The sequence below is a fragment of the Theropithecus gelada genome, chromosome 19 (assembly GCF_003255815.1).
Source record: "Theropithecus gelada isolate Dixy chromosome 19, Tgel_1.0, whole genome shotgun sequence".
NCBI lineage: Eukaryota > Metazoa > Chordata > Mammalia > Primates > Cercopithecidae > Theropithecus > Theropithecus gelada.
This window is the reverse complement of record NC_037687.1, coordinates 33,682,350-33,738,829: the sequence shown is the minus strand read 5'-3', so window position 1 is coordinate 33,738,829 and position 56,480 is coordinate 33,682,350. Positions and strand designations below refer to the sequence as shown.

General features: G+C 47.8%; 2 protein-coding genes across 3 annotated transcripts; one reads left to right on the top strand and one right to left on the bottom strand.

The window, feature by feature from the left end:
• Window positions 1-2,009: 2,009 nt before the first annotated feature.
• On the top strand, window positions 2,010-11,514 carry ZNF835 (zinc finger protein 835). 2 transcript variants are annotated; one of them, XM_025368682.1, is made up of 2 exons: window positions 2,010-2,192; window positions 9,902-11,514. In XM_025368682.1, exon 2 carries the CDS (start codon window positions 9,949-9,951, stop codon window positions 11,512-11,514), a length of 1,566 nt encoding a protein of 521 aa, XP_025224467.1. In that variant the 5' UTR covers window positions 2,010-2,192; window positions 9,902-9,948. The 2 variants fall into 2 exon arrangements, with proteins under 2 accessions (XP_025224467.1, XP_025224466.1); XM_025368681.1 differs by having other exon boundaries at window positions 2,029-2,217.
• A 7,800-nt stretch (window positions 11,515-19,314) lies between these two features.
• Window positions 19,315-39,832, bottom strand: SMIM17 (small integral membrane protein 17). Its single transcript, XM_025368784.1, has 4 exons — window positions 39,787-39,832; window positions 30,753-31,021; window positions 28,976-29,052; window positions 19,315-21,448 (listed from the first exon to the last, which is right to left on the bottom strand). The coding sequence occupies exons 2-4, from the start codon at window positions 30,919-30,921 to the stop codon at window positions 21,338-21,340; spliced, it is 357 nt and encodes a 118-aa protein (XP_025224569.1). The 5' UTR covers window positions 30,922-31,021; window positions 39,787-39,832; the 3' UTR covers window positions 19,315-21,337.
• Window positions 39,833-56,480: the final 16,648 nt, after the last annotated feature.

Genomic DNA, 56,480 nt, shown 5'->3' with positions numbered 1-56,480 from the left:
GGCTCAACCCTGTAATCCCAGCACTTTGGGAGGCCGAGGCGGGTGGATCACGAGGTCAGGAGATCAAGACCATCCTGGCTAACATGGTGAAACCCCGTCTCTACTAAAAATACAAAAAACTAGCCGGGCGTGGTGGCGGGTGCCTGTAGTCCCAGCTACTTGGAGGCTGAGGCAGGAGAATGGCGTAAACCCAGGAGGCGGAGCTTGCAGTGAGCCGAGATCGCGCCACTGCACTCCAGCCTGGGCGACAGAGCGAGACTCCGTCTCAAAAAAAAAAAAAAAAAGAAGAACTTGCTCCAGGCCTCTCTCCTTGGCTTGCAGAGGGCGGCCTTCTCCCTGTGCCTCTTCACATCACGTTCTCTCTATGCGTGTCGCTGCATGCAAATTCACCCTTCTTATAAGGACAGCTGCCATGTTGGGTTACGGCCCACCCTACTTCTCATTTTAACTTTATTACCCTGTAAAGAACTATTCTCCAAATAAAGTCACATTCTGAGGAATCGGGAGTTAGGATTCCAACATATATTTGGGAGGGGCGGAGCATAAATCGACCCCCAACAGGTAAATGTGGCTTTCTAAAGAAAATTGTCTTAAAAACCATATTTAAAGGAAATGAATATTTGAGTTGTTTCTGTTGTCCATCCTTTGAGGAAAATGTCCCTTCTCATGAAGCTTCCAGAAGGAAGAGGGAAGCACACAATGCCTCTTGAGGTCTACAAATAAATAAAATATGAGCTGTAAAGACAGCATGTGTCATGGTTTACGGGCAGCTTTGGGGCTATATAAAGTAATGTGGTATCTCACAATCAACGGCATGTTGGTTTGGCGAAATGCATTTTTTTTTTCCTATTCTCTCTTCACAGATTTCTCTGCTTTTCCAATTGTCTAAAAATGATCTCATGCCTATTTTTTTAATGGCCAAGGGAATAATTTAGGAAGGCTAACAGAATTCCTTCAGGGAAGTCACCTTAAAATAATGCTGGCCAATAGTAAATGCCATGTGCACGTCAACTATTCATATTAAAATTATCAAAGGCCGAGGTGGAAGGATTGGAGTTCGAGACTAGCCTGGGCAACATAGCGACGCCTCATCTCTGCAAAAAATAAAAGTTAAAACAATTAGCCAGTGTGGTGGCACACGCCTAAGATCTCAGCTACAGCTACTCGGGAGGCTGAGATGGGAGGATCAGTAGAACTGGGGAGGTCGAGGTTGCAGTGAGCTGTGATTGTACCACTGCACTCCAGCCTGTGCAACAAAGCAAAACTGTTTCTGAAAAATAAAACTAAAATGTAAAATGAAATTATTTATCTATGTCAATGGATTTGCCACCTTCTTTGCCATAGATTGGAATGACATCAGCTACCTCAGACCAAAACAAAAGTGTGGGTTGCAAACTTTTTAGATTGTGCAGCCTGCAGTAGGGACTTAGCCTGTCTGAATCTCAGCTTCTTACTTTCTTCTTTTTTTTTTTTTGAGACGAAGTCTCGCTCTGTCACCCAGGCTGGAGCGCAGTGGTGCGATCTCAGGTCACTGCAACCCCCGCCTCCCGGGTTCAAGCGATTCTCCTGCCTCAGCCTTCCCAGTAGCTGGGACTACAGGGGCGTGCCACCATGCCCGGCTAAGTTTTGTATTTTTAGTAGAGACGGGGGTTTCGCCATGTTGGCCAGGCTGGTCTCGAACTCCTGACCTCAGGTGATCCACCCGCCTCGGCTTCCCAAAGTGCTGGGATGACAGGCGCCGGGACTCAGGTGCCTTCTTTCTAAGCCTGTGGGCTCGGCCTCATCACCTGAGTAAGAAAAAAGTCCCACCCCTGAGTCAGTGCTGGGCGGGGCTCGGGGCAGCCGCCGGGCCCTCCTCGGGACCCCAGGGGCCCGTGCCGGCGCGTGCCGACGCTTAGCCTTCTGGGAGTTGTAGTTTCGATGACCGAGGCTCTGCAAGCCTTAGTCGCGGTACCGGCGAATGCGCAGTGCCTCCTGGGAGTTGTAGTTCCTAAGAGCCGGGCAGGCCTGATGCGCAGGCGCAGTCCACCGGGGCCTGGAGCGCTGGCCACTCCGCAGCGGCAGAAGTCTTGACCTTCGCTCCTCTCAGGAAGGAGGCCCCAGGGTCTGTGTTGGCCCAAGAGGACCCGAGACTGAGTAGAAGCGGAGCCGACTCCACCAGGCTGGGAGGGGGCCGGCCAGCGCGTTCGGAGGCGATCCCGGGAGGCGAAAGTAACGGTGTGTAGTGTGCGCGTGCGCGCGTGTTCGTGCAGGTGTGTGACCGCGTGTGAGCCCGTCCCTGTGTGTCATTGTGTCTGCACCTGCTCACTCGGTGCCAGCCCGTCACTGTGTCTGCATAGGCTTACTCGGCAGTGCTAGCCTGTGCAGGTGTGTGACTACCTGTGAGCCCGTCCCTGAGTGTCACTGTGTCTGCACCTGCTCACTCGGCGGTGCCAGGCCGTGCAGGTGTGTGACTGCCTGTGAGGACATCCCTGAGTGTCACTGTGTCTGAACCTGGTCACTCAAAGGTGCAAGCCCAGACTGGAGTGTGACCGCGTGTGAGCCCATCCCCGAGTGTCGCTGCGTCTGCACCTGCTCACTCGGCGGTGCCAGGCTGTGCAGGTGTGTGACTGCATGTAAAGGCATGTGACACTTTATCGGTGTGTCATGTGCTCGTTCATGTGAATTGGTGTCTGCGATTCGCAGCATTTCACATACACGTGTGACTGACTTTGGGCAAGTCTGAAAGTTCTCCTGGATGTGAGGTGTGTGACCCCACGTGTGCGTGTTTGGGTGTGCCACTGTGTAGACTGGCTCAGCCTGCCAGCACAACGATGGGTGACCTGGGCGTGCGAGCCTGTAGAGTGCCATGCTGTCTGAAGTGTGTGCATCCACACACACACGATGGAGACGCTGCACACGTGGGCTTTGGCCATGCTGGAGCTCTGTCCAGTGTGACTGCACACGTGTCCAGCCATCCCCTGTGGGTGTGTCCCGGTGATGGCCTGCCTGTGTGGAGCAGGTGGTGTGTGTGACCTTGGCCCTCTCTGTGCACCTCTTCACACAGGGATGCTATGTGTGGGGCTGCGTGTGTGTGTAGCTACGTGTGCCCAGGACCCTGTGTGCATGTGTGAGTGTGGCTGCAGGTGAGGGCTTCCCACCTGCCTCCTTGCATGGGGGTTGGGAGGGCGACTGTGTGTCCCTGGATATGGGTGTGGGTGTCTCTGCATGTCTGTGTGTGTCTGGGCGGGTATGATTGTGTATGACCCTGTGTGTGTCAGAGTGTGACATCATGCATGTGTCTACCTGTGATCTTGTAATATAATAAGAAATATATGTTTACTCTTTATCCCCAGCTCCTGGTGCCAGAGCCCCTAAAACCCTTGGAATTTCCTGAGTGACAGGGGTAAAAGGAGTGTCTTTTGCAGCTCTTAATAAGCCCCTTTCAACCACACCTGTGTTTATGCTAATGGAGGACTCCTGGTAGACCCTTAAGTACATTTATGCTAATGGAGGACTCCTGGTAGGCCCCTAAGTACATTTATGCTAATGGAGGACTCCTGGTAGGCCCCTAGGGTGGACTCGTTGCCAGGGGAGGTAGCCCTGATGAGCATTCCAGCCTTCAGCCAGCCCCTACCTCCTGGGAGGGGAGAGGGCTGGAAGTTGAGTTCATCACCGATGGCCAGTGTCATCACACTTATGTCAGTCACGCCTGTATCATGGAACCCGCATAACTGCCCTAAACTTAGGGTTTGCCGAGCTCTGGGGTTGTCGAGCACCCAGAGAGGGCACAGTGCTCTGAGCTCCTCCCCATACCCTACCCTGTGTGTCTTCCATCTGGCTATTCCTGAGTTGTGTCCTTTATTGGAAACCAGTAAGAGTAAATAAAGCATGTCCCTGAGTTCGATGAGCTGTGCGAGCAAATCACCAAACCCAAGGAGGGGGTGAGGTAGCTTTATGGCTGGTGGCTGCCTGTGCCTCCCAGCCAGAGCAGACTGGGGACTTGCTTGTTGGTGTGGAGAAAGCCCACGTGTCAGAAGTGCTGGGAGTAGGCAGCTTTCTTCTACTGCCCCGGAGCAAGCCTGTGTCTCCCCTTGGGCTCCCGTGTGTGTGTGCACAATGCCCCAGGTTTACCCAACCCCGCTGTGAACCCACTTGTCCTCCCCCCACACACGAGGTGGGTACCCCTGCACACTCTGGGGATGCTGGTGGACGTGGTGCCTGAGCCGACCCAGCCTGGTCCCCACCTGCTGAGTTCTTACCAGCACACGTGACTTCCTGTGTGAGCTGACCCCCACCCCACTCTACCTTGTCTTCCCTGCCTTGCACCTCAGTTGCTGTGTCCAACTCCACACCACCTTTACCTTTCCTCTACCACCCTTGTCACCATCCTGCCCCGGGACCTTTGCACTTGCTGTGTTCTCCACCCTGAACACAGACATCATCACTCCCTGCCTCAGGGCCTCCTCTTGTCCTCTTGCTGAGGCACACGCTGCGGGAAGAACATGTCGGGCAGAAAGAATAGCCCAAGCAAAAGCCCTGTCTTGACCAGATGTGGTTGGTGGTGCCTGCCTGTGATCCAGGCCCTTTGGCAGGCTGAGGTGAGAGGATCACTTGAGCCCAGGATTCCCAGGCTACAGCGAGTTACGATCACAACACCGCACTCCAGCCTGGGCAACACAGCACGAAAGACCCTGTCTCAAAAAAAAAAAAAGAACAAAAGCCCTATTTTGGGGTGTGACAGAATGCCATACTCTGGTGGCTTAGAAACAGCACTTATTGGCCGGGCACAGCAGCACACGCCTGTAATCCCAGCACTATGGGAGGCCAAGGCGGGTGGATCATCTGAGGACAGGAGTTCGAGACCAGCCTGACTCATATGGTGAAACCCCATCTCTACTAAATACAAAAAAACTAGCCGGACATGGTGGCGCACGCCTGTAATCCCAGCTACGCAGGAGGCTGAGGCAGGAGAATCACTTGAACCCGGAAGGCGAAGGTTGCAGTGAGCCAACATCGTGCCATTGCACTCCAGCCTGGGCACCAAGAGCAAAACTCCGTCTCAAAAAAAAAAAGAAGAAAAAGAAAGAAACAGCATTTATTTCTGCACAGTTCTGTGGCTGGAAGTCCAAGGTCAAGGTGCCGGCAGGTTTGGCGTCTGGTGAGGGCTGCTTCCTGGTTCACAGACCGGGCCCTATTGTTGTGTCTTTATTTGGAGGAAGGGGCAAGGGAGCCTTCCAGGTCTTCTTTTGTAAGGGCAGGAATCCAATGCCTGAGGGCTCCAGCCTCAAGTCATCATCACCTCCCAGAGGCCCCACCTGCCAGCACCACCACAAAGGGTTAGGATCTCACACAGGAAGTGGGGAGGACAAGCTTCAAACATAGCCTGCCCAGCAGCAGCAGGAGTGTGCCCAGAGGAGGCCGTGGCTGTGGCTGCAGCAGCATGAGCGCAGTACAGGGAAGGCGTCGCTGAGGATGAGGACAAGGGCTCAGGGAGAAGGCTGGCTTTTGAGGGAGCCATTCGGGGTTTTCAGCAGGAGGACAAATGAGAGGAAGGACGGTGAGGCCAGGCGGCCTGGGTGTGGGCCCTGGGGTGGCCGCGTCTGGAACCTCTCCCTGGGAGAAACTGGTGGTGCTGCAGAGCCCTGCGCCCGCACGCTGGCGGTTACCCCTGCGTCCGTGCCTTGCAGACATTCCCGTGCCGGCCAATCGCCGGGCTCTTGTTCCCAAGCAGATTTGAATCGGGCCGGGGAGGGCCTGAGCTCTGTGTGTGTCACAGGCCCCCAGGCAACGCTGAGGTTTCAGGCCAGGGTGGAGCCGTGCTGAATTCAGAGTGGAAATCGGGGACAAAGTGTCAAGGCTGCAGGACTCGCCCTCTGTGACACTGTGATATAACAAGGAATCTATCTTTGGTCTCCGCCCCAGGTCCCTAGCATAGATCTCCTAAAACTCTTGTAGATTGTGGAGCTAGGAGGAGCTTTCGTTCCAATATTTGGTCTTTGATCCCAGTTTCTGACACAGAGCTTCCAAATCCCTTGGAATATCCTAGGAGGGTCTTTTGACCTTTTTTTTTTTTTTTGAGACGGAGTCTCACTCTGTCGCCCAGGCTGGAGTGCAGTGGCCAGATCTCAGCTCACTGCAAGCTCCGCCTCCCGGGTTCACGCCATTCTCCTGCCTCAGCCTCCCAAGTAGCTGGGACTACAGGCGCCCGCCACCGCGCCCGGCTAGTTTTTTGTACTTTTTAGTAGAGACGGGGTTTCACCGTATTAACCAGGATGGTCTCGATCTCCTGACCTCGTGATCCGCCCGTCTCGGCCTCCCAAAGTGCTGGGATTACAGGCTTGAGCCACCGCGCCCGGCCTGACCTTTTTTTCTAAAGAGGTGACTCTCGGTGGGCTCCTGGACAGCCTCAGGATGGGGGTGGTTGCCAGGGGAACCAACCACTTGATCTGAGGGTTGGGACTTCAGCCCTACCCCAACGCCTACCTCCGTGGAGGGGAGAGGGCCTGAGAGTTGAGCTGATTACCTATGGCCAATGAGTCCATCAATCCTGCCTACATAAGGAAGCTGCCATAAAACCCCAAGAGGACAGGGTTTGGGGAGCTTCCAGACAGCTGAACACGTGGAGGTTCCTGGAGGGGGCCCCCAGGGAGGCCATGGAAGCGCCACGCCCCTTCCCCCATTCCTTGCCCTATGTAGCTCTTCATCTGTATCCTTTAAATGATCCTTTGTAGTAAACCAGTAAATGTAAGTGCTTCTCTGAGTTCCGTGAGTCACCCCAGCCAATTAACTGAGCCCAAGGAAGCAGCCATGGGAACCCTGATTTATAGGTCAGAAGTGCAGGTGACAACCTACTGCTCGTGACGGCCATCTGAGATGGGGCAGGCTTGTGGGACCGAGCCTCAGCTTGTGGGGTCTGCACCAATATTGGGTAGACAGTGTTGGAATGGAGGTTAGTTGTGGGATGTCCAGCTGGCATCTGCTGGAGTGGTTGTTGCTGGAGAGAAATTCCCACACGTGTGGGTGACCAGTGGTGAAGAGTCCTGTCCTGAGTGGTGAGAGAAGGGAAATCACAGGGTATGCCTATACCTCCCACTGCTGCAGGTCATGCACCTGCCCCATGTGCCCATTGAGAGGAGAGGGACGTCACCTTGCCTGGATCCCTCTGAGATTGACAGCCTGGACGTATGACCCACCCTCCATGCACCTTCCCAGGTTTCCTGTCCCTGGTGTGTGTTTCTGTGTTCCACACACACCCTGTCGTCCTGTCTCTGCCGGGATGGGGACGCGAGGAGAGCTCAGAGGCCGTGAATGCAACTTTGGGCACAGCGGGGAGCAGCATGGAGGCGTTGATGGGGGTCTGTAGACAGAGTGATATAATGCAGGGGTTGGGGGGCATTGGACCTTCTGGATCCAAACCAACAGGGTCTTTCTGGTGTTTGCGGGAGTAAATCTTCACCCCTAGGATGAGCCAGAGAGGCCTCCACTCAGCCCCCAATCCCAGAGGGCAGAGCTCAAGGCCCAGCACTGTCTGCTGTATGCACACAACCTACGAGTTAGTTCAGGGAATGCCTGTGTGAGGGGCTGAGCCCACACTTAACATGAGACCAAGCTTCCTGAGAGTCTCGCCATGGCCCTCAGGAGAAGGGGAGGCTGGAGCCCTGTTTAGAGAGAGAAAACCAGGCAGAACCTCAGAGCAGGTGGTCACTTACCTGCAGCCACACAGCCTGGAAATGCCCCCCCCCCCGGCAGCAGTGTGAGCCCCCTCCTCTGGGGCTAGCCCCAGCACAGCGGATCCACAGGCAGCTGCCTCCTTCCCTCTCTCAGTAACAGGAGGTCATTTGTCCGTCTGTCTTCCCATTCTGTTAGAACTAAAGTATCAGAAGTCAGTGGTGAGTTTCTGTCCAGTGTGCAGGTCCAGTGTACACCAGGCAATTGGTATAAATCCTTCAGCATCACAGCCCCACTAGAAGTAATTAAATGTATGGCTTCTGTTATGGCTTTCTAAAAAGCACAGTGATTTCCTGGGCTTATATAAAAACAGATCCCTGTTTTCCTCTGAGAATGTGGAAAGCACAGACAGGGTAACCTACCACAGCTTGAGGTCACCATCTCTAATGAGGACCCTGGGCCCAGTGGCCAGCTTGAACCTCTGAGCCTGGGAGACCCTGGGCAGCTCCTTCACTGCCAGAGCCCTGTAGAAGGGGGGCATAGTGAGTTGAATAGTGTCCCCCATAATGTGAAATCCGGGATTGCTGTTGGCTGATTCTGTGTGGTGAGGGCTCTCTTCCTGGTTTACAGACGGCCGCCTTCTCCCTGTTTCCTCACACGCAGAGAGGGCAGAGAGAGCAGACAGTAAGTGAGCCCCCTGGAGTCTCCTCTTTTAAGGACACTAATCCTATTAAGAAGGGTGCCCTCATGACCTAATCATCCTCCAAAGGCCCCACATCAAACACTGTCACACTGGGAATTAAAGTTTCAACTGATTTTTTCCCCAGAAAACTGTCTTTCCAGGTATCTTAGCTCCAGCTTACAAACAAACACATCACAGATTAGGTGGCTGAAGCAACAAACACTTATTTCTTCACAGTGCTAGAGGATGGGAGTCCAAGATCAGGGTGCCAGCATGGTCGGGCCACGCTGAGGGCTCACTTCCTGGCTTGCAGACGGCTGGCTGCCTTCTTGCCATGTGTTCACCTGACAGCGAGCTCTGGTGTCGCTTCCTCTTCTTAACAAAGCATTAGTCCCTGCCAAGCGCAGTGGCTCACACCTGTAATCCCAGCACTTTGGGAGACCAAGGCAGGTGGAACACGAGGTCAGGAGTTTGAGACCAGCCTGGCGAATATGGTGAAACTCCGTCTCTACTAAAAATTCAAAGATTAGTCAGGCATGGTGGCATGCGCCTGTAGTCTCAGCTACTCCGGAGGCTGAGGCAGAAGAATTGCTTGAACCCCGGAGGCAGAGGTTGCAGTGAGCCAAGACTGTGCCACTGCACTCCAGTCTGGGCAACAGAGCAAGACTCCATGTCAAAAAAAAAAAAAAAAAATTAGTCCCATTGTAGGGGCCCCACCCTCATGACCCCTTCTAAACCTAATCACCTCCCAAAGGCACCATCTCCAAAAAGCATCACCTTGGGAGTTAGGGCTTCCATGTATAAATTTTGAGGGGGTACAATTCAGTATGCAGCACCAGATTACAAGGCCGTATTTTAAGAGCTGACAGATTCATGCTTTTTTTTCTTTTAATTTCAGGGATGTTTTAAATTTGTTTTTAGTTCCATTAAATCAGTGATTCCCAACTGGGGGCAATTTTGTCCCCAGGGGAGGGGACACCTGGCAGTGTCTGGAGACTTTAAAAAAAAATTCAGACAGGGTCTCACACTGTCACCCAGGCTAGAGGGCAGCAGTGTGATCACCACTCACTGCTGCCCCAACCCCCTAAGCTCAGGTGATCCTCTTGCCTCAGCCTCCTGAGTAGCTGGGACCACAGGTGCACAACACCATGCCTGGCTAATTTTTTTTTTTCATTTGTAGAGATGAGATCTTGCTGTGTTGCCCAGGCAGCAGACAGTTTGAGACAGTTTGCTGGTTTCAAACTCCTGGGTTCAAGCAACCACCTGCCTTGGCCTCCCAAAGTGCTGGGATTACAGGCATGAGCCACCACGTCCGTTGTTACAACTCGGGGATTGAGGGGTAGTGTCCCTGGCATCCAGTGTGGAGAGACCAGGGACGCTGCTCAACATCTCACAACCCACAGGATGGGTCCTACCACACCGAATTATTGGACCCAAAATGTCATTGGCACAGAGGTCCAGGGACCCCATGCTAAGTCCTTCCCAGTTCAGCTGTTAGCCATTTTTCCAGCTCAGGACAAGTGACAATGTTTAATTTTTTTTTTTTTTTTTCTATCTTTTGCCTTTCAGACCCAGAGAAGAGATGTGAGATCAAGACAGCAGCCCAGCGATCGAGGATGGAGGGACTCTTGGGCGTCGCCCTCCAGGGCGCAGAATTGGAAGGAAACTGGAAACGCGAGGGCCGGCTTGAGGACCTGCAGGAAAACCGGGAAAGCTGTCCAGAGCCAGAGGCCGTGGCCTGCAAGGGAGACCCTGCCGGGGACGACATCCAGGAACGCGATGAATTCAGCCGAATCCCAAGAACCATATCGAACCCTGCTGCTACCCAAGCCAGTGTCCCCGATGACAGCAGGCCCCAGAGGTGCAGTGCGCCCGGGAAGAGCCCGAAGCAGAGGCATCCTGACAGCCGCCAGCGGGAGAGAGGCGGCGGCCCCAAGAAGCCGTGGAAATGCGGGGACTGCGGGAAGGCCTTCAGCTACTGTTCCGCGTTCATCCTGCACCAGCGAATCCACACCGGGGAGAAGCCGTTCGCGTGCCCCGAGTGCGGCAAGGCCTTCAGCCAGAGCGTGCACCTGACCCTGCACCAGCGCACGCACACGGGCGAGAAGCCCTACGCGTGCCACGAGTGCGGCAAGGCCTTCAGCCAGGGCTCGTACCTGGCGTCCCACTGGCGCACGCACACGGGCGAGAAGCCGCACCGCTGCGCCGACTGCGGCAAGGCCTTCACGCGCGTCACGCACCTGACCCAGCACCGGCGCGTGCACACGGGCGAGCGGCCCTACGCGTGCGCCCAGTGCGCCAAGGCGTTCCGCAACCGTTCCTCCCTGATCGAGCACCAGCGCATCCACACCGGCGAGAAGCCCTACGAGTGCGCCGCGTGCGCCAAGGCCTTCCGCTTCTCCTCGGCGCTCATCCGCCACCAGCGCATCCACACAGAAGAGAAGCCCTACCGCTGCGGCCAGTGCACCAAGGCCTTCACGCAGATCGCGCACCTGACCCAGCACCGGCGCGTGCACACGGGCGAGAAGCCCTACACGTGCCAGGACTGCGGCGCGCTCTTCAGCCAGAGCGCCTCTCTGGCCGAGCACCGGCGCATCCACACGGGCGAGAAGCCCTACGCGTGCGGCCAGTGCGCCAAGGCCTTCACCCAGGTGTCGCACCTGACGCAGCACCAGCGCATGCACACCGGAGAGCGGCCCTACCCCTGCCACGACTGCGGCAAGAGCTTCAGCAACCGCTCCCACCTCCTCCAGCACCGCCTCGTGCACACCGGTGAGCGGCCCTACAGGTGCCTGCAGTGCGGGGCCGCCTTCAGCCACGTGTCCTCGCTCATCGAGCACCAGAAGATCCACACCGGGGAGCGGCCCTACAAGTGCGGCGAGTGCGGCAAGGCCTTCAGCCAGGGCTCCTCGCTCACCCTGCACCAGCGCACGCACACGGGCGAGCGGCCCTACGCCTGCCCCGAGTGCGGCAAGGCCTTCAGCAACCGCTCCTACCTGATCCAGCACCACATCGTGCACACCGGGGAGAAGCCCTACGAGTGCAGCGGCTGCGGGAAGGCCTTCAGCTTCTCCTCCGCTCTCATCCGACACCAGAGGACGCATGCAGACAGTGCGGGACGCCTTTGCCCAGCTCCTACGCCTGACTCAACACCTGGGCTCTCACAGGGAGAAGCCTGTTAACAGGGGTGCCCTAGCAGAAATCCGCGTGGACCAGCAGCGGATTAAGAGCTGAGGTTAACTGCGGCCGTGTACACCAGGCGCTGCACTACTGCATGCCTCCTTTCCTACCTCACAATGCTGTGGGGGAGATACTGTGTTATCCCCAATGCTTCCTGTGAGGAAACCGAGGCTCAGAGAAGCTTGTTCACTTGCCTGAGGGCACACAGTGGGGAAGACACAGGGCTGGGACTGTACCTCAGTCCCAGATACCTCAGTCTGTATCTGCCAGACTCCCCTGGGGTCTCCCTGGTGCAAAATTATAAATGGGGCACAGGCAAGTAGACCTGCAGAAATACCTATGGCTGGCCCTTTCTTTTTCTTTCTTTCCTTCCTTCCTTTCCTCCCTCACTCCCTCCCTTCCTTCCTTCCTTCTTTCTTTTTTTTTTTTTTTTGAGACCGTCTCGCTCTGTCACTCAGGCTAGAGTGCAGTGGTGTGATCTCGGCTCACTGCCACCTCTGCCTCCCGGGTTCAAGCGATTCTCCTGCCTCAGCCTCCCGAGGAGTTGAAATTACAGGCGCCTAGCGAATTTTGTTTGTTTGTTTGTTTTGAGGCGGAGTCTCGCTGTGTCACCCAGGCTGGGGTGCAGTGACGCAATCTCGGCTCACTGCAACCTCCGCCTCCCGGGTTCAAGCGATTCCCCTGCCTCAGCCTCCCAAGTAGCTGGGACTACAGGCAGGCGCCACCACACCCGGACTAATTTTTTTATAATTTAGTAGAGGCGGGGTTTCACCATGTTGGCTAGGATGGTCTCGATCTCCTGACCTCGTTATCCACCCGCCTCGGCCTCCCAAAGTGCTGGGATTACAGGTGTAAGCCAATACACCAGACCTAATTTTTGTATTTTTAGTAGAGGCAGGGTTTCACTGTGTTGGCCAGGCTGGTCTCGAACTCCTAACCTCAGGCGATCCGCCTGCCTTGGCCTCCCAAAGTGCAGGCCTGAGCCACCATGCCTGGCCAGCTGGCCTTTTCATTGTGGATTTTATTATTGAGTAAGCACTTGCTCGGTAAATTTAATTCAGTTAAAGCGAATAAAAGGTTTGGTTCCTTTGGCCAGCTTGTCATATTTACTAAAGGAGCAGAGTCTAAAGAAGAAATCTGGATTCACTAAGATAGAAACAGTGCTTAGAGAAAATGAGCAGGAGAAATCTAGAGCTGGAAGTTATTCTAGAAGAAGGGAGTGCCTCTCCTATACAAAAGATTTTTAGAGTGGGCCTACTCTTTTTTTCAGTATGAGGAAACACCTACCCATCTCCAGCATTTTTCTCCGTACCTCAAAGACCTGACTTTAATGCTTGTATCAGTCAGCTCTTGCTGTGTAACAAATCATCCAGCCCTCATTTCTCCATTGACTATTTCTCATGCATCTACAGGTCAGCTGCTGGTTCTGTTGGTCTGGACCAGGCTTGATCTGGACCTGGACCAGGAGGGCTCAGCTGGGCCAATTTGATCTTCTCCTGACTCACATCTCACCCGGGTGTGTTCTCAGGGAGGTGGCAGGAGTCTGAGAGGGAGTGGACACACAGGCACGCTTTCAAGCCTCTGATATTGTCACATTTACATCTAGTCCCACAGGCCAAAGCAAGTCTCCTAGCCAAGCCTAGAAGCAGCACAGGAAGAGCCTTCCCAAGTGTGTGGTCACAGGGAAGGGTGAAAAGTAGGAGTTAGGAACATAATCCACCTACTACAATGGTGAGATGAAAGTTATAATCTCATAACTTCACATGACTATAATCATTGGAAGATTATTTTATGGGGTAATTCGTGTAGTCCACAATTTATAAAGTTAAAAAAAAATACCGTTCTTATTCTTGTGTCTCCCAGCTACCAAGTCCCCCCTCACTAGAAGCAACCACTTACTATATGTAAGCATATATGTGAATATTTATATGCATAGAATATTCTGGAAAGATATATAGTACACCTTTCTTCACAAATGGTAGCATATGATATGCAGAATTTTCTACCTAGCTCTTTTTAACGATGTTTACCAATATACTTTGCATTAGTAAACAAATGGGTAGATGCTATTCCTTTAACGAAGTTTGGGCATAAGATTTCTTATGAAATAGAATCACTTACGATTGTTTCAGTCTTCCCACTGTGACTTGTTTGGCTCCAGGAAAAAAAAAAAAAAAATCCCTGACAAAAATATTTTTCAGCTATAAGAATGCTTTTTTTACAACAAATCTTCCTGGGTCACAGGACAACATAGGCCCCCCTCTGCATAAAAAAGAACATCCTAAGGTTTCTTATGAGATTTTTCAATTATACAGAAAAGTATAACGTACAAGTAATACCCATACATATATACCCACCCAGATTCAATCCTTAAAAAAAAATTTAATAAAAATACAATACCTAAAACATTTTAATAAAACATTTACCAGATTTTATAGTATATATTTACTTTTAAAATAGGTCATGAAAATATATTTTCCTGGTCTATTTAAAAGTAAATTACAGATGTGATCTCCCTTCATTGCTAAATACTTTAGCTTACATCTCCAAGAAAAAGTATCTTGCTATACAACCACAATACCATTATCACACATAACAAAATTAACAATTTTTGTATCATCCAGTGTCTAATGCACATTCAAATTTCCTTGCCCCCATAAACAAAATTTGAAAAAGTGATGTAATTTATCTGAAAATTATGTTTCAAGCCTTGAAAATAACAAACCCAGATAGTCTTTAATATGTGTAACTTGTTCGGTGGGGGGGGGGGGGCACTAGGGCACTCAGAGACCCTAGTGCAGAGACACACAGGACACACACAGGTATAGACACATCTGGCTCCCTACCTGCCAGCTCCCTTAACTCTCAGCCCCACCAAGGAAGCAGTGAGGGGACCTGGCAGAAGAAAGAAGGGAGTCATTATACCTTTTGACCTGTCCTGGCATTGCCTGCACAGGCCTGGGCACACAGTAGGTCCTCAGGAAATGTCAGGCTGATTGAATAGGTGAAAAAAAAACCTGAATTGGCCCTGTGCTCTTTAGGACCAGGGACCAAGCAGTTGGTTCTTCCCTTGGCTCCTGACTGACCACCCAGGCCTCAGCACACAGTAGGTCCTCAAGAATTGTCACTGACTGTATGAATAGTTATACATCCCCAACACCAGTCCCATAGTCATTCAGGGACACATTTAGTTTTTCCTTATCCCCCAACCCCGCCAACATCCCCCAGCCCAGGCCAAGCACACAGTAGGTCCTCAGGAGAGGCCAAGTAAATGGATGAACACGTGAACATCCTCAGCACCAGCCTTGGAGCCCACAGGTTCAGGGACCATGCATTCTGGTTTCTTCCTGTGACCCAAACTTTGCTCAGCCCCGGTCCCAGCACACAGTTGGTCCTCAAGAAAAGCTGAGCGAGCTAATGAGTAGCTGAACATCCCAGCACCAGCCCTAGAGTCATTCAGAATCAGGGACCACAGAGACCCGAACTTCACCCAGTCCAGGCCTCGACACACAGGTGGTGCTCAGGCAGTACCGGGTGAACGGATGAATGCGTGAAATGCTTACCCTAGTTTACAGACATGTCAGAAAAAGAGCAGAAAGAACCGGGTCAGACCCGCTCTGCCGAGAACTGGCAGGGCTGGGGGCGTGGTCGTGGGCGTGGTCGGCGTCGGTCCTCTGAACCCTTCCGCCAGCTCTTTTCGAGGAGACCCCCTCTTAGTCGGAGTGCGCAGGCGCAGGGGGCTGGCGCCTCTCCAGTGCGCAGGCGTCTGGCGGCTCTCCAGTGCGCAGGCGTCGGGCTCCAGCCGCTAGGGAGAGTTTCCCGCGGAGGTGGGACGCCCGGGACGGCGCCGCTGGAAGGTGTGTTTGGTGTGGGCAGGTTGGTCGGCCATGAGCTCCTGTTCAGTGGCGAAGCAGCAATAGGGAGGGGTGATGAGAATTTGCCATGAACCCCTCCTGCTGTAGAAAGAGGAAAGCTCCCGGGAGGTTAGAGTCGGCTGAGTCCGTGGAGGAGGAATTAGTGAAAGTATTTCTGAGCTTCTGAAATGTAAGGATTGACAGATAAGGTAAGGGGGAACTGGACCTAGGATTCTGTGAACTCTCACAGCACTGGATGCCGAAGCTGCCCTCTGGTGGCAGCGTGCAGCCTTCTCATTAATCCCTCCCAAACCATCTCTCCGGCAATCGGAACTGCCCAGTAGGCAGTTTCACCTTTACAATTACTAACCACAGGCCACATGACTGGCCCAAGGGGTGGGCCACTTAATCTCTGTGGTTTTACTTTATTTTATTTATTTATTTGAGATGGAGTTTCACTCTTTTTGCCCAGGCTGGAGTGCAGTGACACAATCTCAGCTCACTGCAACCCCTGACTCCTGGGTTCAAGTGATTCTCCTGCCTCAGCCTCCCAAGTAGCTAGCATTACAGGCACACGCCACCACGCCCGGCTAATTTTGTATTTTTAGTAGAGACAGGGTTTCCCCATGTTGGCCAGGCTGGTCTCGAACACCTGACCTCAGGCAATCCACCTGCCTCGGCCTCCCAAAGTGCTGAGATTACAGACATGAGCCACTGTGCCTGGCCTAATCCCTGTGATTTTAGATTTGCCGTATTTACCAACTTCTAGTACCTATTTTCCCCTACACAGTGTTCCCTAGATACTATATTCAGATACCACCCTGGTCCAACGTGCCATGTTGAAGGAAGAGACAGAGCGGCCGGGCGCAGTGGCTCACACCTGTAATCCCAGCACTTTGGGAGGCCGAGGAGGGCAGATCACGAGTTCAGGAGATCGAGACCATCCTGGCTAACACGATGAAACCCCGTCTCTACTAAAAAATACAAAAATTAGCCGGGCGTGGTGGCGGGCGCCTGTAGTCCCAGCTACTCGGGAGGCTGAGGCAGGAGAATGGCGTGAACCCGGGAGGCGGAGCTTGCAGTGAGCCGAGATTGAGCCAATGCACTCCAGCCTGGGCGACACAGTGAGACTCCGTCTCACAAAAAAAAAAAGAGAGAGACAGAGCAGCTTCAAGAGCCTGGGGGTGGGGTCGTGCGGAGGTGCCACAAGCTGGTATGGATGTGTGAGGAGTTCCTGGGAGGCACAGCATGAACTCCACAGCCCTCTGCTCCTCCAATTCCATCTTCGCGGACCGCGCTTCCTCCAGGGAGAACCACCCAGGGAGCAGGAATGGCCATTGAGGACGCTAGACTGGAACTGCATTGACCCATTACTTGTCAGGTCATGATACAATCTGTGGAGACAAGTAGAGCGGGACCTGCGGAGAGAGATGCTACTTGATGGTGGTCGGGGAAGGCTTCTCTAATCTAAGGAGGTGACATTTGAGACCTCAAAGAGATGAGGGAGCCATGTGAGCTTCTGGGGGAAGAGCATTCCGGGGAGCGGGAACAGTGCCCAAGTCCTGAAGTAAGCATGACGGGCGAGTTTGAGAAACAGCAAGGAGGCCAGTGTGGCTGCGTGGGGGGGAGCAAGATAAGGAGGATAGAACAGACGCCACCTGGAATAGGGCTGGATGGCATTGTGAAAACTTTGGCTTTACCTGAAATGGGAGGATTATGAATGGTCCTAATGTTATTGTTATTATTATTGTTGTTGTTTTTGTTTTAGAAACAAGGTCTCTCTCTGTTGCATAGACTGGAATGCAGTGACACAGTTGTAGCTCACTGTAACCTCGAACTTCTGGGCCCAAGCGACCCTTTTGCCTCAGCCTCCACAGTAGCTGGGACTACAGGTGCACGCCACCATGCCTGGCTAATTTTTTTATTTTTATTTTTGTAGAAACAGCGTCTCACTATGTTGCCCAATCTGGTTAATTAGGTTTTCATGGGATCTGTCCAGCTGTTGGGTAGAGAATGCAACATCAGTGGCTTGAGTGGATACTTCCGTCATCAATGAAATTAGGTCCCTGGCATACTGTAGAGCCAATTAGCAGACCATTGCTAACATGATTTATATTACTGATAGTATCATGATTCTTCTCTTCTCTTTTCTTTCCTTTCCTTTTTTTTTTTCTTTTTTCTTTTTTTTTGAGACAGAGTTTTGCTCTGTTGCCCAGGCTGGAGTGCAGTGGCATGGCACAATTCTGCTGCTCACTGCAGCCTCCACCTCCTGACCTCCCAGGTTCAAGCGATTCTCCTGCATCAGCCTCCTGAGTAGCTGGCATTACAGGCACCCACCAGGCCTAGCTAATTTCTTTGTATTTTAGTAGAGACAGGGTTTCACTATGTTGGCCAGGCTGGTCTCGCACTCCTGACCTCAAGTGAGCTGCCCACCTTGGCCTCCCAAGGTGTTGGAATTATAGGTGTGAGCCACCGTGCCTGGCCATGATTATTTTCAATATCCCACAAAATCAGTCAAGACCTGTGGCACTGTCTGAGCTAATCAGAGCCCACTCAGCCCCCAAACATCATCCCTACTTTTTGTTTTTTGGGTGTGTGTGTGTGTTTGTTTTTTGATACAGGGTCTCACTCACCCAGGCTGGAGTGCAGTGGCCTAATCATGGCTCTCTGCAGTCTCAGCCTCCTGGGCTTAAGCAGTCCTCTTGCCTCAGCTTGCTGAGTAGCTGGGACTACAGGTGCATGCCACCATGCCTGACAATTTTTTTTATTATTATTATTTGTAGAGACAGGGTCTGACTGTGTTGCCCAGGCTGGTCTCAAACTCCTAACCTCAAGTGATCCTCCTGCCTTGGCCTCCCAAAGTGCTGGGATTATAGGCGTGAACCACCATGCCCAGCCCAGCCCCTGTTGATTGGACACCTAAGACAGTCTCCACACTCATCTCCCTGCTTCTGCTTTGCCCTGCTACAGTCCATTCTCCACCCTTTACTTGGGCAGTTGGTTTATGCCTCAGGGCCTTTGCAGTTGCTGCTCTCTCTCCGCTTATTTCACTCTTGTCCCCAAGGCAGAACAAGGATACGAGTTGTGAGTGTGTGTCATGAGAATCTGCCAGGTCTCCGACCTTGCTGTGTGGAAGAGATGATCACAGGGTCCATGATAGCCATCCCCAGCCACGCAGAAGAAAGAGAGGGAGGTGAGGAGAGGAAAAACCCCAGTGAGATTTTTGGGTCCCCCAGAACCAGCTGTAATTAAAGCCAATTTTATCCCAAACTTTGGTGTAACATGAACCAATAATAATAATAATTATTATCATTATTTTGCTTAAGCTCATTTGAATTGAGCTTCTCTTATTTCCAGTAGAATCTCAAAAAAAAATGTAATAGTTAAGGCCAGTTTTCCTTTCTTTTTTTTTTTTTTTTTGAGACGGAGTCTCGCTCTGTCGCCCAGGCTGGAGTGCAGTGGCCGGATCTCAGCTCACTGCAAGCTCTGCCTCCCGGGTTTACACCATTCTCCTGCCTCAGCCTCCCGAGTAGCTGGGACTACAGGTGCCCGCCACCTCGCCCGGCTAGTTTTTTTTTGTATATTTTTAGTAGAGACGGGGTTTCACCGGGTTAGCCAGGATGGTCTCGATCTCCTGACTTCGTGATCTGCCCGTCTCGGCCTCCCAAAGTGCTGGGATTACAGGCTTGAGCCACCGCGCCCGGCCGGTTTTCCTTTCTTTTAAGGGCTGGTTGCTTGTTGCAGGCAATCAGCCTGAGAGAGGAATGGAGAGATAATCCTGTACTTTTCCCTGTTAATTTCTCTAGAGAACCTCATATACGTAGACAGAAGAATTTTTTTTAAAGTGCAGGATGGTAATATCAACCAGTATTAGACAAGGTAAAATTTAAGGCAAAGGATTAAACTGACTGAAAACAATCATTTTTATATTTAACAAAGGATTCAGAATCAGGTTTTAATTAACATTTATTGAGTGCCTACTATCTGCCAGCCACTGTCATATGGTGTTTTACATATATTATTTAATTGGCAAGGACATAACAATGCTGCACTTATATGCATCGAATTACACAGCTGTTGAGTACATAAAGCAAAGATTATAAAAATTCATTAGCAAAAACAATTGTACTAACAGATTTTCACATAACCTTATTGGTTTTTAATGAATACAGTAGGCCAAAATTAGATAACACATGAATCTGAACAATATAATTGATGATACTGAGTTAATTAACAGGCATGTAAAGTTTTCAATTCTACAGACAGAGAAGCTATCTTCATCTTAAATGTTTGAGAAACAATTACAAAAAAATGGACATGTTCTAGGCCACACTAAAAGCTTTTTAAAAAGTTTTGGAAGCAGATGTGTTGTAGGCCACATTCTGTGTTCACAGTGCAGTAAAACAAGAAAACAAAACTCTTTAAACAAAAAATAAACCAAATCACTGAGTTTCAAAGCACTCTTTAGAAACACTACAATGTAATATTTAGACAACATAAAAATGAATAATCAAATGTTAAGATGTGGCCAAGGCTATATCCAGAAGTACATTTGTATTAATAAGTATACTACTATAGAAAATATAAAGAAAATATAAATCAAGTATTCAATATAAAAACTGAGACAAAGAAGAAAAACAATAAAAAATAAATGCAATACATATCAAAGGAAAACAAATTACAAATAAAAGAAATAACGGATATAAATGAATCCTAATGCTGGTTCTTTGGAAAAACAATAGTAAACTAGATAAACCTTTGACAAATTTAATAATGAGTAAACCACAAACAGCAGTTGACAGGATACAGGGGATAGAACAAAATAAAGGAAAAATTTTAATTATAAAACAGTAGGCATAATTAAGCTAATCATATGAAAAAGCCCTATGGAATGAAGAATTTTCTAGAGGATAAAAGAACTCTGGGCTGGGCGTGGTGGCTCACGCCTGTAATCCCAGCACTTAGGGAGACCAAGGCGGATGGATCACGAGGTCAGGAGATTGAGACCATCCTGGCTAACACGGTGACACCCCGTCTCTACTAAAAAATACAAAAACTTAGCCGGGCATGGTGGCAGGCACCTGTAGTCCCAGCTACTCGGGAGGCTGAGGCAGGAGAATGGTGTGAACCTGGGAGGCAGAGCCTGCAGTGAGCTGATATCACGCCAGTGCACTCCAGACTGGGTGACAGAGTGAGACTCAGTCTCAAAACAAACAAACAAACAAACAAAAAAAAAACCTCTGTAATTCGCCAAAATAAATGCAAGAGGTAAAAAGTATTAATAAACTGATAACATTGTAAAGAACTAAGAAAGCTGCCCAAGAATTAGCTGAAATATTCTCTCCATGACTCTATGACCTGGTTATAACAATGAATTCATTTAAAATTTCAAGGGACTGATAATTCTTAAGCTACAGAAACTGCTTAAAAGCATAGAAAAGGTAAAAGTTACCCAAGTCTTTCTGTTATGCAAGCTTAACCATGATACCAAAACTTCACAAAGATAGCACCAATCTCACATATGAAGATAGAGGCAAGAATCCTACATAAAATATCAATAAATAGAATTTAGTGTATGAAAAGACTGGTGCACCACAACCTTAAGAATGCAAAGTTGGTTTGATGTTAGGAAATCTACCAGATTTCATCGATCCTCAGTTGCACATTTTTTCATCTTCTCAAAGTCAGGAGATATCTTCCAGTTGGTGGCATCTTATGATTAATTAGCATTTTTCTTTCTCCGTAATATACAAAATAATGTTTTACAATCAATGATGTCTTCATTTCATGGAAATAAAGTATGTGAAAACTCACACCAAAAAATTTTTTAAAATCATCTCAAAGGATGTTTGAAAGGCATTTGAAAATATTCAACACCTATTCCTGATTTTTAACTAGCACACTTCCTTAACATAACGCAGGGCATCTATTTCATTAAATTAAACTTTTAAAACAACAGCCACCATTATAGTTAAATGTGAAACATCATAGGCATCCCCGTTAAAACCAGGAACAAAAAAAGCACGCACACTACCAAGACTATGGTTGTTTGTTGTGGAGCTTTTGACCACTCCACAAAGCCCTGAAACAGAAAAAAGGAAAAGGATAAATATTGGAAAGGAAGGGACCACCATTGTTACTTGCAGGAAAATAGACTTATATGATTAGAAATGAAATGTCATATCAAGAGAAAAGCTGTTTGAATTTAAAACAGTACAGCTGAGTTACTAGATATAAGATAAACAAACGAATGTAACATAACTATGCTCTCTCAGAGGAAATGTTTAAATAATGGGATGACAATTTCAAAATCTCATTGGAATATTAAATCTCAGTTTTAACATACCGTCTATGCTTTAATGACCTCACCCCTCAAGAGATATGTGTGTGCATGCATATGTATGTGTGTTTTTTGACCCAACTCTATATCTCACTGGCTATTTGCCATCTCCAGTTGAATATCTGATGGACATCTTAAACTTCACATGTCCCCAAACAAATATTCTAATGTCCCCCGCCACACACAAAAGCTCCTCATGCAGTTTTCCTCCCATTCCTTCAGGCCCCTCCAGACCTCCAACTGTGGTATCCTTGACTCCTCTCTTTCTGTCACCACCCACATTCAGGACATCAGCAAATACTATTGGCTTTATCTTCAAAGCATTCAGAATCCAACCATTTCCCTCCCCTTCACTACCACCACCCTGGTCAAAGCCACTGTCATCTATCTTGTACTCTTGATACAGAATTTCGTTTCTTATCTTGATAATCCCACCCAATTTCTTGTCCATGGGTCAGAGTGCTCCCTCTAAAGTTGACGTCATTCCTTGCCTTTCTCACTCTGTTCCAGCCACAGTCACTTCCAAGCCTTTGTAGTTACGAGCTCTTCTTCCTGGAATGCCCTTCCTCCAGATACCCTTAAAGCTTGCCTGTCAGTCCTTAGAAAACCTTTCCCTCATTACCTATGTAAACCAGGATGCCCTCCACAACCCCTTCCCAACAAAGACCCGCACTGTGCATGCCCCTTGTCTTTTTCTCCATGCTCTTATCACCACCTGACATGCTATGTATGTTTATCGTCTCTTCCTCCAATGACACTGTAAGCACCAAGAGGGCAAACCCTTGCTTTGTTTGCTACTGTAGTCCCAGTGCCTGGAACAGGGTATGAACTCTGTAAATATTTGTTGAATGATTTAATAAATGAAAAAACATACCATAAGAGATGAGAAGACATAATGATGGCAATTTTCCAAATTAATGATGAATTTAGTGCAATTGCTATTAAAATATCAAGGAAGTGAATGGTGAATGCGCAAGATATAATGGATTATCTGGAAAGTTAGACAATGGTGAACACTGAAAAAAATCCTGTGAAAGAAGAAAAATGGAAGGACACATACTATGAATTATTAAAGTATATTATAAATCATTGATGGAATTCACATTTCTAATCTTTGAAAACAAATTCCTCCCTCTAGCCTGCTGATTCCCTCTGGATGATACCTCATTTCAAATCTTCCTTTACAACCAGATACCTAGGGACAATGACCCACTTAAGCAGTTCCCAAACCTGGTAGAGCCCCAAAAGTTGTTGGGAGAGTTTTTCAAATATCTTGCGATCCCCTTTGGATTTTCTGGTTCAGTGTATCTGAGGAGAACCAGAGAATGTGAATTTGTATAAAGTTCCTCATAAACTATGCATAAAATTGGGCCAACTGAACAAATGCTCATTGTAGCATTGCCTTCTGTAACAATCACAACAATGGCAGCCTAACAATTCATCAGCCAAGGAAATGGGTCTGACACAACCGAGCTAGAGAATATTTGGCAGCAGTAAAAAGTAACTTTGAAATACAGTGAAGATAATCAATATGTATTAAATGGAAAACTGTCCAGCATGTATTAAGTGACAATGCCAATTGGAGCAATAACAATTTTGCCATAATTTCCTTTTGTGGAATTAAAAAATATATGTGTAGTTTACTACATGACAGTATTTAGATAAAATTCAACAACAAGCAAAACTAATCCATGTAAGTGGAAATCAAGAACTATAGTTGCCTCCAGGGCTGGGGAGTGAGAGGGACCAGAAGGGAAAATAAGAGAATGTTCTAGAATGATGACAGCACTGACTATCTTGATTGGGGTGTTGGTTACGTGGATGTACGTGTGTAAACACTCTCTGGTTAGTGCATTTTATTGGAAATAATTATACTTCAATTTTGAAAAGCAGAATATAAAGTTAAGAAAATGTAATAAATACAGGTAATCTGAAATCCAATAATTTTACCCACATCACACATAATAGACCCATAGATGCCTCACCTAGTTCCTCTTTATTTCTGTTTTTCAGGCTGATGCAGCTCTCCCCTGGATGCTAGCGGTATTGGCTGCAAGTTGTATGGTTTACAGTTTGTAGTTGCTCCTTCTCTTCTGACAAATGCCCTTTGCTAATGAGATCCTCCTTCCTAGAGGATTACCCAGGAGGTTAACTCGCCCTCCAGGGCAGTCCACAGCCAACAATAACTCATATGGGATACAAAAGGCCACTCCATTGACTCAGAGGAGGACAATTCTCTCTCTCTCTTTTTTTTTTTTTTTGAGAAGGAGAGTCTTGCTGTGTTGCCCAGGCTGGAGTGCAGTGGCAATCTCAGCTAACTGCAATCTCTGCCTCCCAGGTTCAAGCAATTCTCTGCCTCAGCCTCCCGAGTAGCTGGGATTACAGGCGTCCACCACCACACCCAGCTAATTTTCATATTTTTAGTAGAGATGGGGTTTCATCATCTTGGTCAGGCTGGTCTTGAACTCCTGACCTCGTGATCCACCTGCCTCAGCCTCCCAAAGTGCTGGGATTACAGGCTTGAGCCACTGCGCCCGGCCCAGAGGAGGACAACTCTCTAGTCACATTCCAGGGCTCCCCTGAGATAAGACGGAGGCTGGACTTCAGTTCTACCAACATACTTGCCTGGTTCCCTCTCCTCCCCTCCCCAGCTTCCCTCACTTCCTGCTGGGCTTCACCTGAGAGCACAACCCTCAATCAGGCACTGGCATACAAATCTCAATTCAGTCTCAGTATATAGGGAAACACGTTTGGCAGGACATATACAGCAACTTATTTTTCTTTTTCTTTTTTTTTTTTTTTTTTCTTGAGGCAGAGTCTCACTCTGTCACCCAGACTGGAGTGCAGTGGTACAATCTCAGCTCATTGCAACCTCTGCCTCCCAGGTTCAAGCGATTCTCCTGCTGCAGCCTCCTGAGTAGCTGGGATTACAGGCAAGCGTCACCATGCCCAGCTAATTTTTGTATTTTTAGTAGAAATGGGGTTTTGCCATGTTATGCAGGCTGGTCTCGAACTCATAATCTTAAGCGATCCGCCTGCCTCTGCCTCCCAAAGTGCTGCGATTACAGACAGGAGTCACTGTGCCTGGCCAGCTTAAAACATTCTGTTGAAGTGGAATGTAGAAAGAGGAGGTTGCACACATCCTAGGTGTGCAGCCTGAGGCAACTTCAGAAGGTGAACACACCACGTAACTAGCACCCCAAACAGGAAGCAGATCATTATCAACCCCGCAAATCCGGTAACCACTACCCCAACCTCTCACACTATGGATGAATTCGGCCTGTTACAGCAACTTTTACCACGGGTTATTTCTGGGCATTGATCTTTTTAAAATCTCATGCACTTAGATAAGATTTGCAGGTGTTACATATGCTTGCATTTTATGGAATGGGAATGATGGGAGCGTTTTCCCCTGCTTGCTTTCCTCTGGGCCCACAGACTGGGAACTTCTGCCCTCCTGGAAAGTAACTCTTTCTCTTTCTTCTACTTCTTCACTCAATCCTCTCCACAGGAGGTACAGTGACTAGGAAAACAGGGAGAGGCCTTCATCTCTGTCCCCAGCCCTCTCTTGAGGCAGGATCAAGCCCCAAACAGGCAGGACACCTAGTGGTTAAGAGACATGCTGGGTTCAAATCCTAGCTCTGCCATTTACATGTTGCATGACAAGGGAATGTCACAAAACCTCTCTGTGCCTTAGTTTTCCCATCTGTAAAATGGGATAACAGGTCCCACCTCAAGGACTGATAAGAGGACCAAGTAAATTAAGGTAAGTAGAGCACAAAGTCCAGCTCCTGGCCCATGATGAGGCTGTGACTGCCATCAAAGGTCTCTGGTTCCAGACAGCCCGCTCCTCTTTCTTTTTTGGAAGTGCGTAGTTGTCTGCAGGAAGGAGGGTCTGTCCATGCAGAAAACGGACCCAGAGCCTGCCAATGAGAGGCCGTCCCCTATCAGCCCCCTGGTGTGTGCTCCATCAATGCTGGTTCAATGAATTACAACTGGGCAAATGAGTGAGTGAATGAATGATGTCACAGAGGCCTCTCCCAAGCAGCATGTCTAAAATTGACCTTGTCATTTCTTCCAAACTTCTTCCTTGATCCCTATGCTAGAGGCTAGAACCTCTGTCTGCCCTATCCCCACATCAGAATTCAGGTGTTGCCCCTGGGTTTGCCCCTGTTCCTGCAGCTTTTATGTCCTACAGATCTGGAAATGCCATCAGGTCCCCGACTTGACACGTCCTGGGTCCCATTGGCTCCTGTCCTTGCCTCCAAGCCCAAACTCTGTGCTAGCTCTGCGACCCACTCACTGTGGGACCCGAAGCAAGCCATTTGGTTTCTCTCTGCCTCAGTTTCCTCATCTGTAGAGGAGGAAACCATGCTAACGATCTCACAGGGCTCATGAGTTAATCATGGGAGTTAATTAGTGTTCAGTTACTAGATGAGTTATAATAAGATGCCCTTAGAATAGCAGCAAGCTGGCTGGGCGTCGTGGCTCATGCCTGTAATCCCAGCACTTTCAGAGGCCGAGGTGGGTGGATCATGAAGTCAAGAGATCAAGACCTTCTTGGCCAACATGGTAAAACCCAGTTTCTACCAAAAATACAAGAATTAGCTGGGCGTGGTGGTGTGCACCCGTAGTCCCAGCTACTCAGGAGGCTGAGGCAGGAGAATTGCTTGAACAGAGGAGGCGGAGGTTGCAGTGAGCAGTGAGCCAAGATCACGCCACTGCACTCCAGCCTGGCGACAGAGCAAGATTCCGACTCAAAAAAAAAAAAAAAAAAAAAGAATAACAGCAAGCTTGTATCATGCACAAGGAAAGTGGCAACTCGTCTCTGCTTTTTTCCCTAACTACACATTTCTGACTTGCTCCTTTGCCCCCCACACTCTAACCCCAGCCACATCCAACCCACCTTCCTTCTACATGGGCTCCCAGATTCTCTAAGTCCCCAGATCCATTCTATGGCTCCCACTGCCTGCAAAACACATCCAACCTCATCGGTGTGGGACTTGGCAGAGAGAGGAGTCCTCTTAAAGGCCAAATCAGAACATGTCCCTCCTCTGTCTAGAACTCGCCTATGGCTCCCACCCCACTCAGAGTAAAACCCACATTTCACCATGGTCCACGAGACACTACGTCATCCATCCCATCGCCTCCATGACCTCACCTCCTAGTCCTCCCTCCCACCCTCCAGCCACGCTGACCACCACCCCTCTTGGTGTTCCCTAGATGTACCAGGCACATCTGTACCTCAGGGCCTTTGCACTTGCTGTGTCCTCTGCATAGAGCCTGTTCCCCCTAGACATCTGCCAGTCTCACTCCCCACCTCCTTCAGGTCCTCACTCAATAGCTCCCTCTCAGTGGGGACTTTCCTAGACACCCTTCTTAAAATGGCAACCCCCAGCCCCAACTCCTACTCCCAAACCCCCTTCCTGCTTTATTTTTCTCCACAGCAGTTATCACCACTCAGCGCAATTCATATTTTAGCTGCTTATTTCAGTTGTCATCTGTCTACCTCGGTGACCGTGAGCTCCATGAAGGCAGGGACCATTTCTGTCTCACTATGGTACGCTCTGTGCATTGAATGCTGCTTGGCACTGAGTAGGTGCTCAAGAAATAGACGTGCAATGAATGGATGATGTCATCCCAGCCATATTTTCACCCAAATCTCCCACTGCTCTGCCCTTAACTTCAGTGTCCCTGAAACGTACCGTGCTATACCACCTTGCCTGTGCACATGCTCTTCCCTTCCCTGCTATGCCCATGGAATTCTTACTATCCCGAAAACCCCAGGTCTGGTGTGTCCTCCTCTCTAAGATATCCAAGAATAAATCTCCTGGCATGCGGTTAACTTCTTCCTTTGGGCCTCCCCACTGTGCCCAGCACTTATTTCTGCACTATCATGGTTTGTTGGCCAGTTTGTTTCCCTCACCCTCACCTCTGCACTACGAGTCAATAAATCCATTTTCTGGCTTGAGGCAGCCAGAGTTACATTCCTGACATGATTGGGAGATGGATGGGACTCTCATGTGCTCACTGAGAGTGATTATGTGATTTTTCTCATGTATGAGATGAATGTATAAATGAAAGAACCATTGGTTTTCTTATATTGATGTCTTATTCCTCAAAAAAGAAAACATTAGGGTTTTTTTAGTGAAAGAAATGTGTTTGATGATTCTCTTTGGTTTTACTTGTAGTATGTGGATTAAACTCAGTAGATGGGTAGTGGATGGATAAATGGAATAGTGGGTGGATGGGTGAATGGACTGGTAGGTGGCCTTACGACTGGATGTGTGAATAGATACAGATGGATGAATGCATGAATGGGCATATGCGTGGATGCATACTAGCCACATCCTACCACAGCCAACAGGTAGTAGAGGGATGAATAGGTGGGTGGACAGATGAGTGGATATGGGATGGGTATGTAGGTGGGTGGATTGAATAGATGGATTGATGGCATCTGAATAAAAGGGTGAATGAGTATGTGTATGGATAACTGGATATATGGATGGATGAATGGGTGGATGGAAGGATGGATGGAATGGGTATATGGATGCATAAGGGATGAAAGGTTGGGTAAATGAATGAGTAGACAGATGAATGGTTGGTAGATGTTCAATGGGTAGCTGAATGAATGGATGGGTGAATGGAAAGGTGAGAGGGTGGGTGGAAGGGAGGGTTTATGGTTGGATGGATAAGTGGATAGACAGCTGAGGTATAGGGATGGATGGATGGATGGATGGATGGATGGATGGATGGATGGATGGACAGACGGATGGATGGATGGATGGATGGTGGATAAGTGTATAAACAGATGAAGTGTAGGGGTGGGTGGATGGATGGATGGATGGGTGGGTGGAATGGGTATACAAATGACTAGGTGAATAAAAGTTTGGGTGGATGAATGACTGGACAGATGAGTGAATGGCTGATAGATGTTTGAGTGGTGGATGAATGAATGGATGAGTGATTGGAAAGGTAAGAGGGTGGGTGGAAGGGAGAGTTGATGAATAAGTGGATAGAAGAAGAATTACAGAGGTGGATGCATGGGTAGATGGATTTATGAAGGAAGTGTTGGAGGATATGTGTGAACTAACTTACGCACACCACATGGAGACAGTCTGTGTCTGATCACCATAGACATCAGACACAAGAGATCTCTTGAGATTTTTATGGGGCAGGTAAATTCCAAGCTGAGAATGCAAATATGATAAACTGCTGAGATCTACAGAGTGGCACATTTGTGGAAAAAGAACAAACCCCCCAGTGTACCTGGGAGCCCTCTGATTCGTCATCTTCCTCCACCGAACTCCACTCCTGGGAAAGCCCAGTCTCTTGAGAAGACAGGTCTGGGTGAGGGTGGGAGTGGAGGAAAAAGGAGCCATGAGTGAGTGGCTAGACGGCGGGAGTGGGCTCTTCCCACTGGCATCTTGTGCCTTTACTAATAGCTTGTCCCTTTACTAATAGCCTTCTCTCTCTGTCTCACCCTCCCTCTTTCACACACACACACAAACACACAACCCCCCCCCCACACACACACACACACACGCCTATGTGGTTCAGGTGGGGCTGAGAGAATGAGAGGCCTGAATTCTGTTCTATAACTACCTAGAAAACTTCAACTGGGTCACCTGATGTGCCCTGCCACTTGAGTCTTCACTCCCTTACCTGTCCAGTAAGTAAGAGTTCCTTCTCTATAGGCAGAAACTGAGTGAAGGAGCAGAACAAAAAGCCACAGAAGTAAACCAGGATGATGGAGGCTTCCTCAGCTTCCAAAGAACAGACACTAGTGGAGACATGTCCCCACAGTCAGAACCTTAGCGTCCTTCTCATCCCTAAGCTGAATAGACTGGGCAAATCCTGGCATTTTCCACTCTTCCTGCACCTGAGCCCCAGCCAGGAGCTCCAAGCGTCACTAGCAGAGCTGGCCTCTGTTATCCACGCCTTCTGTCCCAGGCCTGCTTATCCCCCTGAGGAAAAAGACAGTGCCTCGCAGGCGATATAAGGCTCAGCCCCTTTCTGCTATGGGGTGCCACTGAGATATCAGCAAACGGCACTACCCTTTATCCATCTGTTTGGGCCCAAACCCTAAAAGTCATTGTGATACCTCTCTTTTCCTCCCCTTCCCCACATCCATTAGCAAGAACTGATTCCTCCTCCCAAAGGTGTCCCAAATCTCTCCACTTACCCCAGCTCTCTCTTGGACAGTTGCAGGAGTCTCCTAACTGGCCTCCCACCTTCCATTCTTGACTTCCTAGCCCTACAATCCATTGTCACGTGCAGTGAGACTCAGGGTTTCTCAAACTTGGCACTATCGGCATTTGGAGCTGCACCATGCTTTGTGTGGGGGGAGGGCCCGTCCTGTGCATGGTAGGACGTTTATCAGCATCACTACTGGCTTCTCCCCACCAGATAACAGCAGCATCTCCACAGTTAGGATAACCCTAAACGTTTCCAGACACTGCCAAAAATCGCCTGGGGAGGAGAGGTGGGGTAGAAGACCACGCCCAGTTGAAATCCACTGAGTTACAGGAATATTTTTGAAATGCAAATGAGATCATGTGATTTTCCCCTTCAAATCTTCCAGTGCTTAAAAATTGGGGTATTCCCTTTCTTGCCTTCCCTGAGAACCCTGCAAGCACCCCCATGAGGATAACCCTGAAAAATCCTGCTGGAGACACATGACCTGTTCTCAGCACCACCAAGCCAGCCAACAGCCAGCACCAGCAGACATGGGAGTAAAGCCATCTGAGATCGGCCAGTGGCCTCACCAGCTCTCTGAGGCTGCACAGACAAGCACAGGCAGGAAAAGCGTCCCCTGAAGGCAGGTCAAACTTCTGACCCACAGAATCATGAGCCGATACGTCATTGTTGCGTTAAGCCTCTAAGTTTGGGGATGACTTGTTACATGGCAAAAGCTGACTGACACAGTGCTCCACGAATAGCTGTCGAACGCATGAGTGAAGGAGTGAATGTTTAGTCTTTCCCTGGGCTCTGCCGATTCCTTCCCCTCCACCCACTCACCTCCCAAAGGACCCGTGCCTCTCACCTTTCTCATCACTGTCATGGCTGGAGGCCCCAACCTCCACAGCCTCCCAGTCCTTGGTGCAGGTGGGATGGGGAGGCTTCTCCCAGGCCCGGCTCTCCCGAGGCAGCAGCGTCTTGGTCCTCTCGGGCTCCAGCAGCCCCCGTGTCTGCTCAGGACTGAGACTCTGCATCGCCCCAGGAGGAGGTGAAGCTTCTGAGACAAGCTTCTCTTTCTCCTCCTGCTCCAGGGTCCTCTCTGGTTCCCCAGGCACAGGGTTCAGAACCTGAGGACTGACGAACATTTCATCATTCAGTGAATCATTACGGAGGGCCAGCAGGGGCTAGGCACGATTCTAAGCATTAGAAATACAGCAGTAATCAAGTGGAGATTCCTGACCTCCTGGGGCTTACATTCTAGTAGGGAGAGAAAGAGACAGGCAGGGAACAAATAAAGCACGCAGCAGGTCAAACGGTGGAGAGCGCTCTGGAGACAAAGCTGGAAAGGGAATGTTTGTCATGGGCAGGTACACGCAGACACACATACTCACATATACATACATACAAACATAAACACATCCACACATACACACACACATAGTCACATACACATACTCATACGAACACACACATACACATTCACACACTCACACTAACACAAACACTCATACACACATTCACACACACACACATTCACACTCACACACATTACACTCACATACTCATATACACACATACAGCCACACATGCACCTAGACACACACAGTCACATAGGCACACACACTCATACCCACACTTACACTCACACACGATACACCCACACTTACACTCACATACACACACACGATACACTAACATACATATACACAATCATACACACATTCACACATATACACACATACACAGTCACATACACACATATACACACACACATTCACAGACACACTCACACCTCACATACATATACAGATACATAGTCACATATACACACGCTCAAACTCTCTCACACACACTCATACACTTACACACATTCACAGACACACACACACACGCATATGCATTCACAATCACACACACATATGCCTCACATACATATACAAGCATACACATACACACAGTCACATATACACACACTCAAACTCACTCTCACACACACACTAACACACACACACACATACACATATACACACATTCACAGACACACACACACTCATGCATTCACAATCACACACACATATGCCCTCACATACACATACACGCATACACATACACAGTCACATATACACATGCTTAAACTCACACACATACACACTCATACACTCACACTAACACACACACACATACACATTCACACATACACACACACTTCTACTCACACACATTCACATACATTCACACAGTCCACATCTCAAAGCATATAGAGGGGGTTTTTAGAGAGAGTTGCCCCTGGAATCCCTCTGGCTATAGACAGAAGAGCCCTAGTCTTCGCACCAGCCCCCCATGGCCCCAAATTTCTCCTTGGTTGTCATAAAAAATGATGCATTCACCATATGGGGGTTAAAAGTCTTATTTTATTTTTTAATTTAATTTAATTTAATTTAATTTATTTTTTGAGACAGGGTTTCGCTGTTTCCCAGACTGCAGTGCTGTGACAGGATCTCGGCTCACTGCAACCTCTGCCCCCCAGGTTCCATGGATTCTCCTGCCTCAGCCTCCTGAGTAGCTGGGATTACAGGCATGCACCACCATGCACAGCTAATTTTTGCATTTTCAGTACAGGTGAGGCTTCACCACGCTAGCCAAGCTGGTCTCAAACTCCTGACCTCAAGTGATCTCCCCACCTGGGCCTCCCAGTGTGCTGGGATTTGCCGATATGAGCCACTGTGCCCAGCCTCAAAAGTCTAATTTTAAATGAGCTATTATTTAATATCCGTATTCTATATAGTTGATCAACCTGAAATTCAGGTGGTTGTTTGCAAGAAGCTATCTAAACTCTAAGGACTTATAATTACGTAACCCTTTGCCTTAAAACTGTAAAGCTGGTTTATGCTTTTGTTTTAGGAAATTGTATCATCAATTTTGTATGTGTAACCCAAAGACTATCCTTGTGAATAATAAGTTTTAAAAAAAGTAAATTATCTTGGAGTGAATGGAAAGCTTTGTGAGCCTTTTTCTCTTTGCTTAGGCTTATGTAAATAGAAATTGTTCTGTCAAATTTTAAAATCATGGGGCAGACACTGTAGATCAAGAAGTTTGTGACTCAGCAGCCAAAACCATGTAGAGACTATGATGTTTGGTCTCAGATTAAAAAACTAAATCTTCTGTGAAAAGAAAACTTTTTTAAAAGAAAACCAAATTAATGTGATTATGGACTGGGTATTTGACAACCCCAAGGTATTATCACTGACTTTTGTTGAGTATGGGAGTGGCTTTACGGATAGATAGGGAGAGGTCCACCTTAGCTTTTAGAGGTGCTTTTGTAGTACGTAGGGGTGAATTGACCTGACGGCTGAGATTTGCTTTAAAATACTCCCATATGCAGCCATAAAAAGAATGAGTTCATGTCCTTTGCAGGGACATGGATGAACCTGAAAGCCATCATTCTCAGCGAACTAACACAGGAACAGAAAACCAAACACTGCATGTTCTCACTCGTAAGTGGGAGTTGAACAGTGAGAACACATGGACACAGGGAGGGGAACATCGCACACCGGGGCCTGTCGGGGGGTGGGGGAAGGGGAGGGAGAGCATTAGGACAAATAGCTAACGCATGCAGGGCTTAAACCTAGATGACGGGTTGATAGGTGCAGCAAACCACCATGGCACATGTGTACCTATTGAACAAACCTGCACGTTCTGCACATGTATCCCAGAACTTACAGAAAAAAACAAAAACAAACAAAAAAACAAACTCCCACAAAGAAAGAGCACACAAGAAAATGAGAAATGCTGAATCTGGGAAGTTGGTAGACGGTGGTTCACAGTACTATCCTCGCACTGAACAGTATGTTTGAAATGTTTTCATAATAGAAAATACATATGTTTATATGTGTACATATATGCAGAATGTCTTTCTTTTTCTGCATTACCAATCAGCAGTTCTGTCTCCTTCCTGCAGCGGGGTGTCTCACATTTCCCTAGAACCCAAATTCAAGCTCATCATTTCCCCAGACCTCTCTGCCCACTGCCCCACTCACAGCACTCCCTCCTCCTGGGTCCCCCGCTCTCGGCCAGGACTCCACCGTCCTCCCCAACAATCTCTACAGCACTCATCTTCGACTTGCCCCCGCCTCCCCTGCCACATCCAATCCTTGGCCAAGTCCACTTCCTCTTGCCTCAGAAAATACTCTGCCCTCCTGCCTGATGCCCAGGGTCCGTCCCAGTCTGCGTTTTTGTTCCCCTGGATAGAGTGACCTCCACCGTGTTCATCACCCTGCTTCCTGGGGGTCCACTCAGCCCTTCGCCCATGGATCCTGCTCCCCGCTTCCCTGCCACCAGCTTCAACCTCCTCAAGACCCCTCTAGTTATGAGATTCTCAATGCCCAGGAGTGGGCACCACTGTCCCTGCATCCTCTCACCTCCTAGACAGTCCAGGTGGAGATTTCAGGCACAGCCAGGGATCTCTGACACTGAATTCCAGGGAGAAAAAGCATCTCCTGTGTCAGCCCCTGTGATCCTCTGCATTACCTCAAAGAGAAAGTCTCTGTTGGGTGTCCCTATGCTTTTAGCATCTCTCTCGCTGAGCTTCCTTTCTAACAAAGCGAGAGCAGCTTCAGGCCAGGCAGGCAAAGCAGCCAGCACAGAGCTTCCCCTCAGTAAGAAATAAACATTAAAAGTGATACTGGCTTTCCCTTTGCAACAGTGATCCAAAGTTTGCCTTTGAAACCCACTGAGGTAGAGTTTTAAAGCAGGTTGACTCATGCCTGCTGGTGGACGCGTCTGTCGGCTCAATCACTTTGGAAAACTATTTGGCAACATCTAGGAAAGCTGAGCACCCCGGGACCTGGTGATTAAACCCCCTGACACTTAGCCAGGAGCATTGAGAACCTGTGTCCACACACACGTGTGTGCGTGAATGTTGATGTCTGCTGTATTCATAACCATTCATAAGAACGCAGTGGTTTATATGCATAGCCAGAAGCACTCATAGGCATAATGAAAATGCTAAAAAACCAGGTGTTTATCAACAGGATAATGCAGACATAAATTGCAGTTTATGCATTCAGGGGAGTACAGCTCAGTAATGAGAGGGGCCAACAAAAGGATACAGGTGGCAACATGGGTGAATAGAATATATATATATTTAAATAAGCAAATATATTTTAGTATATAATTATTTTATATAAATATATACTTATAAATATAAAAAATAAATATATTTGTATTATAAATATAAAAAATAAATATATTTACATTATAAATATAAAAATAAATATATTTATATTATAAATATAAAAAATAAATATATTTATATTATAAATATAAAAATAAATATATTTATATTATAAACATAAAAATAAATATATTTATATTATAAACATAAAATATATATTTATATTATAAATATAAAAATATATTTATATTATAAATATTAAAAATCTATTTATATTATAAATATAAAAAATAAATATATTTGTATTATAAATATAAAAATATATTTGTATTATAAATATAAAAATATATTTGTATTATAAATATAAAAATATATTTATATTATAAATATAAATTTCCAAATATGTTTATGTACATTTATATAATTTACATGTAAATATGTTATAAATATATTCATACCATAAATACAATACATGTATAAGTATAAAAGTATAAATATATTTATATTATAAACATGTAAGTACATCATGCGTATATGTATGTATATGACTGAGTGAAAAAAGCCAGATACAGAGAGCACATACATGTGATTTGACTGAGATACAAAACGTCTGGAACAGGTCAAAATGGATTGGTCTCAGTGGAGTCAGAGCGGTGGTGGTGCCGGGCTGGCAGACGTGAGAAAGGCTGAGGAGCTTTCTGGGGTTGCTGGAAATGCCCTCTGTCTTGCTGAGTGGTGGTCACCATGGGGATTTACTTGTGCACCAATTTATTGAGCTGTACCTTCGCCCCACCGTACACTTCGTGCACATCACTCTGCCTTTTTTTAGATCTCACTTAAAAACTGAAAGAAAATAAAAATTGCTGAAACTGTATGTCACGTGATTTGTGGTTATATGTGTGTTTCAGTATCTCAGTGTTTACGCAGGTTGGCTCTGGGAGCTGCATCCTGCACGAACTTTGTTGTGTTGTTTAGACCCAGCTCAGCGGCACCATCAGCACCACTGCAGGTCTTTTATGAAGCCGTGACCTAAAGAGCCCTGTGGGTGTTGCGTGAGTTTCCTACGGCTGCTCTGACAAAGGACCACGGACTCGCTGGCTTGCAGCAGCTCACATGGTTCTTAGGGTTCTATAGGTCAGAGGTCTGAAGTGAGTCTCACTGGGATAAAACAAAGGTGTGGGCTGGGCGGTTCCTTCTGGAGGCTCTGGGGGAAATCGTTTGGTGTCTCGTCCAGATACAGAGACCACCTGCTTCCCTCAGCCTGTGGCCCGTCCTCCACCTTCAAGGCCAGCAGTGGCCATTTGACTCTCCCATTGCAATCCTCTGACCCTGACTCTCCTGCATCTTTTGTCCTTGTTTTTTTGTTTTGTTTTGTTTTGTTTCTTTGATTGTTTTTAGAGATAAGGTCTTGCTCCTTTGCCCAGGCTGGAGTGCAGTGACATGAACATAACTCACTGAAGCCTCAGCCTCCTGAGCTCATGCAATCCTTCCACTTCAGCCTCCAGAGTAGCTGGAACTACAATTGCCCACCACCATGCCCAGCGCCTCTTCCATTTTTAAGGAGTCTTGTGATTACCTTGGGCCCACTCAGACAATCCAGGATCTTCTCTCCATCTCCAAGCGAGCTGACCTTAATCTCATCTGCAGCCTTAATTCTTCCTTGTCAGGTAATCCCACAGATTCAGATTCTGGGGATTAGCACTTGGACATCTGTAGGGAGCTAGCATTCTGCCTGTCACAGGTATTAACATAAAATTGGGCCAGGCACAGTGGCTCACTCTTGCAATCCCAGCACTTTGGGAGGCCAAGGCAAGTGGATCAGCTAAGGTCAGGAGTTCGAACTAGCCTGGCCAACATGGTGAAACCCCATCTCTATTAAAAATTCAAAAATTAACTGGGAATGGTGGCACACACCTGTAATCCCAGCTACTTGGGAGGCTGAGACAGGAGAATCACTTGATCCCGGGAGGCGAAGGTTGCAGTGAGCAAAGATTGCACCATTTCACTGCAGCCTGGTCAACAAGAGTGAAACTCTGTCTCAATAATAATAATAATAATAATAATAATAATAATAATAATAATGTTAGAAGAAAAAAGAGGTAATTTAAAAAACAGTAGGTAAGTGTTTGCTAGTACAGGTGTTGCTAAATGGATAAAATACTCAGGACAGTGGGGAAAGAATGACCGTAGTTAATAAAATGCTAACTGCTGCCTGCATGGCTGAGTAGTTACGAGCCAGGCATGGAGATGACCACACAGGTGTGAATTTCGGTTTTGCCACATATTTCCCATGTGGCCTGGGGCAGGTCACTTTAACCTCTCCAAAATTCAGTTTGCTCATCTGTAAAATGGGGAGGTGATAACAGTGACAGCTACCTCATAGAGCTGCTATCTCCACCTAGATAGACACGATTTAATACATAGTGTAAGTACCTGGTGAATGGAGGAACAAAAAGGTGTTCCTCTATCCCGGCCTCAGCTTGACCTCCTTGCACAGGCTTCTAGAAAGTCCCCTACCTGTCAGGCCAGAGCTTCCCCTTCATCTCTCATGGGACCCTGTGAGTATCTGCCACCCATGAGTGCTTGAATGAATACAACTTTTCCCAACCATTTCTCAGCCAGAACTTCGGGCCAAACCTGTGCTGAGTATTGGGTATGTGAAGATGAATTTGACATCCTTAACAGCTCACATTCTCCTGGAGGAGAAAGGTAAGCAAGCAGGCAGGACCAAACTGAGCACAGACCCAGCATTCCAGCAGACAGAAACCCCAGCAGCAATGATTAGAACTCACATGCCGCCAAGGCTCGGCAGGTAACACAAATGGGACAGGAAACGACACGAATTAATAAATGAATCAGCAGGCGAGGTGGCTCACACCTGTAATTCCAGCACTTTGGGAGACCAAGGTGGAAGGGTTGCTTGAGTCCAGGAGTGTGAGGCCAGCCTGAGACGCAGTCTTTACAACAGTTTTTAAAAATCAGCCAGGTGTGGTGTCACGAGCCTGTAGTCTCAGTTACTGGGAGGATCCTTCGAGCTTGGGAGTTCAAGGCTTCAATGAGCTAGGATCGTGCCACTGCACTCCAGCCTGGGTGACAGAGCAAGACTCTGTCTCAAAGAACCAATCAATGAATCAATCAAGAGTACTCTTTTACTGTGAGTTTTCTACACATAAAAATTAAATATAGGTCCAGAGAAATATTTCCCTATTGTAAGGTGCCCATGAACAAACGGCAGCGGATGCATGGCATGGGAAGAGACGACGGGGGCCGTGGGGAGTGCAGCAAAAGAGAAATCAGGTCTCCTGTCTGAAGAAGCAGCACCGTGCAACTCAGCTAATGTTTGCAGAGCAAACGCTTGGGACTGATGTCGCCCATCCTGTGATTTCTCAAAAGAAGGCTGGAAATCTGTATTTTCAGATGGCATTTTCTACATTTCATGATGTCCATAATTATTTCCAGTGTTTAACAGGGAGACACCTGTAGTCAAACAGCGTAAGTTGTGGGGCTGAATTAGACCCTGGGGTTGCCCATTTGCAACCTCGGTGTGGGTTGGGGAGTCTGTTGGGAGTGAGGAGAGGAGGCTGCCTAGATATTTTTCAGGGGAAGAAAATTCCTACGGGACGTTCATGGGAAGGAGTGTTACGGAGCACCATCAGGGAGTCCTGCTTCGTTTATTGCTTTGGGGTTTTGTTTTGCTTTGTTTTTAATGTGAGACATAATTAATCATGGATCTAGGTGGAAGGGAGGGGACGGCGTGGAAAAGGAGAAAATGCAGGCAAGCGGGGTGACAGATGGGAGAGACAAGAGCCATCAGGTCAAGGTCAGGAGAAGCTGGATCTGCAGTGAATGGAGGAGGAAGAAGGAAAGGGGATGAGACAGAGGTATGGTGGGCGGGGAGGGGATTCACACTCCACAGCCTCAGTGTTCTTGGTGAAATAGCAAACAAGTCATCCCCTGAGAGGATGGAGACGCAGTCACAACAACGACAACCAGCAACCACAATAAAAGCAATAACTATATCGGCAGTGTTTCCTGGAGCCCGGGACTCTCCTTGTGCCCAGTCCTGCTGAACACTGCGAATCCCTTTTCTCACATAAAGCTCGCCATGCTTCTCGCTACAGACACTATTATGTTTCCATTTGACAGACAGGGAAGTCCCTTGATCAAAGCCACACAGCTCAGAAGAGTGGGGGCGGGGCTGCAGCACCTGTTTGCTGAGAGCCTGCTCTCCCACCGTTGCAGGGTGGTCCACGGGGACCCAGGCGGACACACGACGCGAACACGCACAGGTGCACACGCGGGCAGGTGCACTGACACCCAGGCGGGGAGCGAACATCGACATGGGGTCCCCGCGAGACGAGCGCACGTGCCCGCGCCGCCCCACGAGTGTACACAGACCATCAATGCACTCTCAGTGCAGGTCCGGGCTCCCCTCCTGACGCGGAGGCTGGAATTCACCTGCAACCCCAAACCAGGACCCAGACCGCCGCTGTGGAGAAACAGACGCGACCCCGACAGACCCCGGCCCTCTCCCACCGGACCGGCTTGGAGACGCCCCCCTCCCCGGACCCCATCCCTGGAGCGGCTCTGCCCTTCACCCCCACCCATGCACACACACACTCTGCGCATCCACACTCGCGCGCGCGCCTCCCCGGATCGCCGCCCGAGCCCCCAGCCCCTTTTCTCCGCCTCCTTCCCGCCCGCGGGGGTCCCTCGAAGGACTCACCCTCCCCAACCAGACCCTGTCTGGGCTCTGCAGAGCTGGCGCCGCACTGACTGCGGCTGCGCAGACGCGGAGGCTGCGGGGTTGGTGGGGGGAAGTGGGAGGTGGGAGGTGGGGGAATTGGGGAGCGTGGGCGGCCTCCTCCCCTCCTCCACCCCCGGGAAGCCTGCACCTGGAGGGGCGTGGGGAAGGCAGTGGAGGGGCCGCAGAGGCCGTGTACCGCGGCGTGGTTGCAGGGGGGTGTGGTACCGAGCTGGTCCATCCCCAGCTGATGGGCACGTACGTTATGTTCGAGGTCCCCTGCGACAGATGCCCCAAGGCCAGCGGCTTTGCGCACACCCCCCGTGGTTCTCCAGTCTGCAAACCGGGAGTCCGGGTGGGCGGAAGGGAGAAGGAGCTGGGGCAGGGGGTGGCAGCCCGGGGACCCTGAGACCCGACCGCCTGGGGCAGCGGCTGGCTTTGCCATTAGTTACTAGTGAGTCCTCGGGTGTGTTACTTACCATTTCTGTGCCTCGGTTGCCCACGCTGTAAAGTGGGAATAATTATGGTTACCAAGTCCCAGGATTTCTGTGAAAGTAAAACAATAATAACAATAATAAGTAATACACGTGCAGTTCTTTTTTTTTTTTTTTTTTTTTTTTTTTTTTTGTGACGGAGTCTCGCTCTGTCGCCCAGGCTGGAGTGCAGTGGCCGGATCTAAGCTCACTGCAAGCTCCGCCTCCCGGGTTCACGCCATTCTCCTGCCTCAGCCTCCCGAGTAGCTGGGACTACAGGCGCCCGCCACCTCGCCCGGCTAGTTTTTTGTATTTTTTAGTAGAGACGGGGTTTCACCGTGTTAGCCAGGATGGTCTCGATCTCCTGACCTCGTGATCCACCCGTCTCGGCCTCCCAAAGTGCTGGGATTACAGGCTTGAGCCACCGCGCCCGGCCACACGTGCAGTTCTTACAACAGTTCCTAATAGCTGCTATTATTATCAATGACCGTTGTTGTTCAAATATGCAATTGCAGTGACTACAGCCAAGTTGCTCTCATGGAGGCTACATTAAAGTTTTAAAATTTTCGACAAAGCCATAAGTAGGGGGAAAACGGTGTGCGTGTGTAATCTTAGCTATATTCCCCTGATTACTAGTGAGAAGTAAACTCACGTGTTTTTGAACAGGCTTATTCTCTCTTCTGCGAATTACCTGTCTGTCTCCTCTCCGCATTGCTCTATTTGTTTATATAGCTTTAACTTACTGATGAATAGGTATTCTTTCTATATTCTGCACATTAATCGTTTGCCTGTTACTCTATCTGTGGCAAATATTTTCTCCTGGCCTCTCCCTTACATTTTTGTTGTGTTTACACAGTGCCTGAAGTTTTGAATTTTAATAAAAATCCAAGATATCCTTTTAATTTTATTTTATATATTTTGCTTTTAACGTCTTAAGATGCCCTTCCTCAGCCTTCTATCCCTTCTCTCTCTCTCTCTCTCTCTCTCTCTCCCCCTCCCCCCCCACCCCATCTCTTTGAGACAGGGTCTCACTCTGTCACCCAGGCTGGAGTGCAGTAGTGTGATCATAGCTCACAGCAGCCTTGAACTCCTGGGCTCAAGTGATGCTCTTGCCTCAGCCTCCTGAGTAGCTGGGACTGCAAGCATGTGCTACCACACCTGGCTAATTTTTAATTTTTTTGTAGAAAGGGGGTCTCACTATGTTGCCCAGGCTGGTCTCAAACTCCTGGCCTCAACTGATCTTCCCGGCTCAGCCTTCCAAAGCGCTGGATTACAGGCATGAGTCACTTCACCTGGCCTCACCCTACTCTCATAAACAGATTTTCCTGGATAATCTTATATTTTACAGTCTTATTTTATATATTTATTTTGTTTGAACCTTCTGGAATTTTTTTGAATGGTATGAGGTAAGGATTTAACCTCCTTTTCCAAATGGATAGAAAATTGAATTACCCTGATCATTCAGAAAAACAAAAATAACTCTCGTTTATCCAAAAAATACTATAAGGAAAGGCCTCTTGTTAATATTATCTCATTTAATTCCAACAGCCCAAAGTGGAAGTATTATTATCCCCATTTTACAGAGAAGGGAACTGAGGCACGAAGGAGTTAAATGAGTTGTGTGAAGGACACACAGCGAGATTATGGAAGAGCTGAGACTGGGTTTGCCTACGAGTTTTCAGATAGGTTATGTAATTGGGAGGGGAAACTTCCTTCATTTCTATGTTTAGGAGATGAGTTTCCTGCCATTCCAAAGATAGTTCAGAGTGTGCAGAGAAGAGAGATGAACTGTCAAGAATTAGACATTTCATCCAATCCTCATCACTTCCTTTGATAACAAGATATTTAGTACAAGAGACCAGGGGAGCTGCCCCAGGTCACAGAGTCTTGAGAGGGTTGGGAACCAGGCACCCAGATGCAGATCTAACCATGTACTAGCTGTATAACCTTTGGAAGTGAATTAACTCGGTCTCCGTTTCCTTACCTGCAAAATGGGGACAATAATATTTTCTACTTCATAGGGTTATTGTGAACATCATATAAGTTAATACATATGCCTCCTAGTTTTGAGTGCTCAGTAAATGTCACTGGTTTGTCATTATAATTATTGAATAGCAGGTCCTCAATATGGGGAAAAATCTCCAGTTATGACCCTCATAGTCCAGATGAATTATGGTTATTTCAAAATGGACTCAAGTTTTTCCAAAATCTATTTGGAAAAAGAGGTTAAATCCTTACCCCAGAATTCTGAGGGAAGGATTTTTTTTTTTTTTTTTTTTTTTTTGAGATGGAGTTTCACTCTTGTTTCCTAGGCTGGAGTGCAGTGGTATGATCTCGGCTCACTGCAACCTCTGTCTCCCGGGTTCAAGCGATTCTCCTGCCTCAGCCTCCTGAGTAGCTGGGATTACAGCCGTGTGCCACCATGCCTGGCTAATTTTTGCATTTTTAGTAGAGACAGGTTTTCTCCGTGTTGGTCAGGCTGGTCTTGAACTCCTGACCTCAGGTGATCCACCTGCCTCGGCCACCCAAAGTGTTGGGATGACAGGCATGAGCCATCGTGCCTGGCCCAAAGGAATGTTACTGAGTGACCCCTTAGAGGTGATTTCTTCCTGAAACAGAAGAAAACAATGAAGGGAGAGTCCTGTAATCCTATTTTATGTCTTACTTTAATGTTTCTCAAACTTCAACTGCTCCAATATCCTTTTTCAATGTTTTCCCTGTTTCTGCAGCAACGAATAATATCTTCATGATTGCTTTCATTTCCACATAACATCCCCGCATTCCTATTTACTTAATATTTGTATTTAAAATGAATTTGTTTTCTAAAACCATTTAAGAAGTACCTGTAAATGGAAACTTTACAGCACTCCTATGAATGGAAAACCAGTTTCAAGTGCCATAACCTAAAAGGGAAATAAAATCACGATTAATAAATTATAGCTACATGCCACCACTAGGTGTGGTAGATTGAATTATTGGGTCCAATTCTTCATTATCCTCATGTAACATAACACATTCTCTGTCTTGCCATAGCCTCATGGCAAGTCAAGGGGTGGAGTACAGATGTGTTATGCCCATGGGCATTTTCCCTCTGTTGATTGTGCTTTGTGTACTTTCACTGTAGTAAATCGTAGCCGTGCGTATGACTGTGTGCTGAGTCTCTCTTCAGTCCTCCTCCCAGGAAACCATCAAACCTGAGGGTGATCTTGGGGAACCCAACACAGGCCTCAAACCCTGGACCACAATTTTATCAGGAGGTGAGTGCTGCTGACACCTTTCTGGGGCTCCATGACTAGCCAGGAAAAGAAAAATTAATGCAGGGCTGAGAATTCATCCACTCATTCATTCATTCACTCATTCAACTAATATTTGTTAAACAACTGCCATGTGAAGATGCTGCTCCGGGTAGCTAAGGCAACTGATGTCTGTGGCCTCATGGGGCTTACATTCTAATGATGAAAACAGACAATGTCAAGTAAACCAATAAGTGCAAAATGAAATATAGTTTGTGCTAAATTCTGTGAAGTACTAAATTCTGTGAAATAAATCACTGTGATAGTAACTTTGAAGCCAGTTTAGACGGGGATGGTCAGGGAAGGTCTTTTAGAAAAGGTAACATTTTGAGCTAAGAACCATATGGTGGAAAGGAGACAATTATAGTTGAATTCACACTAGAATGCACTTAGCACCACGGACAGAGCACACCAGCGGCAAAGGCCCTGAGGAACCAACAAGGAGGTGGTGTGGCCAGTGCGACCAGGAAAGCGAGAGTGTAATGGGATGTAAGATAGAGAGGCGCCCGGGCGCGGTGGCTCACGCCTGTAATCCCAGCACTTTGGGAGGCTGAGGCGGGCAGATCACGAGGTCAAGAGATCGAGACCATCCTGGCCAACATGGTGAAACCCCATCTCCACTAAAAATACAAAAATTAGCTGGGCGTGGTGGCGCGCACCTGTAGTCCCAGCTACTCAGGAGCCTGAGGAAGGAGAATCGCTTGAACCCGGCAGGTGGAGGTTGCACTGAGCTGATATCACGCCATTGTACTCCAGCCCGGGCGACAGAGTGAAACTCCGTCTAAAAAAAAAAAAAAAAAAAAAAAAAAAAAAAAAAAGAGGCATCCAGAGTCGTGAAAGCCACAGGAAGAGCTTTGAATTTTATTGTAGGTGTATTGGAAAGTAGTGGAAAGTACTGAGGAATGGTGTGATAGACTGTGTTTTACATTTTCCAGGGGTCACTGAAACTGCTGTGTGGGGAATGCACTAGAAGGGGCAATAAAGTAGGATGATCAATTAGGAGGCTCTTGCAGTAAACCAGGTGAGAAGCAACGGTGGCCTGGAGTAAGGCAGTGGCAGTGGGGATGGAGAGCAGTGGGTAGATTCAGGATTTGCTCTACAGGCGGAGCTGAGCGAACTCACTAATGGCTGGAGTGTGAGGTGTGAGAGAACAAGAGGAATCAAGGGAGACTTCCGGGCTTTGGGCCTGAGCAACTGAGTGCCCTGAAGTGCACTAATTGGGATCAAGTTTATTTTGTGGGGAAAATCCAGAGTTCCCTTTTGGGCATGTTAACTGCTGGATGCCTGCGTTTCTGAGGTCAGTTCCAGAAGAGCCTGGATTACCCGAATAGCCCCATCAGAGCCTCCAGGGGTGAGGGTTGCAGTGTGGGCTCAGGAATCAACTCAGAAGAGCGCCTACATCTAGCACAGGCGGTGGCGAAATGACACTTGTTCCTATCCATGTTGCAGAACCAGTCCAGCAGGGCTCTCCCTGATGCTGGAATAGTCCAGGCACACGCTACCCTGCGAGGCTGGGAGGCTGCCCGTGGTGCTGAACCATTCTGGCCTGAGCTATCCGGGGCTCTGATGGATATTAGCAGGGCTGTCCGTGGTGCTGAACCATTTTCAGCAGGGCTGTCCTGCCAGGCTTGGGCTGTCTGCGGTGCTGAACCATTCACATCACGAGTTGCCTTGGGGACTGTCCGTGGTGCTGAATCTGTCTGGTATGAGCTGTCCGCAGTTCTAAACCATTCAAGCATTAGCGTTCGGTGGTGCTGACGCTGTACACAGACTAGCAGAAGAAAATTTTTTTCCCTCCTTTAAAGAACCCATCCGCCTGGGGAAAGCCCTGCTGTTGCCTGGAAACAAAGATCTCTGGGCTGTGGAGAGCATGGGATGAAAGCAGATGAGGGCAAGAACTGCAAAGTCATTTTTAAGTGACAGCTTTGGTTCTTAGGACAGCATGGCCTGACTACAACCTGATTGAAATTATTAACATGAAGTTTCCCAAACAGCTCTGAAGAGGGGGAAAGTACAGAAAGGAAATTCAAAGAAAGAGATGCCCAGGATTCAGGCTGTTGGTTATTCTGTGTTGGGAGAAGCAGTGGAGTGGGGAGGAGAGGACTATATAAGTATATGTGAGTTATTGGCAAAGCCCTATTTTTTATATTGCAAGCTGGGGTCACAAGAGGGATGTTATTGTAGATTTACAGAAATGCAGCATGGCTACAGTTTCTCATGCTTCCAAATACAACCAATCACATACATTGTAAACTGTGACTGTTATTTTAGTGTCGCTTTAGCTGGTGAATAGACACACCCATCATCTTTTTGTCAGGGTTAGTCTTGAATTATGTGGGTTTTTAATATGTGGGTTTTTAACTGCAAGAATGAGTCCTTCACAAAATCAAACCTCTCTTGAACTGTTGAATGGATGAATAAGTATTCTTCCCAATGATCTGGTCACTAGAAAAGGCACAGTTTCCACACTCACTCAAGAGACAGACATTTATAAAGCACTCACTATGTGCTGGACATTGCAGGTGGCACCCAGTATGCCTGAAGCATATCCTCTATGCCTAACAGGATGATAGTCACAACTCTTCAAGGGCCAGGGAACTTTGGGGCTCTGACTTTGAGCTCTTTGTTTACCTAGAACCACTGTGATATGGCTCTTCACTATCTTTCTATTATATCCTCTAATGAAGTTGCTGCTCCAGTGAGTTTTGATATTTCAATTTCTCAAAATAAGCTGGAGTGCATTACGTCATGAATATTTCTTTTTGCTTACTGTCTGCCTTGCTTTTAAAATGGTACAGACCCATGATGGTAGGGGCTGTGTGTTTCTAATTTACCTCTGAGCCTCCAGAACCTGGAACATGTCTTGGCACATACCAGATGGCCTATGAATGTTTTGAAACAGCTGAATAAATGAAAGACGGTGTTTGTAAATGTAAACTATCTCAATATTTTAATGCTGATAACTCATTAAAAGGAAAATGAGTGACCCAAACTGTGCTCATCCGTTGGCAGGATGCAGTCTATGATCTGCCTGGTTGAGACATCCAAGATCGTAGACCCCTGCTGAGCAAGACTCTGCCATAAGACCACTTCATGGGCCAGTGACCTGTTGTTCTATCCTCTAGTACATCTGCTGTGGCCCATAAGGCAGGGTTCTGTGGCACCAAGCAGGGATTCCTATCAGTAGGGACCATCCCACAAGGAGAGGAATCTATTTCATGCTTTTTGACAACTGCAGGGAATTAATCACACTATGTGGATGTATCTCGTTTATGTGACTGTCTCCAAATGGTGATCATTTGGGAGCCTCGGATCCCCTCGGGCAGGTCAGCTTGGAAATGGCATATCCAGGATTAAACCCAGAGCAATATGTCCCCAAAGACCTTCTTGTTTCACTACTACTAAAAAATTTTCCATTTATTTAAGATGGGGATGCAGGGGGAAGAAGTATGATTGAAATAGGAAAACTCACCTTGTTATTTAAAACCTAGAAGGATACAATTACTTGGGGGTGTATAGGGTAAATCATACAAGGGCAGTGAGCTGCCAAGTCTGCTTAGAGAAACAGGTTCTCCTAGCCACTTCCAGCCCACAGGGCTTTTCTGCAGTCTCGCTAGAAAAATGATTCCAAAGACAGAATCGCTACACATCAAGTAACATTTATTGAGAGCTTAATGTGTCCTCACCAAGATCCTGTTGGTTGGGTGTTGTTATTACACTCATTTTACAGAACAAAATAGATCGTTGTGGATGGATATGAAAAGGTCTCCAAGACACATCATTTCATGGGAAGATGCGGGGAGCAAGTTGCAAAACTACAGATGTAGTCTGACATGAATTACGTGAAAACCCAACAACACAAAAAACAATGCCGATATTTTCTGTGGGCACACAGATATGTGTAAAAAGTCTTCACAGGTTAAAAACACAAAAGGTATTTAAAAGAAAAAAAATCACAAGATTACCAAGTTTACCAAAATTACATTTGTTCTTTCATGATAAAAAAAAAAAGGGGGTAATAATATTAAATGATTAAATGATTACCACATCCAGAAAGTTTGTGAAGTCTCTTCAAATCTCAGCATGGCAAAACTTAGAGATACATATATATATACACACACATTACACACACATATATATATGTATCTCTCTATATATATTTATATATATAAATATATATATATATATTGCTAAGGAGTCCGGCTTACAGGAAGTGCTCAATGTTTTATTATTTGGGGACCAGGACTAAACAGGGTGAATCTGGTATGTTTGGTCAACCTCAGGATGCAACCTAATTTTTCTTCCTGACTGTCATATGTCACGAATGTGATGATTTTCCTTTCAAATGTATTGCTTATAAAACAAAGAAGTTAAGAACTTTGTAAAGAAAGAAGAAGAAAAGCCAAAAATATGAACAATTGTAAGACACATTTCAATGTGAGAGATATTAAAATGTAAATAACTAACAACTCAGCATCAATAAAATACGATTTACTGGCCGGGCGTGGTGGCTCACACCTGTAATCCCAACACTTTGGCAGGCCGAGGTGGGTGGATCAGCCAAGGTCAGAAGTTCAAGAGCAGCCTGGCCAACATGGCAAAACCCTGTCTCTACTAAAAATACAAAAAACAAAGCCAGCATGGTGGTGGGCTACTGTAATCCCAGCTACTTGGGAGGCTGAGGCAGGAGAATCGCTTGAACCTGGGAGACAGAGGTTGCAGTGAGCCAAGACTGCACCATTGCACTCCAGCCTGGGCATCAAGAGCAAAACTCCATCTCAAAAAAAAAATAATAATTTACTTATCACAACATATCCAATAACAATAGTGCATATCTCATAGTATGCAGATGATAGGCATTTGGCATTGTTATTATGGAATGGGTAATAGTAACCAGGTTCATTCTATGTATAAGAAAAGTGAAGCTGAGGATCAATGCATACACACACACACCTCAAGATAATTCTATGCTCTCTCGTCCTCTCAAATCCCTGCTCAGTCATGTGCACTGGCTTCAGCTGGCTTGCTGGAGGATGAGATGCCCAGGGAGGAGAGGGGAGTTATCTTGGACAAAGTTATTCTGGACCAGGCAGCCCACAGCTGACCACATTTGAACACATGAGGCCTGCTCAGGCCAGAACTATCCAATTTAACTTAGCCCAAATGGCCACATTCATAAGCTAATAACGCTTGTTATTTTAAGTCACTAAGTTTTGGAGTGGTTTGTTACACAGCAAAAACTGACTGATACATTTTATATACACAACTGATAATCAGCAGAGAGCACTACTACTGTTACACTTTATATACACAACTGATAATTAGCAGAGAGCACTACTACTTCTATATAGGTTGTTAATTTATTGAAATGTTTCTGTGAAAGTCGGTAAATAGCTGCTCACTGAAAGCCCCTGAAGCCCCCTCACTTAAAGAAAACACAAATAAGACACATATTGTTCTTTGTTCGTTTTGAGTTAATTCTGTAATTCAGAACTCCTACCATATTCAAATATTCAACTCATTTCTCACCCAGTTGAATCCTGATATATTTGGCCAGTCTTCTAAAGATGGACTCTTGGGTGTTGCCAATTCTTCTAAGCAAAGCATCAGTGAACACTTGGATGAAAGGAGAATGTCTTCCTTAGATACCCATGTAACTGTCTCTTTGCCAAGTGGGTCTCTGCTCAAATGTTACCTTCTTAGAGGGGCCCTCTCTGACCACTGAAGTTGAGGTGGCCTCCGCCTTCACTCTCCATTTCATCCCATTCTCTGATCATACCCAGAAATTAGGAGTGGTGGTTCCATATGGCAAAAGACTTTGGTTTGTTCATTGCTGGGTTCCCAGACCCTGGAACAGTGCCTGGCACAGAGTAGGTGCTCAGATGTTTGTTGAATGAACGACTCCCTGCTCACCCCCAAAGTTTCTTATTTCTTGGGATTCCTACTTATCAGAGGGCACAGAAGTTCTGAGTATTTATATATTAGGTATTCACTCTCTTCCTTTTCTCACTTTCTTTTTCCTTAAAACAGCTACTCACCCACCACTAAGGAGGAGAGAAAAAAATAGCTCAGGCTCCTTCCTGACCCAAATTTCTCCTCCTCCTTTCCACATGCATCTGCTCACACCAACCTCTCTGTGCTACATTGGATCAACAATGAAAAATGCCAACTTCACACCTACCTCTTCCTTCCCTCCATTTCTTTCCACCTCTCAATCTCTCTGTAAAACAGGTGATCAGCTATAAATAAACATTTACATCCCTGTAGGCATCTCTTAAAAGAAACTTGCGCCCAAAAACATCCCCTTATGAATTTTCATGCCTTGAAAAAGATTTACTGGGCAAATGAGTACATGTCACAAAGGAAATGGAAAACCTATTGAGCCTCATGGGGTGGTGCTGGGGAGGAGGGAGTAGATGGATGGATATAATTCCTAATATTTCTCCCTGGTCTTGGTAGACAAATAAGCATCAGGGAAACTTGTTCTGATAACAGACATGGAGCTTGGTCATACTTAAACCTTACATCAACCTTAGGAGGTGATAATAAAAGTATTACTGGCTGGGTGTGGTGGCTAGCACCTGTTACCCCAATGCTTTGGGAGGCTGAGGTTGGATCATTGCTCGAGCCCAGCAGTTTGAGACCAGCCTGGGAAACATAGAGAGATCCCATCTCTACAAAAAAAAATTTTTGAAAAATAGCCAAATGTGGTGGCACACATCTGTAGTCCCACCTACTGAGGAGGCTGAGGTGGGAGGATCACTTGAGCCCAGGAGGTTGAGGTTCAGGCTGTAGCGAACCATGATCGTGCCATTGCACTCCAGCCTCAGGCCAGAGCAGGATCCAGTCTCAAAAAATAAAATGAAAGTATTATACTGATAATGATAACAACACATAACAAAACTTCCCATGTGTAAGTACTGTTCTGTTTTTTTTTGTTTGTTTTTGTTTTGAGACAGAGTCGCACTGTATTGCTCAGGCTGGAGTGCAGTGGCACGATCTCAGCTTACTGTAACCTTCATCTCCTGGGTTCAAGTGATTCTCACATCTCAGCCTCCCCAGTAGCTGGGACTACAGGTGTGCACCACCACACCGAGCTAATTCTTGTATTTTTAGTAGAGACGGGGTTTCACCATGTTGCCCAGGCTGGTCTTGAACTCCTGATGTCAAGTGATCTGCCCACCTTGGCCTCCCAAAGTGCTGGGATTGCAGGCGTTAGCCACCACATCTGGCCATTAGCCACCACATCCAGCTGTAAGCAGTGCTCTAAATGCATCATTGTGTTACTTCACTTCTTCTTGACAACACTATAAGGCGGATACTATCGCTATCCCCAGTCTACAGATGAGGAAACTGATGCACCAGAGAAACTAAGTCACTTTTCCAAAGTTCCTCAACAGAGAAGTGGCAAAACCAGCATCTGAATGCAGTAGTCCATCTCCTGGAAATGGCAACATGATGTTGCTACTTCGACTTTATTGGTTGGAAGCTAGTCACATGGCCACACCTAGCTGCAAGGGAGACTGGGAAATGCAGCTAAAATGTAAAGGTTCTAGCACTATGGAAGGAGGAGGGACCAGATATTGGGGAAAAATGAACAGTCTCTATACACCCACCCTAGACCCTTGAAGATCTGAAAAATCAGAAGTTTGCAGTTATTCCTCAGGATGGGTCAGGGAGTAACTGAGATAAGTGTTCTTATACATTGGTGGTGGGAGTACCAACGGGAGTACCAACAAAGACATTGCTCTGGGAAGGTGCGTCAGTTAGCTATTGCTATACAACCAACCATGGCAACATTTAAAAGCTCAAAACAGAAACAACTATTATTTACTATAGTTCATGAAGTTATGAACCAGCTAGACAGTTCTGCTCATCTGTCTTTGGCTGATCTTGGCTGGACTTGCTCCCATATCTGTCCACAGCTTGCACTGTGAGTTGGGGGTTGTGCTGGCTGGCCTAGAATAACTTTGACCAGGATGACTTCCCCCATGGGCCTGTCATCCTCCAGCAAGCTAGCTCAAGCCAGTGCACATGGATGAGCGGGGACCTGAGAGGAAGAGAGCACAGAGGCATCTTGGGGTTTAGCCTCTGAATGGACACACCATCATCTGTTGGCAGGGTTGGTTTCCCAGAGGCCTCCCTCCTTGGCTTGTAGATGGTCGACCTTCTGTGCGTGTCTGAATCCTAATCTCCTTGTAATTACACCAGCAGATTGGATTAGGGCCGGCCCTAGTGACCTCATTTGACCTTGATCACCTGGGTAAAGGTCCCGTCTCCCAATACAGTCACCGTATTGGGAAGTACTGGGGTTAGGACATCAGCCTATCAATTTGGTGGGGAGCACAGTTCAGCCTGCAACGCTCACCAGCCCAGACCCCTTCAGAGCTGTGCTCTCCTACTGGAGACCTAAGATTGATACAGTGGAGTTGGATGCTGTGTTGGATCATAAATCCCATTGGCTTTACTTTCTTTTTATTATTATTATTTTATTTTATTTTTCCATAAGTTACTGGGGTACAGGTGGTATTTGGTTACATGAGTAAGTTCTTTAGTGGTGATTTGTGAGATTCTGGTGCACCCATCACACTGCACCATATATGTTGTCTTTTATCCCTCGCCTCCCCCTCCGACGCTTCCCCCCAAGTCCCCAAAGTTCAGTGTATCACGGATTTACCTTCAAAACCTACCCAGAATCCATTACCTTCTCACCACCTCTGCCCGGTCCCAGCCACGCTCACCCCTCGCTGGGACAATTGCAGGGGTCTCCCCACTTCGCCCTTGCTCCATTCTCCCTGCCCCCAGCCTGTTCCCCACACAGAAGCCCTTCATGTCCCTCCTCTGCCCATAACCCTCCATGGCTCCCACCTCACCCAGTCAAGCTGCAGTCTTCACCCTGCTGGCCAGCGCCCCACGTGATCCAGCCCCTGTCTGCTCTCTGTCCTCTTGTCACTCTGCCTGAGGTGTGGGCGAAACCCCAGGCCTCTGCCCTGGCTCTTCCTTCTTCCTGAAACACTTTCCCCCATATCCCTATCCACCTTGTCCTGCCTCTTGAGTTTCTGCTTTCCTGTCTCCTCCTCAGGGTGCCTTCCCCCTCCACCTTCTTAAATCTGGAACCTGCCCCGACCCTCCGCATAGTACCCTCCTCTTTCTGAGATATTTTCTCCACGGCTTTAAAAAAAAAGTCACTCCCCAGAAGAACATCAACTCCACAAAGGCAGGGGTTTTATAAGTCTTCTTCACAGCTGTTTCTCCAGCCCTTAGAACTTTATCTGGTTCAAACAGGCACAGTCTGTATGTCTTCTGATATAATTTATTCCAACACAGTCTGTATGCCTTTGAATATAACTTAGCCATGGAGGGTTATGGTCAGAGGAGGGACGTGAAGGGCTTCTGCGTGGCGAACAGGCTCGGGGCATGGAGGATGGAGCAAGGGTGAGGCGGGGAGACCTCTGCAATCATCCCAGCAAGGGGTGAGCATCGCCAGGACCAGGCAGGGGTGGCAATTTATTCTGTTACTGTCATGGCTCAGATTTGCCACCCCAAACAGCTGGGAATTTAACCTTTTATTCCTGTACCTGATGTCTACATGTGCTGGTACCACCCTGGGCTTTGGGTAGCAGGGAGGGTCAGCCTCTCCTCAAATTCTGTGTTTTCCTTTTGGGCTGCTGTAACAATACCACAGACTGAGTGGCTTATACACAACAGACATTCATTGCTTACGGTCCTGGAGCCTGGGAAGGCCGAGGTTAAGGTGCCAGCAGATTCAGTGTGTGGTGAAGGCCCATTCCCAGTTCATAGATGGAGCCCTCTTGCTGTGCCCACACATGGAGGAAGGAGTGAGGGAGCTCTCTGGGGTCCCTTTCATAAGGGCACCAATCCTATTCATGAGGCCCCACCCTCATGACCTCATCACCTCCCAAAGGCCCTATCTCCTAACACCATCACCTTGGGGGTTAGGGTTTCAACATGTAAATTTTGGGGAGACACACAAATTCAGACCACTGCACCTTTCTTCCAGGGTGTGGAGTTGGTCCTGGGAATTGGCTGACCACCTACCAGAGACTGCACTTCCCATGACCCTTCACGTGCAGGAGAGTGCAAGGAACACTGCTCACCAGTGGAAGGAGAGGAGAGCTATGTGTCCAGAAATGGCTTGGCCCTCCCCGGTCTGCTGCCCAGATGTCTACTTGAGAAATTATGGGCTCAAGATGGTGGAGGGAGCTTGGATCCCTGAGTCACCCCATGGAGTAGATCCTCCTGCTGAGGGACAGCAGCAGAATCAGACTGATGCATGAGGAATACTTTCCAGCATGGGATGTCTCCTGGTCTCTGGGGCTTGTTGATGCATCCAATCCATGCCAACCAGCACGAGGTCTGCCACCTCACCCAGAGCTTCACCCCTGTGCATAAGATGCTAGGACCATCCCCAGGTACCAAGTGAGCTCAGCGAGCACCAGCTCATAAGTGGTGGAACTAGCAGCTGGTCCCCGGATTCCCTGACCCCAGACCCCACCTGATCACTTGGTAGCCCTACACAGGCTGCAAGCCAGGAGTCAAATCTCCTTCTTCCCCAGGGGTATTTTGTGTGGCCTGTCCAGTCCAGGCCCAAATCGCGTATCTTTTTTGTTTGTTTGTTTTGAGACAGGCTCTCACTCTCCTACCCCGACTGGAGTGCAGTGGTACAATCATGGCACACTGCAGCCTCCAACTTCTGGTCTCAAGTAATCCTCCCACCTTGGCCTCCAGAGTGGGTGGGAGGACAGGCACACATCACCACGCCTGACCCCAAAACAGAGTTTCTTTTTTTTTTTTTTTTTTTTTGAGACGGAGTCTCGCTGTGCTCCCAGGCTGGAGTGCAGTGGCGTGATCTCGGCTAACTGCAAGCTCCGCCTCCCGGGTTCACGCCATTCTCCCGCCTCAGCCTCCCAAGTAGCTGAGACTACAGGCACCCACCACCACGCCTGGCTAGTTTTTTTTTGTATTTTTAGTAGAGACGGGGTTTCACCATGTTAGCCAGGATAGTCTCGATCTCCTGACCTCGTGATCCACCCGCCTCGGCCTCCCAAAGTGCTGGGATTACAGGCGTGAGCCACCGCGCCCGGCCCAGAGTTTCTTAATAAATATGTAAATTTGTTGCCATTTAGAAATCAGAAACATTGCACATAAAAGTCTGGCTTTTCAGCTCCATGATCTCGAATAAATTATTACTGTTCTGAGCCTGTTTCCTCAATCGAAAGAGAGAATAGTATTACCCTATATTAATAATGTAAACCCTGTTAATGTATGTAGCTCTTATATATACACATTTAAGACTCTATTACAATATAAACTTTCTATTAATAAATAATAGTATTTATAATAAAATATTATTAGGGCCGTAAGGTGTGTGTTGGATAGTGCACCTGCTTGACTCAAATAACTCATGTTCATGGTCCTACACCTGGCCTGTCAGGGGTCATAGAACAGTCTGTGATCTCGGAGAGGATCCCTAGTTCATCTCATGTAATTCGGAAACTGCCACCGCACTAGGATTCTGAAGGAAGAGCTTCCTTATCTCCCCCATATCTGAGGCTGTGAGCTGAGGCCCAGCCTCTCAGTTGGACCATTCTCAGGCCAGGAATCTGCAGCTGCCAGGGGTGTCCACCAGGAGGCCCCTTCGTCATGCTCTGAGGCAGGCGCACTGGGTTCTCTGGTTCTGATTGGGATTCCAGGCGGGGAGGAGCAGAAGAGCCTTCCCTCTGCAGCCTGGGTCATCTAAGGCTGCCCCTCAGTCAAGGCCTGGGTCAGGAGCCTTCTCCAGCTGCCCAGGCTAAGGCCAAATGCAGGGGATTATCTCTGGCTGGGGTAAAGGTGTATGAACCCTGCCTTTTATTTTCAGATGCTTTGATATTTTGGAGGTTTGCCGACCTTGGAGGGACTGTCCCTCCCAGATCTGGGTGATTCCTAGAGACAGCAAACAACCCCGCTGACAGCGTACCTTTCACAAGCAAATCACCCAATCCAGAGCCCACACCCAGCAACTCCCCCACTGGGCTCCCACATTCAGGGGCTCTGTGCACCTGTCCTCAACACCCAGGGCTGAGAACCAGACAGCCAGGGCAGCCCCTGTGCCCCACAACCGCTAAATTACTCAGAAAAGCCAATCCCGCTCCTTGCTAGGGAAGCCACAGAGAAGCTCCTGCCCCCGTCTTCCCCCAGCCCCTCTGCCTCCTGATCTGCCCTGGGCTTCCCTGTGGGGCCTGGCACCGCCCTCTCCTCCCAGGAACTGTAGCAACTGTCTTTTCACTCCCTGGTATCTCCTGACCTATGGGCCTCACCTCCCTGGAATAAGAATAAAACCCACATTTTAAATCAGACAGGGGCTGTGGACAAAAGGCTGAGGAATCCAAGTCAGATCCAGGTCTCCAGGGACTACATTAGGCCCAGAGTGGAATGGGCTGCTGCCTCAGAAAACTCACTTGCTTATTCATGATTCAACCAGGAAGCATTTATTGAGCACCTACCATTAACTCTTTCATTCGACACACATTTACTGAGCACCCACTATGTGTCTGTGCTGTGCCAAGTTTGGGGGAAACAACAGTGGGCAGGACCAGTAACATCCAGATCTCTACCTGAATGCCGTGTGGAGATGGATGGCAAAGAAAGAAAACAGGTATCGATACAGGCTGCAGTGCGCGCGACGGGGAATATGAAGCAGGGGAAGAAGGGTCATCAGGGAGGGCCTCCTATCAGTTAGGGTCCTGCAGAGAGGCATTAGTGATACAACTTAATATATTTACATATGTCCTATCATATAGATTGCCTTATTTAGATCATATATATCCCATATAGATATATCATATATATGCTATTACATATATATTTATTATATCATTATATATCCTATATAGCTTTTTTTTTTAGA

Bases quoted from the DNA above. Each gene is read 5' to 3' on its own strand.
- ZNF835 (XM_025368682.1), top strand. From the start codon at position 9,949: ATGGAGGGACTCTTGGGCGTCGCCCTCCAGGGCGCAGAATTGGAAGGA.
- SMIM17 (XM_025368784.1), bottom strand. From the start codon at position 30,921: ATGCAGAGTCTCAGTCCTGAGCAGACACGGGGGCTGCTGGAGCCCGAG. The intron at 29,053-30,752 runs GTGAGAGGCACG...ACCCTCACCCAG, and splicing joins CCATGACAGTGATGAGAAAG to ACCTGTCTTCTCAAGAGACT. The intron at 21,449-28,975 runs GTACACTGGGGG...TTTCTGTTTCAG, and splicing joins ACGAATCAGAGGGCTCCCAG to GGCTTTGTGGAGTGGTCAAA.